The sequence below is a fragment of the Phyllobates terribilis genome, unplaced genomic scaffold (genome assembly GCF_046119375.1).
Source record: "Phyllobates terribilis strain yellow unplaced genomic scaffold, ASM4611937v1 Scaffold_4__5_contigs__length_816908805, whole genome shotgun sequence".
NCBI classification, from domain to species: domain Eukaryota; kingdom Metazoa; phylum Chordata; class Amphibia; order Anura; family Dendrobatidae; genus Phyllobates; species Phyllobates terribilis.
Genome location: NW_027362764.1, coordinates 171,287,872 through 171,344,914, shown reverse-complemented (window position 1 = coordinate 171,344,914; position 57,043 = coordinate 171,287,872). Strand labels below are relative to the sequence as shown.

At 45.1% G+C, this 57,043-nt stretch overlaps 1 protein-coding gene across 1 annotated transcript; it reads left to right on the top strand.

The window, feature by feature from the left end:
• Window positions 1-18,817: 18,817 nt before the first annotated feature.
• Window positions 18,818-54,500, top strand: SCRN1 (secernin 1). Its single transcript, XM_073676574.1, has 9 exons — window positions 18,818-18,917; window positions 30,968-31,127; window positions 32,439-32,620; window positions 33,562-33,758; window positions 36,179-36,370; window positions 41,875-42,040; window positions 45,140-45,302; window positions 49,939-50,098; window positions 52,906-54,500. Exons 2-8 carry the CDS (start codon window positions 30,969-30,971, stop codon window positions 50,095-50,097), a joined length of 1,218 nt encoding a protein of 405 aa, XP_073532675.1. The 5' UTR covers window positions 18,818-18,917; window position 30,968; the 3' UTR covers window position 50,098; window positions 52,906-54,500.
• Window positions 54,501-57,043: the final 2,543 nt, after the last annotated feature.

Here is a 57,043-nt window from a genome sequence, read left to right as displayed (position 1 = left end):
ACCTCATCCTTATTCTGGTATGCATGGCACCCCTCCATCCTGGTATGCATGACACCCCTCCATCCTGGTATGCATGGCACACCTCATCCTTATTCTGGTATGCATGGCACCCCTCCATCCTGGTATGCATGGCACACCTCATCCTTATTCTGGTATGCATGGCACCCCTCATCCCCATCCTGGTATGCATGGCACCCCTCATCCTTATCCTGGTATGCATGGCACAGCAATCCCCATCCTGGTATGCATGACACCCCTCATCCTTATCCTGGTATGCATGGCACCCCTCATCCCCATCCTGGTATGCATGACACAGCAATCCCCATCCTGGTATGCATGGCACAGCAATCCCCAACCTGGTATGCATGGCACCCCTCATCCTTATCCTGGTATGTATGGCCCCTCATCCTAATCCTGGTATGTATGGCTTCCTCATCTTTATCCTGTTATGTATGCCCCCTTCAGCGTTATCCTGATATGTATGGCCCCCTCATCTTTATCCTGGTATGTATGGCCCCCCTCATCTTTATGCTGTTATGTATGGCCCCCTCATCCTTATCCTAGTATGCATGGTCCCCCTAATCCCCCATCATGCTGCACATAAAAAAAATAAATAAACACTCCTACTCACCTTTCTTCTCTCCTCCCGCGCTGTGTCCGGTCTGCCCGCACTGATCTCTCCATGTGAGCCGCGCATGACGTCACTACCATGCGCAGCTCACAAGGAGAGATCAGCTGCTGGAAGTCACTGCTCCCCACGCCGGGACTGTGTGCGCGGGGAGCAGTGACTTCATGCTCCTTCATAGCCGGCACACAGCGTAGCCGCGCTGCTGCTTCTGCTGCTGCCGGGCTATTGCGTGTGCCCGCTTATTAAAGGGCATGAATATTCACCCCCTCCCCACGCCCATGAGTGTGGAGAGAGGTTGAATATTCATGTCCTTTAACAGTGGGCACAGGCAATTCCGTTAGAAGCCGCATGAATATTCAGTGCTCCCCACGCCCCATGGGTGTGGGGAGCAGTGAAAATTCATTTTCTTTAGCAGCGGGGACAGTGTAGGCTGCAGCGGGCGGCTGCTGCCTCCTGTGCCCCGCTCCTCCACCGCTACCGCTCCCCCCACACCCCACATATATATACACCCCCCAACATTCGGACTATAAGACGCACCCCCCATTTTCCTCCAAATTTTGGAGGAAAAAAGTGCGTCTTGTAGTCCGAAAAATACGGTATCTATCTCCGGTCTTTCCTGTGTGCACTGACGCTCCACACAGCAGATGCGATGTAGTGACGTCTTTGCTTCTGCTAGTTTAGTTGCACACACTAAATTGTGGAAGATTGTATTCAAATCGGGTGAAGGAGGGCGGCCGCATGGTACGGTCCCTGGAACAGTTTTTTTTCTGCTCTCGGGCCAGACTAGTATGGTCAGAGGGCCGGATGTGGCATGCTGGCTGTCCTTTGCCCAGGATTGTTCTAGATCATGGATTCTTAGGCTGTTACCATGATGAGCTTTTGATGTTGCAGAATTTCTGCACCTATTTCAAAAATGTTACTTGTGTTTTTGTGTACAACTATTTAACATGTTTCTTTTTTTTGACACTGCAGTTTTTCTCTCTTGTTTGTATGTCATGCTTTAAAGGGGATCTGTCACCAATTTGGAGATATCAGACTTCTACTATTGGCCATACAGAGTATAGAAAAGTAAATCTATACATACCTGTATGGCCCATAGTAGAGGTTTGATTGCAGAGAAAAGCACTTTAATCCTATTTTCCACAGGCTTGGACACCAAGAAATCCCCGCCTATGTGCTTATTATTCCCCCAAATCCCCGCCTCTCTGCTTAGTTATCATATCCCCCCCCCCTCCACTGCATCATAAGGGCCCTGTGACGTGCACTGTGCTCCCTGACTTCCCGGGCATGCGCAAAGTGCCGCTCACATAGAGCGCCGCTTTGCTTCATCCCGGACCGTCTCTCCGTGCTCTGCGCCGCAGGGTTCTATTGCGCAGGCGCCAGGGAGTCACTGTCACTTTCCGGCCCCTGAGCAATAGAAACCTGCAGCGCAGCAGACGGGGCCGGGATGAAGCAAAGCGCACTCTGTGAGTGGCGCTTTGCGCATGCCCGGGAAGTCAGGGAGCACAGTGCAGGTCACAGGGCCCTGTGACGTGCAGGGAGGGGGGGATATGATAATTAAGCATATAGGCGGGGATTTGGGGGAATAATAAGCACATAGGCAGGGATTGCTTGGCGTCCCCCAGGCGCCAAGCCTGTACAAAATAGAATTGATTAAAGCGCTTTTATCTGCAATCAAACCTCTATGATGGGCCATACAGGTATGTATAGATTTACTTTTCTATACCCTGTATGGCCATAGTAGAGGTCTGATGCCTCCAAAGCGGTGACAGATTCCCTTTTAAATAAAGCTGCTTTGTTTTTGAAATTTCCTGGTATTTGGCTTTGACAACTTTTATTGACATAGTTATTGCGGATTACATGCGTTTTTGATGTGTTTTGTCCTCAAATACGCTAAAAAGGCATGTGCGTTTTTTTACCTGCAGAATTTTCACACCTAATACAAGTCTAAGGGGAAATTTTGCACAGAAAACTTATTGTACCTGCAAGAGAAATTGATATGTCTATTTGAAACTTGTACCGCAGATCTGTTTTAAGCTGTATTAAAAAGTACAGTGGCCAGATTTCTATGAATCCCATTTACTTTACGGGAACTGTAAGACACTGCGTTTTTGGCGCAGCAAAAATACACCATTTTAAAAACTCACCAAAAGCTCATCATGGGAAAGTAGCCTTAGACTCCCTAGTGTCTTACAGTCTATACTTTGCATCCAGCCAGATAGACTTGATGTAGGTGGTCAGGCTCATAACAGCAAGTAGTAAAAGGAAGAAGGGGGAAAAAAAAATACTTCATTATAGATTATAATCAGTACAGTCCTTCATTTAAGGGATTCGGAACTTCCATTATTTTGATTGTTCTATGACTGAGCAGAACATGGCACATTGCTAACACAGATGTTACCAGAGCCATGCCAACGTATATTCATAAACCAACATGCTCCTTTGTTGTCCGCTCAGTCTCCTGGTATTGGAAGGTGTGTAGTTTCCTTCTCTGTGATGATGAAATGACACAGCGGCACGTGACTGAGGGTCCAATCCTGGTCGGGTCATCATCACATCACTGCACGGAGTAAGATTGCCAGCCTCCTGGATCCATAGACTTGCCTTCTCCCAAGACCAACAAAGGGGCTGCGTGAGGGCGAGTACAGTAGCAATGCAGCAGAATATTAGGATACCTGGCATTTAGGCCTTACTATAATTACAATGGCACCCTGTGAAACAAAATCGACAATTGTCTAAAATAAAAGTAATGAAACATTATTTGAGGTTTCAAATGTAATTCCCATCTGGATCATTATTGCTTCCCAATTGTGCAAAATAAATTTTTGAACTCCCCCTCAAGTTTTTCAATGGCATATACCTAAAACGAAGTAATCCTTCCTCTGCGTTTCAAAATACAAAGTAGCTAATAATTGTGCAGACAATAATTCATTTGGAAAGGGGTAGGGAAAGTAAAAAGGAAGAACATATTACAATTTGGTTTCACGTGGAGCGTGTTTGGTGACACCCCTGCTTGTTATGGTCTTTTTGTCTATAATATGGAGTTCTTGCCATGAATGAGCGGGAAGAGGAGTTATATAGATTAGCATCATCAAGAAATGTAAGCATGGCCCTTGTCTGTTGTACATATTAGTATCCATACCCTGTACCCGGAAAATACGATTCCAGCTCTGACAGGTGACTGATGCCCAATGAGATGGAGGAACGGGACATATTTCCCTGTTGACTGTTTAAAAAAATCAAAACTCCACTATAAAGGAAATCAAAGCGGTTGTCCACTACTCCCTATGTTTCCCCTCAGTAAAATTACACTCATGCTCACCTCCAGCACTGTTGGCACTGGCTCTCTTAGAGATCACGTGACATTGTCACTGTTATGACACGTGATCCCTGCAGCCAATAAGAGCTGGCTTCACTTCTCCCTTCTGAAAAAGAAAGACATGGAGGTATTAACGACCATATGAGAGGAAACCGATGCGTAATAACCGAGAGCTGCTTGTCTATCATCTGTTTCCCGCTTTAGCGTCTTTAGATACCAGCACATAACGCTACGTGTCTGTCATCCACCACAAGAAGCTGCAGTACCAACACCACATCGTCCTTTAATACATTAATCAGGTGTCAGAGCATGCCAGCACCCACACTGTGAGCAGACAGGAGCCTGGGATCAGAGTGTGCCAGCACCCACACTGTGAGCAGACAGGAGCCTGGGATCAGAGTGTGCCAGCACCCACACTGTGAGCAGACAGGAGCCTGGGATCAGAGTGGGCCAGCACCCACACTGTGAGCAGACAGGAGCCTGGGATCAGAGTGTGCCAGCACCCACACTGTGAGCAGACAGGAGCCTGGGATCAGAGTGTGCCAGCACCCTCACTGTGAGCAGACAGGAGCCTGGGATCAGAGTGGGCCAGCACCCACACTGTGAGCAGACAGGAGCCTGGGATCAGAGTGTGCCAGCACCCACACTGTGAGCAGACAGGAGCCTGGGATCAGAGTGGGCCAGCACCCTCACTGTGAGCAGACAGGAGCCTGGGATCAGAGTGGGCCAGCACCCTCATTGTGAGCAGACAGGAGCCGGGGATCAGAGTGGGCCAGCACCCACACTGTGAGCAGACAGGAGCCTGGGATCAGAGTGTGCCAGCACCCACACTGTGAGCAGACAGGAGCCTGGGATCAGAGTGTGCCAGCACCCACACTGTGAGCAGACAGGAGCCTGGGATCAGAGTGGGCCAGCACCCTCACTGTGAGCAGACAGGAGCCTGGGATCAGAGTGTGCCAGCACCCACACTGTGAGCAGACAGGAGCCTGGGATCAGAGTGGGCCAGCACCCACACTGTGAGCAGACAGGAGCCTGGGATCAGAGTGGGCCAGCACCCACACTGTGAGCAGACAGGAGCCTGGGATCAGAGTGGGCCAGCACCCTCACTGTGAGCAGACAGGAGCCTGGGATCAGAGTGGGCCAGCACCCACACTGTGAGCAAACAGAAGCCGGAGATCAGAGTGTGCCAGCACCCACACTGTGAGCAGACAGGAGCCGGGGATCAGAGTGTACCAGCACCCACACTGTGAGCAGACAGGAGCCGGGGATCAGAGTGTGCCAGCACCCACACTGTGAGCAGACAGGAGCCTGGGATCAGAGTGTGCCAGCACCCACGCTGTGAGCAGACAGTGCCCTGGGATCAGAGTGGGCCAGCACCCTCACTGTGAGCAGACAGGAGCCTGGGATCAGAGTGGGCCACCACCCACACTGTGAGCAAACAGAAGCCGGAGATCAGAGTGTGCCAGCACCCACACTGTGAGCAGACAGGAGCCGGGGATCAGAGTGTATCAGCACCCACACTGTGAGCAGACAGGAGCCGGGGACCAGAGTGTGCCAGCACCCACACTGTGAGCAGACACGAGCCGGGGATCAGAGTGTGCCAGCACCCACGCTGTGAGCAGACAGGAGCCGGGGATCAGAGTGGGCCATCACCCACACTGTGAGCAGACAGGAGGCAGGGTCACAGTGCTCCCATACACGGTGTCCGTCTCGCTCAGCTCCCCAGTGACAGCCGCACACACATAAACACTAGTGTTGAGCGAGCACTAAAATGCTCGGGTGCTCGAAGCTCGGGCCGAGCTCACCGTGATACTCGGGTGCTCGACCCGAGCAACGAGCCCAATGTTAGTCTATGGGAGACCCGAGCATTTTTGCGGCGGCACCCCCGGCATTCTGTAGAAAGCCTAAAAAGTGCCCAAAACAATAGTGACAGTGCTCAAAAGACATGGGGACAGCATGGGCATCGCCCCAGAAAGCATTTCTGACCCCCAGGTCACTGCTGTCAACAACGTGGTCAGAGGTATTAAGCCACTTTTACGGGTTCACAATAAAACGTTTAAAAACAAAACTGAAACGGTTTTCCTGTGAAATATGCTAAGGAACTTCCTTTCCAGGGTAAAGACTTGTGTATAAGGTAAAATAAATAACCAAAAACAAAAATACTCCTCCACACCTTGGGCTATGTTCACAAGTAGCATTTTTTATGCGTTTTTGCACTTTTGTATTGCTTTCAACCGTGACAAATGCATTCACCGGGAAATGTCATTTTAACATTTTACAATCTTATCTGGCCATGTGCTGTGTGACACATGCATACAGTGCTGAAAAGACATGGGAACAGCATGGGGAAGACCCCTGGAAGCATTTCTGACACCCAGGTCACTGCCTAAAAGTGTGCCCATCAGAAGTGATCCTTGCTGCATCAGAAGATGCAGACTTGCAACTATCCCCGTGCAAGTCCTTGTCCCAGAGCAGTGTTCAATTGTACCTCCCCCAATCCTTGCAATGCAAGCGCAAGTCTGCCACCCACCCACCCGCAGGCTGCAATACCATACTGCTAGCTTGCCTGCACTTGAAATTGGGCCTTTTAGGCATGTGGAGGCAGACGCCAGTCACCATGTCATGGCTGCGTCGGCGGCCTGGTATCCATACTCAGTCCCCAGCTGCCCGGCGGCCGGCTGTCCACGCTCGGTCCTCAGCCGCCAGGGGGCGGCCGGGTGTCCACACACGGTCCCCAGCCGCCTGCGGGCGGCCGGGTGTCCATAAACGGTCCCCAGCCGCCCCTATTTGAAGGACAGCCTAACCACAAACACGTGGACAAGTGAATGTGGCCAGGGATGGTCCATCTGACTGACGCCTTCACACTGGGTAAATAATGTGGAAGCCGGGACACAGTTGGACACTGGGATGCAACACATCCTCCAGACATAGAGGATTGCGGGTCCTGGGTCAATCAGGCTTCAACACAAAGTTCAGAAGGTAGACAGCAGCAGTGGTCGGCCTCCTACACAACGAGGAAATTATTCATGATCATGAGGCCATCCATCTCCTTAGCTTTCTGTTCCTTTGAATGCAAGCGCATGTATGTAGTAGCGGCTAGGCCTGAGGTGGTCAGCGTTTTGGCGCATATCCTACCTCCTCCGAGGATTGCTGGAGGTTTTCCTGCTACTATCCCAGTTCTATGACTCCCGTTAAAACAAAGCTTCAGATGATGAATGATGGATGAGGTGGTGGCAAAGGAGAAAGAGCAGGAGGAACATGGACCATTCACATCAATATCAGGGCAGTCAACCACACGTCTTGTAGGATATATTTCTGTACCAAAAGGAGCGGTTCGGCAACACAGTTATAGGGCATACAGTGAGTGCAAAGCCTTCCAAAAATTTCGAGGCACTCCAATGCCCCTTGGAAGTGACATGGAGGTCAGAGGGCCTTAACTAAACCGTTTTTTTTCCATTTATAGCAACTGGGTCTCCTGTACACTGTTGGCCTAAGCAGTGAATGGAAGGCTTTCCAAAAATTATGAGGAACTGCAATGCCCCTTGAAACAGATGTGGATTACAGCATACTAAAAACCTTCTACCCATTATTGGGGAGTGGGTCTCCCTTAGTGTTCGCCTATGCACTGAAAAGCAAAAGCTGACTAAAATTAGGAGGAAATGCAATGCCCGTTGGAAGAGTCGTGGAGGTTAGAGGTAATTAAAAACAACATTTCAATGCTCCTTGGAAGAGCTGTGGAGTTCAGAGTGGTTTAACAAGACGGTTTTAATGCCACGTGGAAGAGACGTGGAGGTCACAGTAGCTTAACAAGATGGTTTTAATGCCCCTTGGAAGAGACGTGGAGGTCAGAGTGGTTTAACAAAACGGTTTTAATGCCCCTTACAAGAGCCATGCAGTACAGCATATTAAAAGCATTATTCCCATTATTGGGGAGTGGGTCTCCCATAGTCTTTGCCTATGCCTTCCAAGCAAAAGCTGCCAAAAATTAGGACGGAGGAACTTGCAATGCTGGCAACACGGACCACGGTCACCCTGGTGGTATAGTGGTGGTGGAGGCTGAGGATAAGGAGAAGAGCAAAAAACAGCCGAAATGAGGAAGTGTATACCCATGTGTGGGTGTGAAGCGGTGCATGGGAATACACCTCCCGAAATAACACAGTGGATTTGACTTTATGTTACTCTGCTGTCATTTGGTGGTGATGAGAAGTCTGGCCCAATCCAGCCCTTGTTCATTTTGATAAGGGTCAGCTTGTCAGCATTGTCAGTTGACAGGCGAGTGCGCTTATCAGTTAGAATTCCCCCAGCGGCACTAAAAACACGCTCTGATAACACGCTAGCGGCAGGGCAGGCCAGGACCTCCAAGGCGTACAGAGCGAGTTCATTCCAAGTGTACAGCTTAGATACCCAATAATTAAAAGGCACAGGGGAATCACGGAGGACGCTTGTACGGTCGGCAAGGTACTCCCTCACCATCTTTTGAAACTTTCCACTCCTTGTGAGAGTACCCCGCGCCTCAGGGCCTGTAAGCTGGGCGGGTCTCAGAAAACTGTCCCAGAATGTTGACAGTGTTCCCCTGCCTCTGCTGGATTGGAGTTGCGTCTCTCTCGCCTGTACGCCTTGGTTGGTCAACGAACTGTGACCTCTGCCGCTAGCGTGTTCAGATGGGAATTTTTTTAACAGTTCTGCAGCAAGGGCCTTCTGGTACTGCCCCATTTTTGTAGACCTCTCCACCTTAGGTATAAGAGAGTGAAAGTTCTCCTTGTAGCGTCGGTCTAAAAGTGTCACCAACCAGTGATGTCTGTCACCCAACATTTTGACAACGCGATGGTCACAGTTAAGGCAGCGTAACATAAAGTCAGCCATGTGTGCCAGACTGGTAACGGGCAAGACTTCCGTGTCCTCACCAAGATGACGACTGACCATGCTCTCCTCCTCCTCCCCCCTGTCCTTAGGCCACCCACGCTGAACCGACGGTATGACAGTTGTACAGGTACTACCGTCTACAGCGCATGATACCAGCTCCTGTTCTTCCTCCTCCTCCTCTCCCTCTTTGTCCCCCAATGAACGTTGGGATGAGATGATGCTGGGCTGTGTGTAATCGCCCATTACGGCTTCTTGATCCATCTCATCATACTCTGGCTGCAATGCCTCCTCTTTAATTCTCTGCAGAGAGCGTTGCAAAAGACAGACAAGTGGGATGCTGACGCTAATGATGGCGTCATCGCCACTCACCATCTTGGTGGACTCCTCAAAGTTTGTCAGGATGGTACATATGTCAGACATCCAGGTCCACTCCTGAGGTCTTATGTGTGGAGTCTGACCTGAATAACGACGGCCTTGTTGCAGCTGGTACTCCAAAACTGCTCTCTTCTGCTCACAAATCCTTTGCAATATGTGGAGGGTAGAGTTCCAACGTGTGGGGACATCACACACCAGTCAGTGTGCCGGAAGCTGCAAACGTTGCTGTAACACAGCAAGGGCCGCGGAAGCTGTAGCCGACTTGCGAAAATGAGCTGACAGGCGGCGTACTTTGACGAGCAGATCTGGCAACTCGGGGTACGATTTAAGAAACCGCTGAACCACGAGGTTAAGCACATGAGCCAGGCACGGTACGTGTGTGATCTTGCCTCGCCTCAGAGCCGCCACCAGGTTACGGCCATTGTCACACACGACCATGCCTGGATGTAGGTTCAGCGGTCTCAGCTACAGATCTGCCTGCTCTTTCACAGCTGTCCACAACTCACAAGCAGTGTGAGGTTTATCACCTAAGCTTATGAGTTTCAGCACAGCCTGTTGCCGCTTAGCTGAGGCAGTACTGCAGTGCTTCCAGCTTGTAACTGATGTGGTGATATCTGAGATGGAGGCTGAACATGAGGAGGAGGAGGATGATGCGCAGGAGTAGTACACTGTGGGGGCAACTCTGACTGACATAGGGCCCGCAATCCTCGGTGTGGGGAGGATGTGTTCCATCCCAAGGTAAGACTGGGTCCCGGCTTCCACTATGTTTACCCCGTGTGCCGTCAGGGAGATGTACCGTCCCTGGCCACAAGCACTTGTCCATGTGTCCGTTGTCAGGTGGACTCTCCCAGTAACTGCGTTGCTGAGGGCACGGCAGATGTTTTGGGACACGTGCTTGTGTAGTGCGGGGATGGCACACCGAGCAAAATAGTGTCGGCTGGGGACTGAGTACCGAGGGACGGCCACCGCCATAAGGCTGCAGAAGGATTCCGTCTCCACCAGCCTAAAAGGCAGCATTTTCAACGTAAGCAGTCGTGAAATGTGCGAATTTAGGACTGTGGCCTGTGGGGCGTTGGCTGCGAATTTGCGCTTTCGTTCAAAGCTCTGGGATATGGACAATTGAACGCTGCAGTGGGACGTGGACGTTGACGCTGTTTCTTGAGAAACTGCCATAACAAGTGAAGACTGAGAGGAGGGGGCATCTTTGCATGCAGTATGGACAGGGGATTGCCTTGCACGCACAACAGGGGGTTCTATTACACGCACAACAGCGGAAGAAGCAGTGGTGACACCCGCTGACACTGGTCGTGGACCCTGAGGTTCGCTCCACAAAGTCGGGTGCTTAGCTGCCATGTGCCTGATCATGCTGGTGGTGGTCAGGCTGGTAGTTTTGTCACCCCTGCTGATGCTGGCATGCCAGGTGGTACAAATTACCTTTTTGGGGTTATCAGCAGAGTCTTTAAAAAAAATTCCAGACTCTGGAAGACCTACCGGTTGTACTGGCAACGTCCCTCGTGTTGGTGTTACGGGGAACTGTTGCCCGCCTTCTGTGTGCGGCCACCACACTGCTTCTTCCTGCCTGTTGGGGTACTCTGCCTCCCTCCCCCTGTGTGCTGCTGGCCTCGCTCTGCGTGTCCTCCTGCCACGTTGGGTCAGTTACTAGATCATCCACCACCTCCTCCTCTTCCACTTGCGCACCACGATCCTCCTCCTCACTTCGTGGCAATTGTGTCTCGTCATCGTTCACCTCTTGTGACAAATTGCCAGCGTCGACTTCCTCTGGCAGTGGCTGTTCAAATATTTGGGCATCGCTACATGGGATCTCCTCTTCCACCACTTCAAGCGGAGCAGGCGAGGGGCACAAATATGGAAATGGACCAGTGAACAGCTCTTCAGAGTGTCCAAGTGTGGGATCAGTTGCTGTCCGAAGACACTCGGCATGGTGGGAGGAAGGAGCATCAGAGTGAGGAGGAGTATGCGGTCGAGACTCACGGCTACTAAAACTTGACCGTGTGGAAGACAGACCGGAGGTGGTGGTGCCCAGGTAACCGGAAGTATTATCTGCTATCCAATTAATAACCTGTTCACACTGATCAGTTCGCAATACTGGTGTTGTAGTGTGCTTCCCTAGTAATTTGGTCAAGAAGTGGGAGCGAGAAGATGTGGCTGTTGGTTGTGGCACATTTTCACATTGGCCACGGCCCTGTCCTCTACACGCACCATCACCAGAACGCCCAGTTCCAAGTCCCTTGCCACGCGCCTTGCCCATTGTAAACTAAGTAAAATAGCTTACACTCGAACTGTCAATGGAAAAAGGGTAATAAAAAGAAGATTAGAACCGTGGAGGAGGAAAACCACAGTTCTATTTCTCTGGCCTACACCCGACTCTTTTAAACAGATATATTTGTGTCTGAACACTGAGCGAGACACTCAATTTTTTTATTTTTTATGTAAAAAAGGCAAAAAGGAGGATAATACAGAGATTTGAACCGTGGAACTGCAAAACCACAGTTATAGTTATGTGGCCTACACCAGACTCTTTTAAACAGATATATTTGTGTCTGAACAGTCAGGGAGACACTATTACTGTTTTTCTTTACGGAAAAAATGCCAAAAGCAGGATAATACAGAGATTTGAACCGTGGAACAGCAAAACCACAGTTCTATTTTTCTGGCCTACACCAGAATCTTTTAAACAGATATATTTGTGTCTAACAGTCACAGACACACTCAATTTTTTTTTTTTTTTTGGGGCGGGGGCGGGAATACCAAAAGGTTAATAAGACGTGTATTTGTTCAGTCTGAGTGAAGAAAAAAAAATGCAGGATTTAGATGAAAAAAAAAAGGATTTTTCCTGGCCCCTGGGACCGGGGGATAAGTCTAGCAATTTGACCAGCAGGAACACACAGGACTGTAATGCAGTGTTTGTTGGTATAACCACTGCGTCTCCTATACAGCCTGCCTGCCTGATATCTGGGATGGATATTAGTCCTGAGAAGGACTGTTTGTTTGATTTGGCAGACTTTAGAGACCCTACACTACCTATTTCGCAGTATAAATCTCTCCCTAGCTCAGCAGCGCTGTCCCTACACTGTCTGATCCGGAGCGACTGTGTCCAAGATGGCGGCGCCTGGTTTTAAATACTCAAGGTGACGCTGTGCGGCCAGCCAATCACTGTAATGCCCACAAACAACATGGCTGCAGCATTACAGTGAGTGGCTGGCAATCCCTGCATGTTCACTGGCTCTGTAAAGTGCGCCAAACATGCAGGGCGGAGACCCGAGCTCCCGCCCGAGTCACCCGGAAATGCTCAGTGCTCGCCGAACATCCCAAGTAGTGAGATGCTTGGGCGCAGGGTCGGACTGGGCTGGCGGGATACCGGGAATTTTCCCGGTGGGCCCCGCCCCCTGCTGCAGAGGAGAGGGGGAGAAGAGAGCAAAAAAAAAAATCCTGCGGTTTTAAGGGGCACGGGCCCTTTAAAAGCGCAGGCACAGTGTATGCGGGGACGCGCGCACGCGGCGTTCATTACCTGAACCACCGCGGCGCACATCCCTGTGAAGCAGCTGAAGCTGCGCGTCTCCCTTCGTCGGCCGGCTTATGACGTCATCGTCATGCGCCTGCTGTGAAGGAGGCGCGCAACTCAGGAGAAGGAGGACGCCGCACGGGATCGCAGGAAGGTAAGAGGTGTATGTGTGTGTGTGTGTGTGTGTGTGTGTGTGTATGTAATGGTCTGGGCCCCTGGCTGGACACACAAGGGGGGAATCCCAGCTGGACAGTGGACAGACACACAAGGGGGGAAGCCCAGCTGGACAGACACACAAGGGGGGAAGCCCAGCTAGACAGACACACAAGGGGGGAAGCCCAGCTGGACAGACACACAAGGGGGGAAGCCCAGCTGGACGGACACACAAGGGGGGAAGCCCAGCTGGACAGACACACAAGGGGGGAAGCCCAGCTGGACAGACACACAAGGGGGGAAGCCCAGCTGGACAGACACACAAGGGGGGAAGCCCAGCTGGACAGACACACAAGGGGGGAAGCCCAGCTGGACAGACACACAAGGGGGGAAGCCCAGCTGGACAGACACACAAGGGGGGAAGCCCAGCTGGACAGACACACAAGGGGGGAAGCCCAGCTGGACAGACACACAAGGGGGGAAGCCCAGCTGGACAGACACACAAGGGGGGAAGCCCAGCTGGACAGACACACAAGGGGGGAAGCCCAGCTGGACAGACACACAAGGGGGGAAGCCCAGCTGGACAGACACACAAGGAGGGAAGCCCAGCTGGACGGACACACAAGGGGGGAAGCCCAGCTGGACGGACACACAAGGGGGGAAGCCCAGCTGGACGGACACACAAGGGGGGAAGCCCAGCTGGACGGACACACAAGGGGGAAGCCCAGTTGGACGGACACACAAGGGGGGAAGCCCAGCTGGACGGACACACAAGGGGGGAAGCCCAGCTGGACGGACACACAAGGGGGGAAGCCCAGCTGGACGGACACACAAGGGGGGAAGCCCAGCTGGACGGACACACAAGGGGGGGAAGCCCAGCTGGACGGACACACAAGGGGGGAAACCCAGCTGGACGCACAAGGGGGGGAAGCCTGGCTGGACACACTCGGGGGGAACCCTGGCTGGACACACAAGGGGGGAACCTTGGCTGGACACACAAGGAGGGACCCTGGTTGGACACACAAGGGGGGACCCTGGCTGGACCCAGGCAAAGGGGGGGTGGCCAGGATGGATATATGGGGGGGCAGGCTGGACTCATGGAGGCCAGGATGATATATGGGGGGCAGGCTGGACATATGGAGGTCAGGATGGATATATGGGGGGACATGCTGGACACATGGGAGGACAGGACGGATATATGGGGGGGCAGGCTGGACACATGGGAGGCCAGGATGGATACATGGGGGGGCAGGCTGGACTCATGGAGGCCAGGATGGATATATGGGAGGGGGCAATCTGGACACATGGAGGCCAGGATGGATCTATGGGGGGGGCAGGCTGAACACATGGAGGCCAGGATGGATCTATGGGGGGGGCAGGCTGAACACATGGAGGCCAGGATGGATATATGGGGGGGACAGGCTGGACACATGGGGGGCTAGGATGGATATGTGGATGGGCAGGCTTGATACACGTGGGCTAACATAAATATATGGAGGGGCACGCTGGATATATGGGGGGTGTCAGGATGGATATATGAGGAGGCAGGCTGGACACATGGAGGCCAGGATGGATATGTAGGGGGAGCAGGCTGGACACATGGATATATGGGTGGGGCAGGCTGGACACATGGAGTCCAGGATGGATATATGGGGGGGCAGGATGGATATATGGGGAGGTGTCAGGATGGATATATGCAGGGGGGGGCAGGATGGATATATAGAGGGTAGGCTGGACACATGGAGTCCAGGATGGATATATGGGGAGGCAGGCTGGAAACATGGAGGCAAGGATGGATATGTGGGGGGGCAGGCTGGCCACATGTGAGGGGGCAGGCTCGATACACGTGTGCTAGGATAAATATATGGAGGGGTCAAACTGGACAAATGGGGGCCAGAAGGGATATATGCAGGGGGGTGTCAGGATGGATACATGGAGTCCCAGGATGGATATATGGAGGGGCAGGCTGGAAACATGGAGGCAAGGATGGATATGTGGGGGGGGGGGCAGTCTGGCCACATGGGGACTAGGATGGATATATGGAGGGGGGAGGGCAGGCTCGATACATGTGGGCTAGGATAAATATATGGAGAGGCCACCCTGGACATATGGGGGCCAGAAGGGACATATGGGGGTGCCTGGCTGGACAAGGGACTTAATTACTGTTTGGGGGCCAGATTGAGGAACATACTTTATTAGTTTATGGTGGCCAGTGGGGAACATTATTACTTTAGATTCCAATTATTATTATTACATTATTACTTCAGTAATATAATTTACTTTTTAGGAAACTGTTTTCCATGGGATGGGACAAAAGAGGAGTCCTGTTACTGTGCTGGATGGCACTATGTTGCTTTTTTCCTTCAATTGGTGTAGTGTAGAAGTCGGGGGGGGAGTGGGAATATTCTCTAGAAGAGATCAGTTATTGATAACTGTGTGTTATTTTCTGCATAGTCGATTCCTGGCTGGAAGAAGTGATGGCCGTCTGTGCCTGATGAAGAAGAAAAGCGAAGATGAAGGACTTCACCTAGAGACGTCACTGGTGAGTCAGTGTATTACATGTACACTTACACTACACATGTGGTCAAAATTGTTGGTACCCCTCGTTTCATGAAAGAAAAACCCACAATGGTCACAGAAATAACTTGAATCTGATAAATTACAAACTTTTGAAAATGAACAAATGAAAGTCAGACATTGCTTTTCTGCTTCCACAGAATTTAAAAAAAAAATAACCTCATGAAACAGGCCTGGACAGAAATGATGGTTCTTCTTAACTTAATATTTTGTTGAACAACTTTTTGAGGCAATCACTGCAATCAAAGGATTTCTGTAACTGTCAATGAGACTTCTGCACCTCTCCACAGGTATTTTGGCCCACTCCTCATGAGCAAACTGCTACAGTTGTCTCGTGTTTGAAGGTTGCCTTTTCCATGTTTCAGCTCTTTCCAAAGATGCTCAATAGGATTTAGGTCAGGGCTCATAGAAGGCCACTTCAGAATAGTCCAATGTTTTCCTCTTAGCCATTCTTGGGTCATTATCCTGTTGCAAGACCCATGACCTGTGACTGAGACCAAGCTTTCTGACACTGGGCAGCACATTTCTCACTAGAATCCCTTGATAGTCTTGAGATTTCATTGTACCCTGCAGAGATTCAAGACACCTTGTGCCAGATGCAGCAGAGCAGCCCCAGAACATAACAGAGCCTCCCCCATGTTTCACAGTAGGGACAGTGTTCTTTTCTTGATATGCTTCATTTTTCTGTCTGTGAACATAGAGCTGATGTGCCTTGCCAAAAACTTCCATTTTTGTCTCATCTGTCCATAGGACATTCTCCCAGAAGCTTTGTGGCTTGTCAACATGTAGTTTGGCAAATTCCAGTCTGGCTTTTTTATTATTTTTTTTTTTCCAACAATGGTGTTCTCCTTGGTCGTCTCCCATGAAGTCCACTTTGGATCAAACAATGACAGATGGTGCGATCTGACACTGATGTTCCTTGAGCTTGAAGTTCACCTTTAATCTCATTAGAAGTTATCCTGGGCTCTTTTGTTACCATTCATATTATCCGTCTCTTTGATTTGTGATCAATTTTCCTCCTGTGGCCATGTCCAGGGAGGATGGCTACAGTCCCATAGATCTTAAATTTCTGAATAATCTGTGACACTGTAGTCAAAGGAACATAAAGCTGCTTGGAGATGGTCTTATAACTTTTACCTTTAACATGCTTTTCTATAACTTTCTTTCTAATCTCCCGAGACAACTCTTTCCTTTGCTTCCTCTGGTGCATGTTGAGTGTGGTACACACCATGTCATCAAACCTCTCAGTGAGTATCTGTAGCCCTATATACAGGCCCACTGACTGATTACAAGATTGTAGACACCTGTGATGCTAATTAGTGGGCACAACTTGATTTAACATGTCCCTTTTGTCACATTATTTTCAGGGGTACCATAATTTCTTTCCAGGCCTATTTCATGAGTTTAATTTTTTTTAAAATTCTGTGGAAGCAGAAAAGCAATGTCTGACTTTCATTTCTTCATTTTCATAGATTTTTAAATGTATTATTACTTTTGTCAGATTCAAGTTATTTCTGTGACCATTGTGGGTTTTTCTTTCATTAAAAGAGGGGTACCAACAATTCTGATCACGTGTGTGTATAGTATATACAGAGCTCCTGTGTATGTCACTGGTGATCACTGTATTACGTATACACTATATACAGAGCTTCTGTGTATAATGTCACTGGTGACCACTGTATTACCTGTACACTATATACAGAGCTGCTGTTTATAATGTCACTGGTGATCACTGTGTTACCTGTACACGGACACTATATACAGAGCTCCTGTGTATAATATCACTGGTGATCACTGTATTTATTACCTGTACACGAACACTATATACAGAGCTCCTGTGTATAATATCACTGGTGATCACTGTGTTACCTGTACACTAACACTATATACAGAGCTCCTGTGTATAATGTCGCTGGTGGCAATAACAGTGTTGTTAGTATTGTGGTTTGTATTCATGATCAGTATTGTAGTATTTGGTCACTTTGGGGTGGTAATATGTGGTCTGGTCATGGTGTGGCCGTATTTGTTCCTTGTATGTGGTATTATTCAGTCACTATGTGGTGGTAATATGTGATCTAATCATGGTGTGGCGATATTTGTCCCTTTTGTATGTGGTATTATTGGTGTTGATATAGTGAACTGTGTTGTGTATGGCGGTCATTTTGTTCTTGCTGATATTAACTAGGAAAAGATTTTTTTCCATTAGGCCACAGCCTCACCATCAGTATTTGGTTAGTATTTTTTCTCAGGAGTCGCTGCCAAAACCAGTAGTGGGTGATAAATACAGAATTGGTGACTTGTTTCTATTATACCTTTTGTCTGATTGTTCCTCATCTAGTTTTGGCTCCCACTCCTGAAAAAAAAATACTGACCGGATACTGACCAAATACTGATAGTGGGGCCGTGGCCTTAGAGATTAAATACTTGGACCAGAGCGGCAGAGATGCACTTACAGGGGTTCTCCAGGGAAAACAAGTAATCACCTCTCCACAGGATCAGTGATAATATTGATTGGTGGGGGTCTGACTGCTGGGACACAATTGGCAGAATGTGGAGTTTTTCTCCCCATTAGACTGGAGCTCATGTGAGATGCGACCACTGATCCATTCATTCCTAAAGTGGCTGTGAGCACTGCTCTTTTTTGGAAGCCCCCAAGAGAATGAATGGAGCTGCGGTCAGATGTCCCACCTGCCGCTGCATTTTAAAATGGGGATAAGTGTCCTGTCAGGGATAAAACTTCCCCATTCTTCTGATAGGTGCGTTTTCCAATGTTCGGACCCAAACGATCAATAAGTTATCACCTATCCTGTAGAGCCCATGGATCGGTGATAACTTGTTTTAACCAAAGAAGCCCTTTAATGCAATCTACCGTAATTGTACACCCCAGTTAGTGTCGCACAGTAGATGTGCCGGAGCCGCCAGTCAATGCTCCACTATAACAGGGATAGCGGATAACAGATATTTGCATATTGCTGTAGGTGGGCCCCTAGAGTCAGCTCTCCCTGTGGGCCCCAGACACCTCAGTCCGACCCTGCTTGGGCGAGTACCGAGCAGTGTAGAGTATGCTCGCTCAACACTAATAAACACACATCTAGTTCAGACATTGCTGCTCTAGTAAAGTGCTCGATATACAAATCAGGGGGCATAGCCGCGCGGCAAGTCAACTAATTTGCATGTGGATTAAAAGTCTATTACACAGCCACTAGCATGCATATTCCTGATATAATGTCTCTAGGGCTCAGTCCCTTCTGTATATCTCTACCCAAAGGGAATATTAGCAGTGTGTTCTGTATAATATCATCCACGGCGCCACCTGCACGGAACCAGGACGCGGCTGCAGACTCCAGAGTCCGCTCCAGTACCTGCAGTACCCGGCCCGGCCGCCAGCGCTCCGCACATCACTGCTGGGGGCGGCGCCTGCACCTCGGTCAGCGGAGTCTCCATCCCTGTGCTGCGCTCGGTGTCCGGCCTGGATGCAGGTGAGTAGCGGCTGTGGGGGCAGGAAAGTCCCCGTGTGGGGGCAGGAAAGTCCCCGTGTGGGGGAGTCTACGTGATATAGTGTACGCAGCCCGGGATGGATGTGTGACGAGGCTTTCCTGCAGCAGGTGCCCCCCCTTAGTAACAGATAGTAGATCCGGGAATGTATGTGTATATGTATGGATGCTGTCCGGTCGTGTACTACTGCAGCCGACTGTGAGGGGTCTGTGGTACGGGGGGCTCGTCCTCCTTGTGCCCTCCGTGCCTCTCACTGTATACACCTCTGTATACCGCCAGCAGTGTACAGTAATCCGAGAAATCCCATAATCTGCACTAACAAAACCCTGACCACAGATTATAGGGCACCTAGCGCCGTCATATGCAGCCAGGGTTCTCCCGTTTGTTATTATTCCATCATCTAGAACATTGTTCTTGTTTGGTCTTTTTTTTTATTATTATAGATATTTGTGGTCAGTCTTTAGAAATTGTGAGGAAAAGACCCCACAAAACCTCTTCCCTGGGTTATATAGCAACTATTACCCCTGTTACAGTCACCATTACTTGGTATATCACATAATAAATCAAGTTACAAAGAAAATGTGAAAATAATCTTCCAAAATAAAGAAAATATTGATTAGCTATTCATTAGAATTTAAGAAATAACACTGTTTGTACTATTAACCCCTTAAGCCCCGAGGGTGGTTTGCACGTTAATGACAGGGCCAATTTTTGCAATTCTGACCACTGTCACTTTATGAGGTAATTACTCTGGAACGCTTCAATGAATCCCAGTGATTCGGAGATTGTTTTTTTGTGACATTTTGTACTTCATGATAGTGGTAAAGTTTCTTCGATATCACTTGCGTTTATTTGTGAAAAAAATGGAAATTTGGCGAAAATTTGGAAAATTTTGCAATTTTCAAAATTTGAATTTTTATGCCCTTAAATCAGAGAGATATGTCACACAAAAGAGTTAATAAATAACATTTCCCACATGTCTACTTCACATCAGCACAATTTTGGAATCAAAATTTTTTTTTTGTTAGGAAGTTATAAGGGTTAAAAGTTGACCAGCGATTTCTCATTTTTCCAACTAAATTTACAAAACCATTTTTTTAGGGACCACATCACATTTGAAGTCACTTGGAGAGGTCTTTATGACAGAAAATACCCAAAAGTGACACCATTCTAAAAACTGCACCCCTCAAGGTGCTCAAAACCACATTCAAGAACTTTATTAACCCTTCAGGTGCTTCACAGGAATTTTTTGAATGTGGAAGAAAAAAATGAACATTTAACTTTTTTCACAAAAATGTTACTTTAGACCCAATTTTTTTTATTTTCACAGAGGTAACAAGAAAAAATGGACCCCAAAATTTGTTGTGCAATTTCCCCTGGGCACGCAGATACCCAATATGTGGGGAAAAAACAATGTTTGGGCGCACGGCAGGGCTCGGAAGGGAAGGAGCGCCATTTGACTTTTTGATTGTAAAATTTGCTTGAATAATTAGCGGACGCCATGTTGTGTTTGGAGAGCCCCTGTGTGCCCAAACATTGGAGCTCCCCCACAAGTGACCCCATTTTGGAAACTAGACCCCCCAAGGCACCTATCTAGATGCATAGTAAGCACTTGGAACCCCCAGGTGCTTCACAAATTGATTCGTAAAAATGAAAAAAAAAACACTTTTTCATTTTTATGAATCAATTTGTGAAGCACCTGGGGATTCCAAGTGCTCACTATGCATCTAGATAGGTGCCTTGGGGGGTCTAGTTTCCAAAATGGGGTCACTTGTGGGAGAGCTCCAATGTTTGGGCACACAGGGACTCTCCAAATGCAACATGGTATCCGCTAACAAATTGAATGGAAAATCGGCTCAAATTGTTAGCGGACACCAAGTTGCGTTTGGAGAGCCCCTGTGTGCCCAAACTTTGGAGCTCCCCCACAAGTGACCCCATTTTGGAAACTAGACCCCCAAAGGCACCTATCTAGATGCATAGTGAGCACTTGGAACCCCCAGGTGTTTCACAAATTGATTCATAAATATGAAAAATTGTTTTTTTTTCACTTTTTCATTTTTACGAATCAATTTGTGAAGCACCTGGGGGTTCCAAGTGCTCACTATGCATCTAGATAGGTGCCTTGGGGGGGTCTAGTTTCCAAAATGGGGTCACTTGTGGGGGAGCTCCAATGTTTGTGCACGCAGTAGCTCTCCAAACGCAACATGGCGTCCGCTAACAATTTGAGCCGATTTTCCATTCAATTTGCTTGAATAATTAGCGGACGCCATGTCGCGTTTGGAGAGCCTGTGATGTGCCTAAACAGTGGAGCTCCCCCACAAGTGACCCCATTTTGGAAACTATACCCCTCAAGGATTTTATTAAGGTGTATAGTGAACATTTTGAACCCAGAGGTACGACACAGAATTTGTTTACATTAGGTCATCATATTGAATAAGTTGTCATTAGTCTTGAGCGCAAGTGCTCGCTACTTGAGTTTGCATCGGGTACTCAGGTATGCACCATGTACAGCGTGTGCTCGAGTGACATGCTCGAGTCCCTGCTCCGCATGTTTCACGGTTATTAGACACCCAAAAAAAAACATGCGGGGATCGCTCGTGCATGGCAGGCAATCCCCGTAAAGTTTTTTTGGCCGCGAAGCATATGGGGCAGAGACTCGAGCATGTCACTCAAATACCCACGATACTCAATGCATACCAGAGCACCCGATGCAAACTCAAGTAGCGAGCACTTGTTCTCAACACTAGTCGCCATATCGTCATCTTTTTTCTTACTTTTGAAAAAAATCCCAACCCCATCACAACCCTAACCCCAACCCTAACCCCAACCCCAGCCCTAACCGTAGCACAACCCTAACCGTAGCACAACCCTAACCGTAGCACAACCCTAACCCTAGCACAACCCTAACCCCAAACCCAGCCCTAACCCTAGCCCAATCCTAACCCAAGAGTTTATTTTTGACGCCGTTCCTCGTGCGGTATAAGTGATTAGACGACTTTATTCTTCGGGTCGGTGTGATTACAGCAATGCCAGAATCATATGGGGTTTTTATGACTGACAGCTGTCACACACAAAAAGACGCATTTTTTGTAAAATCTAGTTTTTGCATCGCCATATTTTGAGAGCTATAATTTTTCCAGATTTTGGCAGACAGTCATGTGACGGCTCGTTTTTTGCGGGATGAGTGGACATTGTTATTGGTGCCATTTTCAGGCACGTGACATTTTTTGATCGCTTTCTATTCCGATTTTTGGGAGGCAGAATAAACAAAAACCAACAATTCAGGAATTGTTTTTTTTTTTTTTATTCTGTTCCGCGTGTGGTAAAATTGATAAGGTAGCTTTATTCTTAGGGTCAGTACGTTTACAGCGGTACCACATTTATATCGTTTTTCTATGTTTTGCACTTTTACATAATAAAAGCAATTTTATAGAAAAAAATATTTTTTAGCATAGCTTTATTCTGAGAGCTATAACTTTTTTATTTTTCGGCTGATGGAGCTGTATGTCAGCTTGTTTTTTGCGGGACGAGATGACGTTTTCAGCGGTACCATTTTTATTTATATTCGTCTTTTTGATCGCGTGTTATTCCATTTTTTATTTGGCTGTATGGTGATAAAGCATTGTTTTTTGCTTCGTTTTTTTTTTTTCTTTTTTACCGTGTTCACTGAAGGGGTTAACTAGTGGGACAGTTTTATAGGTCAGGTTGTTCCGGATGCGGCGATACCAAATATGTGTACTTTTATTGTTTTTTTTTATAATAATATTTATTGATGGGTACATTATATTTTTATTTTTGGTGGATTATTTTATTTATTTATTTTTTATATTTTTGCAATTTTTTTTTTTTCACTTACTGACAGTTTTTATACTTTATTACTTTGTCCCACTATAGGACTTTCTTTCTCTGATCGCCTGCATGGCACAGGAATGCAGCACCATCCCTGTGTCATACAGGCTATCAGCGCTGCACAGTGAGAAGATTGTTTGGAGATGCACTGCGCATGTCCAAACAATCTTCCTGCTGTCTGGTGACCCGGATGTTGTCATGACGACATCGGGTCGTCATGGCAACACCCGGGAAGCCTCTGCAGACAGCGCTGGAAGCCGGAAGAGGAGGTGAGTATCTGCGATCACCTCCCCTTGCCCCCGCAATGCTGCGATCGGCTGCGATCGACTTCGATTGCAGCATCGCAGGGGTTAATGTGCTGGGAGCGGTGCAGGACCGCTCCCTGCACATTGTCACAGCTGACACCCGGTACTATCAGCTGACACCCGGTGGCGATCGCGCCCGCACAGCCTGTGTGCGCGCGCGATCGCGATGACGTACTATTACGGGTCTGGCTCTTAAGTCCCAGGGCACAGACGCGTATTAGTACGTCAGATGTTATTAAGGGGTTAAAGTGTGTGATGCGGGTATTGGGAGCACCAGTCCCTGCCCGCTGCAGCTGGAAATAAGGCCACGGCCCCACTATCAGTATTTGGTCAGTATTTTTTCTCAGGAGTGGGAGCTAAAACCAGGAGTGGGTGATAAATGCAGAATTGGTGACTTGTTTCTATTATACCTTTTCTCTGATTGTTCCTCTCCTGGTTTTGGCTCCCACTCCTGAGAAAAAATACTGACCGAATACTGACCAAATACTGATAGTGGGGTCGTGGCCTAAGTGCTAAGCTCAGAGCAGGTCTGTGGACAGTCTGTAATATAGGGCTATGTTTCCCTAACATTTATTAGATGCATCTTTTATTTTTTGGAAGCTGGAGAAACTTGTACAGATCAGGCCAGGTGCAGACGACCGTTTTCTCTGCATCTTTTTGAATTTCTGTCCGTTATGCTAATCACACTCTGGAATCCAATTTTCTTGGAGGTGGAGAGAAAAAAAAGTCTCCACCTTCTCCATGCAGTCAGTCCGTGAAAATTGAACTGCGCTCTGATGACATCCGAGTGCAGTCCGATTTTTTTTTCACTGACCCATAGACTTAAATCTGGGAGTTCCATTCAATTCTCAGAGGCAAATCATGCATGTTGTGATTTTTTTTCCGTTGGACCACTAGGAGTGTATGAGTGTAAGGTATTGTGCGCACAACCGTATAAATCGGACCAGTGCTATCCGTGCTTTTGACGGTTAGCACTCGTACCCATGTTACTCTTTGGGTCTGTGCACATGTCTGATTTTTTTCATCGAGGGAAAAAAAAGTTTCTCCATTATGTCAGTCCATGAAAATCAGACTGCACTCAGATCACATCTTAGTGCAGTCCGATGTTTTTCACAGACACAAAGACTTGCATTGCCTATTTTGATCCGACACGTCTCTGATTTTTTTCATTGGACCACTCAGTCCATAGAAAAAATCTGACATGTGCACGGCCCCTTAGAATATAATGGGTACTAGTGCTGTTTGTGAACACCATGGATAGCACTCGTATGAGAAAATCGGTCTGCGCATGGGCTTTTTTCATCATTTTTCTGTTTCCAGTGAATGCAGCAAATGTCTTCTTATCAGAATTATGGGCTGAAGACTTGTATCAACTAAACTCTTGATTTATTATGGTTTTTCAGTGTGTCTGTAAAAAATGGCTGCTGTCTGTGATTTTTTTGATAAGCTGTCCAGAAAAAAAACCCTGATTCAGATGTGTCCGATAAAGGTCAGCAATTGGCTTCATAAAATCTAAACGCAATGGCTGTAATGCTTTAGTTTTCACCAGAATTCTGGTATAAAACCATTTGAAATGTCGCAAAATGTTTGCATAGATCATAGTCGTGCAAATATTTTGGCTCTTTTTGATGTTTTTACGACACGTCAGTCCAGCTCCGACAGAAATGTACTCCAATCTATGACTAGAGAATAAGTCTTACACTGGCGCACGCCTCTCAATGGATTTGGCGCTCCCATCGGACTCTTCATCAGGACTGGATTGCGAGATGCCATTAATGATGAATCGGAAGCCATATTTCCCTATGTATTTACACCTGTAAACTGTTGTACATTAATCTGCTCCAAGCGGTGACTGAAAGTATCATTTGGTTGTATTGTTCCGGTGTATGGTGGAGGCAGGAGAGATAGCCGTCAGTCGGATGGTTAATCTGGCTGACCGCGGTCTATGGTGTATGATCAGATTTGGCAGCCAAAATGATACCAGGTGATTTTTTTTTTTTTAAAGAGAACCTGTCACCTATAAACCACTGTCACTACCATGTCTGACCTATAAAGACCTTTTAAAAGTAAGGGCATTTTCACATGGGACATCGACAGCAAAATAATCAGCGCAAAAAAAATTCAAAATTTTGTTATTTTTGTTACGGAAAAGCTGCAGATGTCACTGTTTGAATTGCAAAGGGTGTAATCCATTTTGAAAATTTGCTGCCTAAATTGACAGATCAGTTTATACTGCAGATTATTCTGGTGGATGAGATTTAGTAAAATCTCATCCACGATGCTGCTTCTATTAGATCTGGACCCACAGTGAACCCCCCTCTTATACAGATTAGTCAAATCCAGCAAAGCACTATATGTAAATATCCATTGGTTGTATCCAAAAGAGGCGTCCGCCTGTGACATTAAGAGAACGTTGTGGACTCTGGGCATATTCTTTTCATTACTAACATTTTATTAAGAGGGGGCTCTTAGGGCAAAGGAGTAAAATATTGTGTGTGGGTGTATGGTTCCCTTCACTCTGTACGGAGCGCTTCGAGCTTCGGGTGCCATTGTTCGGCGCCTACATACAGTGCTGTATCATGGAGATATTTTTTCCTAGAAGCAATGCTCCAGAGTAAGTTACTGTACCTGCTGGCCAAATTCACTTCTATTGCTATTGTGGGAGAGTACCTTTTATAATACAGTGTCTAATGTAACATACTATAATTCATTTGTGTTGGATTCATACAAAATCCCACAAAAGTATTACTGTGTGCCCCTCCTGTATAAGATTTGAGACAAAAAAGGTACAGACGATAGACGTCTACGGCTGCGCTCCCCATCTATTCTCATGTACATCCCTCCATCCCATCTGCTGCACACAGGCTTATTGTTCCAGCACAGACAGCGCTGTGTTGGCTTCATCCATTTGCCCTTTCTATGAATATTTTGCAGGGACATTGGTTACTTTATGTTTCTGAAGTGCAGGCAGGGGGCTGAATTTGCTTTGTAAATGTGGCTAATATGCCCGTTGTTGATACAGGAGAAATAGGCAATTAAAAGTATTTATATGTTGACGTCTCCAAAAGGCATAATGTGTAAATAAAAGGAAAGGAAGAACAAGCAAGAAAAAAAGGAATAACATATTTTAAAAAAATAAATAAATAAAAAAAAAAAAAAAAAAAAAAAAAAGAAACACACTACCTGAATTACTCCCCCTGGCAAAAAAAACGCACAAGAGCCCTGGGACCGCGAGTGCTGACACCGCTGGAACAGCACCAACGTGGGAGGTGAGTATAGGTGTTTTTATATTTTCGGTGCCAAACATTCAGATCAGTAAGGGGTTGGCCTAGTAGTGGAAAATCCCTTTAAGTACGATATATAAGCATTTCTTATTGAAAGAGCAACACAGTTTAAAATGCACTTTAGTGGCCTCTTATTATATTGTGAAAAAAAGATGTATCGTTCCTTTTTTATTTACATTTTCCCGTGATATCAGCGAAAATGAAAAAAAAAAAAAATTTATAATATATATTTATATTGTAGGGATTTGTACTCACTGAGCCGCGTTGGAGGTAGGCACAGGTTCACACAGTGATGCAGTCCGTGGGTTCAAACAAACTGGTGGTTTATTTAGTGTCCATACACCAGTGAGGAAACAAAAGTAACAGCCTTTTCCTGGCACAAAAAGGAATAACAGAACAAAACTCAAAATAACAAGTCCATGCGGCACGGCTCCAGCCGTTTAAACAAAGTGCCTTCCTCTGCCTCCTGCAGAGTCTAAGAAGCACATGCAAGGTCTGCTCACCTTGCCCAACACAGACAGACTGAGATAGGTGCTGCTGTCTTAAATCAGTCTTCCAAGACATGGACTGGTGGTAAGTGAGCTGCTGTTCCCCCCCAGCTCTTTCTGCTGCTCGTAATACCTGGCCCTGTAATCTGGGCCCATTAAATTCCTCTCAGCTCTGTGTGCTGGAGCCTACTTCTCCGGGTCCTACTTCACCGAAGCTTGGCACTTCGGGGACACTTACCTCCCATCCACGAACTGTCCAGCAGCCACCTTACATACCCCCCCCCCTGCCCAAAGCCGGGGGGCTTGGCACCTTCTGTCACCATACAGTAAACCCTTGACAAGGCATCAGCATTCCCATGTTGTTTCCCAGGCCTATTCTCTACACGGAAACTAAAATCTTGTAGAGCCAGGAACCACCTAGTCACTCTGGCATTGTTCCCCTTCTTTTCTCGCATCCACTTCAGTGGGGCATGGTCTGATACTGACCTGAACCTTCTACCTAACAGGTAATACCCCAGCGTGTCTAACGCCCACTTAATGGCCAAACATTCTTTTTTCTACAATGGAGTAGTTCTTCTCACAAGTGAAGAGCTTCCGACTGAGGTATATTACAGGGTGTTCTTCGTTAATCTCCTGGGATAAGACTGCTCCCAGCCCGACATCCGATGCATCCGTCTGGACAACAAACTCCTTGGAGAAGTTGGGCGCCACCAAGGCTGGCCGTTTACAGAGGACCTGTTTCAATTCCTGGAAGGCCGCTTCTGCTTCCGGGGACCACTTGGCCATAGCCGACTTCGTCCCTTTCAGAAGATCCGTCAACGGGGCTGCTATCAGGGCAAAGTTAGGGACAAATCTTCGATAGTAGCTCACAATGCCTAGAAACGCCCTGACCTGCTTCTTCTAGAGGGGCTGTGGCCAGTTCAAGATCGCCTCGACCTTATTTATTTGTGGTTTTATTTCCCCTCTACCAACCATGTACACATGGCACATTTCTTCGGGTTGATAGTAAAGCCCGCCTTCCTTAGGGCATCAAGTATGGCTTGAACGTTGTCCAGATGACTTTCCCAGTCCTGGCTGAATATGACGATGTCATCTAGGTAGGTCGCTGCATACTTTTTGTGGGGTGCTAAGATCCGGTCCATCGCTGTCTGGAAGGCAGCCGGAGCTCCCTGCAACCCAAATGGCATCCTGACGTATTGATAACATCCGTCTGGCGTTGAGAAGGCTGTCTTCTTCTTGGCCTCTTTGGACAGTGGAATTTGCCAATATCCTTTGGTGAGGTCCAGAGTGGTGATGTACCGAGTGGGTCCTAGCCTTTCGATAAGCTCATCTACCCTAGGCATTGGGTAGGCGTCGAACTTCGAGACCTCGTTCAGCTCCCTATAGTCTTTGCAAAACCGCCATTCCCCATCTGGTTTCGGCACTAAGACTGTAGGACTGGACCATCCTCTTTTGGACTCTTCAATGGCTCCCAGGTTAAGCATCCGCCTCACTTCTTTTGAGATCACCTCTCTGTGGGCCTCGGGGATCCGGTATGGTTTTAGATTGACGCGAACATGAGGCTCTGTGAGAACCTCATGCTCTATGACCTAAGTGAGTCCTGGCAACTCCGAAAACAGGTCTTTATTTCGCTGTAGCAACTCTTTGCACTGTTGCTTTTGGGCACGTGACAGTGACTCTGCCACCTTGACCTCTTTCACATCGTCCTCAGCCTCAGCCACTAAATAGGGAGCTTCCAAAGGCTCTCTATCTTGCCATGGCTTAATCAAGTTAACATGGTAAATTTGGTAGGGCTTCCTCTTCCCCGGTTGGTGGATTTTATAGTTGACTTCCCCCACTTTCTCTACCACCTCATAGGGGCCCTGCCACTTGGCCATGAACGTGCTCTCCACTGTGGGCACTAGCACAAGCACTTGATCTCCTGGGTTGAACGATCTCACCCTGGCTGACCTATTATACACCCTGGATTCTGCCTCTTGTGCCTTGAGAAGGTGCTTTCTCACAATGGGCATCACGTTGGCAATCCTCTCTTGCATCTGGGCAACGTGCTCCACCACGTTCCTATAGGGAGTGGTCTCAGCTTCCCAGGACTCTTTCGCCACATCCAGGAGTCCTCGAAGGTGTCGTCCATAGAGTAGTTCAAACGGGGAGAAACCTGTGGAAGCTTGGGGAACTTCCCTGATGGCGAACAACAGATAGGGAAGCAGACAGTCCCAGTCTCGACCATCCTTTTCCACTGCTTTCCTCAACATTGCTTTCAAGGTTTTGTTAAACCTCTCGACCAGTCCGTCCGTCTGGGGATGGTACACGGAGGTTCTCAGTTGTGCAATCTGCAATGTCTTGCACAATTCCCTCATGACCTTCGACATAAATGGAGTTGGTCTGTTAGGATCTCCTTAGGCAACCCCGTTCTTGAAAACATGTGGCCTAACTACCGGGCTATACACCTCAAAATAACAAGTCCATGCAGCACGGCCTCAGCCGTTTAAACAAATTGCCTTCCTCTGCCTCCTGCAGAGTCTAAGAAGCACATGCAAGGTCTGCTCACCTTGCCCAACACACACAGACAGACTGAGACAGGCGCAGCTGTCTTAAATCAGCCTTCCAAGACCTGGACTGGAGGTAAGTGAGCAGCTGTCGCCCCCCTCCCCCCAGCTCTTTCAGCTGCTCTTAAAGCCCGACCCTGTAATCCGGGCTCACTAAATTCCTCTCAGCACCATGTGTCCTGGAGCCTGCTTCCCCAGGTCCTACATCACCGAAGCTTGGCACTTCGGGGACACATACCTCCCGTCCACGAACTGTCCGGCAGCCACTTTACAATATATACAGTACAGACCAAAAGTTTGGACACACCTTCTCATTTAAAGATTTTTCTGTATTTTCTTGACTATGAAAATTGTACATTCACACTGAAGGCATCAAAACTATGAATTAACACATGATCAGGGTCATTTGGATGTTTTTGGTTGTCATTAAGATTTAAAAAGAGAAAACACAGTAGTTTGACAATAAATGGCTTCACCCAACCAATAACCATGAGTGGAGAAAAAGTTTTTTTGTTACCATTCATATTCTCTGAAACAAGGCCAAGAAAGGAAAAATTCTGCCGGGGTATGTAAACTTTTGAGCACAACTGTATATATGGTATATATGTCTGGTTATAAACACGTGGAAAATGATCTGGTTTAAATACAAGGAACTCAGAATGAAGCCACTTTTGCCATGTTGAAATTGCTGAGATATTTGGGTATGATCACAGAACCATCAAAAGTTTTGTTGCAAATAGTCAACAGGGTCACAAACACATTTTGAGGAAAAAAAGAGGGACATTAACTGCCAAAGATTTGAGAAGACTAAAAAGTGAAGCAACCAGGAAGCCATTATCCTCCAGTGCTGTCATATTCCAGAACTGCAACCTCCCGGAGGGTCCAGAAGTACAAGGTGTTCAGTGCTCAGAGACATGGCCGAGGTAAGGAGGGCTGAAACCCGACTACCACTGAGCAAAACACAGAAGTACAAGGTGTTCAGTGCTCAGAGACATGGCCGAGGTAAGGAGGGCTGAAACCCGACCACCACTGAGCCAAACACAGAAGTACAAGGTGTTCAGTGCTCAGAGACATGGCCGAGGTAAGGAGGGCTGAAACCCGATCACCACTGAGCCAAACACAGAAGTACAAGGTGTTCAGTGCTCAGAGACATGGCCGAGGTAAGAGAGGCTGAAACCCGACCACCATTGAGCCAAACACAGAAGGGGAAACGTCAAGACTGGACCAAGAAATATCTGAGGATAGATTATACAAAGGGTTTATGGACTGATGACATGAGAGTAACTCTTGACTTACCAGATGGATGAGCTCGTGGCTGGATAGACAAGAAAGAAAGTCAAAATCTCTTACTTTCTTATATATTCAGGTTTATTATTAACCTTTTGAATTGAACAACATCACTGTGGTTGTTCAATAATAAAATGAATCATGAAAATTACAAATGATTATTGTGCACACAGTGTAGTTTGCTATTAACGAGCTTGCCATGCAAATATTATTTGCTTGTTAGACACATTAGATATCCACTTCTAGTGTCTTGATGCATTTTGCTCTTACCATAGGATGACTGATGCACCTCCAAGCTACTGTTTCGTTGCCCTGCCACCTCCAACCACAACAGGTCATATATTCTTTGGAAAGAACTCTGCACGCCCAAGAGATGAAGTTCAAGAAGTGCTCCATGTACCAGCTAGCAGCCATGAGGCTGGAAGCAAAGTTCAGGTAAGGCTAATACTGGATTTCCATCTCAGTATGTGTTATTTGCATCTTATAGAATCAACTGAAGAAGAAGCACAGAGAATTAGTGTCCAGGACAGCATGCTTGTTGCCTTAGAAGTGTTTTGATACTTTTGCTTATTCTGTTTTTGATATTCAGTCAAATGTTTGTAGCCAGTGAAAATTGTTAAACGGTAGTGTAGTGTTAAAGGGAATCTGTCACCCCCTGGGAGATTTGAGACCTCTACTATGGGTATACAGTTTATAGAAAAGTAAATCTATACATACCTGTATGACCTATAGTAGAGATTTACTTGCAGAGAAATGTAGTTTTATAAAATCTGTTTTCACATGCTTGGCATCCCCCCCGGACACCAAGAAATCCCTGCCTATCTGATTAGTAAGGCAAGAAATCCCTGCCTATCTGATTAGTAAGGCAAAAAATCCCTGCCCATCTGATTAGTAAAGCAAGAAATCCCCGCCTATCTGCTTATTTTGCATTCTCCCCCTCCCCTGCACGTCATAGATCCACAGGACGTTTGCCAGCAGCACTTCCTCGGGATTAATCCACATGGTCCGGGGCCCAGAGGGCAGAGATGCTGATCTCCTGTGATCCTCAGAGAGCCTCCATGGCCACGATGAGCTACAGAGGCGCCACACAATAATACCGTCCTTCTGCCGCCGTCAGCTGCTCCTGGAGGAGACGAGGACCTCCTCCTGATGTTAGCGCATGAGCGCTCAGTGACCCGTGAGCGCAGGGATCCGTGTGGATGTCCAGTGACCGGAGGTCCCCGTCTCTTCCCCTCATCCAGGAGCAGCTGACGGCGGCACAAGGGCGGTATTATTGTGTGGCGCTTCTGTAGCTCATCGTGGCCATGGAGGCTCTCTGAGGATCACAGGAGATCAGCATCTCTGCCCTCTGGGTCCCGGACCATGTGGATTAATCCCGAGGAAGTGCTGCTGGCAAACGTCTTGTGCATCTATGATGTGCAGGGGAGGGGGGATGCAAAATAAGCAGATAGGCGGGGATTTCTGGGTGTCCGGGGGACGCCAAGCCTGTGAAAACAGATTTTGTAAAAGTACATTTCTCTGCAAGCAGATCTCTACTATGGGCCACACAGGTATGTGTAGATTTACTTTTCTATACCCTGTATGGCCATAGTAGAGGTCTGATAACTCCCATGGGGTGACAGATTCCCTTTAATGCCCCCTCCTGTTCTCACAGCCATAAAACTGTACAAACTGCTGTTTCATCAGATTATACCAAGTCAGACAGTGTTACCATATAATTCAGGAAATGTTCATATGGTTTTCCAGTGTACATATCTTGCCATTGACCAAGTTGTCAAGACTCATTCAGTGATACTCAGTAAACCAGCCTGGATGTGGGGAGTTGAGATGGGAGCCAATGAGTATGGAGTGTGCATCGGTAACACGGATGTCATTACAAAGCAAGCAGCGGATGACGGTACCTTATTACTAGGGGCAGATCTTGTCAGGTAAGTACCGTAATTGGGTTAATAAAACATTGTTATTAGGGCTCGCCCATACTGGCGTGTTTCTCGAACGAGTGCAATCCGATAAAAAAATCAGATTGCACTCGGACCAATGTTATTCTATGAGAGCGTGCAGATCTGTGTATTTTTTTCTCAGTTGTATTCGGGATGAGAAAAAGATTCCACTATGAAATCAGACAGTGTGAGGAAAAGATTGCATGTCATACGGACCATCGGTGCGGCATCCGATTTTAACGGATTCATTACAATTCTGTAGCATGGGAAATGGTAAATGATCTTGTTAAAGATTTACAGCAGCTGAGTAAAAGAAACGGATTGTATATGGATGACAAGTGAGAAAAAACTCATCCCACCCTTCTGGATGAGAATGGGACCAATTATTGTTTTATTTTTTTTATACGCTAGTGTGAGTGAACCCTTACTTGTATTAAATAGTTGATAAGGTTAAAAATGTTACTACTGGGTTGATTCAGAGGACCTCATATACCCTAAGCCATCATATACAGTATTAAAGGGAACCAGTTACTAGAATCATGCTGCCCCAATCACAGGCTGCATGAATCCCAGACTGGTTGCACAATTGCGGCAGGTATGTATTTCTTTGTAACGCTATGGTGTTTCAGAGAAAACCTGGTTTGAAGATCCCAGGTAAGACCTGATGCTGTTTAGTATTCTGCTCCACATCCCCTTTCAGAAGCGCTTTATTAGGGGATATAGCTTACACTGCCCTGCACCGTCCTAATAAAGTAATTTTGAGCAATTTCTCAGGCTAGACACATTTCTCCTCTGTAATACTAGGAGGGTAAAGTTTAAATACTTTTCATAGACTCTGTATGACCCTGGTGTAATATAAATGAGGAGAATTGCTGGATCCTTTCATGTTTTTTAGAGCCCACCATTTACATTGGTCTTTGTTCTTCCAGACTTGGTCTTGAGCGGGGAACAAGTTCCAAAGAAGCCGTTGATGTAATCACCTCGTTATTAGAAGAACATGGCCAAGGAGGGAGCAATTTTCAGACAGTCAGTCAAGGTTTCCACAGTGCCTTCCTGATAGTGGACAGAGTAGAGGCATGGATACTGGAAACCGTAGGCAAATTATGGGCTGCTGAAAGAATCACAGGTTAGTGCTGATCAGGCGGGTCGCTGAAGTACCGAATTAACTTACTCATACAGCCTCTGTAAGTGGTTCACAAATTTGTCTGCTTTAAAGATGTTGTCCACTACTTGGCCAATGCCTCATATCCCATGCTTGGCCCCGATAAAATAAAAAAGCCTATACTCACCTCTTGTGCTGACGCCATTCCAGTGGTGTCGGCACTTGCATTGCTGGGGCTCCTGTGCGGTTGTTATGACACGTGACCCCAGCACCCAATCAGCACTGGCGTCACTGGCTCCGCCTTTGGACAAATTGAACATGAAGAGGAAGACAGAGATCAGCTGCAGCCTGGACTTTCGCTTCATGTTCAATTCGACAGAAGGCGGGGACAGTGACACCAGCGCTGATTAAGTGCCTGGTTCACATGTCATAACCGCACAAGACCCCCGAGACCGTGAGTGCTGGCAGCGCTGGAACAGCGCCGGCACAGGAGGTGAGTATAGGCTTTTTTATTTTATCGGCCCCAAGAAGATCAAGAAGCGGTTCTCCTAGTAGTGGATTACCCCTTTAACTTCATTGTATATAGGCTTTATTGCATGCACTGTGCACAATGCCCTGTCTAAAATAGCTTTATGTGTGAGGCTATGTGAGCACGATACAGAAATGCTCCGAATTTTTCCTGAGCGTTTCTGCATCTCCCTGGCAGAATAAACGCATGCTTATTTTACATGCGTTTTTCCTGCCAGGGACATGCGGATGTGAAGCGTTTTTCACATGCGATTTCGCATGCGGGTTGTCAAACGCTTTCTAAGTGATTTTAGCATCACTTGGAAAGTGCTTGACAACTTGGTCACACTATATAAATTTATATAGTGTGACCAAGTTATAGTAAAAGAATGGTAAAAAATAAACATTATACTCACCCTCCTATGGCCTCCGGTGCGTCCGGTGTGTTGGGGGGCTCGCAGTGGTCTAAAAGGACCTTTCATGACGTCATTTAGTCATATGACAGGTTATGCGACCGCCGACTTCAGCGGTCGCGTGACCCGTCACATGACTAAATGATGTCATGGAAGGTCCTTTTAGACCATCGCGAGCCACCGGGAAGCCAGGACGCATCGCTATGGAGACCGGGGGCCGTCAGAAGGTGAGTATAATGTATTTTTTTTATTTTAAATTCTTTTTTTTTTTTTACAGGTACTATGGTACCCGGGTCTGGATGAGAGTCTCCTCTTCTCCAGACCCAGGTACAATCCGCAAATTGAATCGCTTAATATCCGCATGTGCACATGTAGTCATGCGGATATTAAGCGATTCAATGCAAGTCAATGGCGGCGAAAACGCAGCAATTACGCTAAATAATTGGTAGTGCTGCGTTTTTTTCCGCAATGATAATCCGCAGCCGAAATTTCCGCACATGTGGATTATCATTGAGGAACATAGCAGGCCTTCTACCAAGCGTTTTTTAAGCGTTTTTGCGGCGGAATTGCCGCTGCGGGAACGCTTAACAATGCATAGTGGGCACACAGCCTGAGTGAACAGATAATCTCTGATTTTCATAGTGGAGATGCTTTCTGAATGAAAGGAAAGTTAGAAAACTACTCTTGCACTTTAGAGGTTTAAAGTTTGGATAACAGTTGATTGCTATGAAAATTACATATAGAATATATATGCACCTACGTATAGGGCAAGTGTCAACAAAAAATTTATAATTATACAGTAATCTCTTTTGATTCATACATCCAATTGTGCTCTACAGACCCTCACTAGGATAGTCTTATACCCAAATGTACTGTTTGACTCACAGACTTAAGCCTCTTTCACACGTCCTTGTTTCCAGTATGTGTGGTGACAGTTTCCACACGTACTGGTGACACTCACACACGCAGACCCATTCAAATGAAGAGGTCTGAGCACATGTCAATGTGTTTTCACGGACTGTGTGTCCGTGGGCAAAACACGCTGACATTTCTATTTTTTTTCCCCACAGCACGGGCCACAAAACGTCCCACATACATGCACTGTGATGACACACGGATGACATCCGTGAGTCATCAGTGTGACACGTACTGGCGCATGGGAATCAGCGGTACAGTTAGCGCTGTTCCCAAGTGCCGAGTGCTGAACGCTGCCCTCATCTGCTTGCTCTGTGATCAGTTGAGAGATGTTGAGAGCAGTAGTCTGCTCCCTCTGTGTCCTGGTGTAAAAATAAGAATAAAATAAAAAAATCCTTATACTCACCTGTCCTAAGTGTCCGCCGCTGTAACCCATCTGACCGCTCACGCCGAGGAGCCGGGGAGAATGACTCGCTGCAGGGGCCCGCTCGCTGTAGCGACTCATTCTCCCCAGCTCCTCAACGTGAGCGGTCAGATGGGTTACAGCGGGGGAGACTTAGGACTACTTTGGTTGTAACTCCTTCATTTCCCTCATTTCCTCCACTGTAGGTGGCATAAGATGTATCTGTAATCATTTATCACTAAAGACACACATAGATCTGGAGCACCCGGAGCTGCGGAGTCATGCACAGGACCAGGGTTGGTGGAATGAAGATGAAGAGTTTAACTTCTCGGACGTTTTTTCAGAACATAATCATGAAAATGATTGTTTGGGGAAAGTGGCTGTGGAAAATAAGGAAGGTAACTAATCATGTCCTACATTGTGGGTTATACCGCATGATCCATTTAAAAGTCAAATAAACTATCAAAAGGAAAAAAAACTGGGTATATCAAATTATCTGATAATTATGAGAGGTAATAACTATAATTGTCTAAAACATGACCGACTACAGTATAGAAGAAAAGTGAAATCTTGCAAAAAAAAAATAAAAATAAAAGCTTTCCATGAATTGAAAGAGTTGACAAAATAAACAGCACCCATTGCATAAGAAATTCATTATGTACCTAATCCATTGTCAGCACAGCCACTTTTGGCTATGACTTCTGCATTTTTACCTTACCTCCAGAGAGCCATAATGTTTTCATTCTTTTTTCTCTTATATTAGGGCTTGTTTCCTGTAAGATGTGTTCATTCTGCCATATGATGTATTAAAAATCTTCAAAAGTTCAGAATGGGAAAAACAGCAGATCTGCAATTTCTTTCTTCATTTTTTTTTGGTGGTGGGGGAGTGTGGTCTTTTATACTACTTTCACAAAATAAAAAAAGTAGTTCTGTGGCACCATGTTCTGAGAGACATTATTTTTTCAACTTTCCTGAAGAACTATAAAACAGGAAAAAGGAGGGAGTTTGAGGATTTAATTATTTTATCTTTTTCTTATACAATTTACAGCATTTTTATTAAACTTTCTTTTACTTTGTTTTTCTTAGTCCCACTTGGGGACTTGAACATTTGCAGATTTGCTGTGAAGTGCACTGTGATACTTCAATATTGCATTGCATTGGCCTGTCAGTGTTAAGCTATCAAGCATTGCTTCTTGCATGGTTTGATAAATGCACTAAGATGGCAGACCAGGGGGCCTTCATGAGGCCCTGAGCTGTCCTATTGACTCATTGACACCTTGTGATCACATTGCAGGGGCCGCTGGGGTGACTAAGGTGGGCTCCTTCCTTCGGTCTAACCACTTTGATGCTGTTGTCACTATTAAACAGACATTTAATGGGTTTGGAATTAAGAGTTATACAGCTGACCCACGCTATATGTAGAGAAAGCTAAGCCCCTGAGGCTGCTTCATACACTCGCAGGCACCTTCCAACTTCAAATCCCATGAATGTGACCAGTGACTGGAGTCCTAAACCTAAGAATGAATGATACAAGTTAAAAAGAACCTGTCAGCACAGAATGACTGTGAAAAACAAGTACTGTCGCTCGGTGCTTCATGGTGGGGCCAAACATTTACATACACTTTCCCACCTGATTGGTTTTCATCTATCTCCACCCTTCCCTGGCTCTAGGAAGCCAGAAATGTCAATCAAAGATGAGGGTGGAGACTGGGGAAAACAAGTAGGTGGGAAGGTGTATTATTTTATTATCATGCAAATTGCCTCTTCACAGAGGAATAGGACTTGAAGTCTAGTGCCACCTATTGGAAGTAGCAATCCTAAAAGTCAATATCGACCCTCTAACGAGCCTTGTCACATGACATAGAATAAATAAAAAAAAACAAAATTTCAATTTGCAGACACGGTGTTTCGGGGTACTGCCCCTCCTTAGTGTAAAGTGTGAGATTTGGTGTCGCTGGGTGAATGGTATCTGACCAGAATCTAAGGGGCAACGTTTCTCCTTGCAGAGAGTGACATGTCAAGCCTGACATGCCAAGGTGAGGCTTGACATGTTACTCTCCGCAAAGAGAAATGTTACCCATTTTATTATTATTATTATTATTGATATTATTATTTATTTTTTAAGAGCATTATTGATTCCATGGTACTATATATGAGCAGAGTTACATACAAAATACAAATATACAGTGAGTACGGAAAGTATTCAGACCCCTTTAAATTTTTCACTCTTTGTTTCATTGCAGCCATTTGGTAAATTCTAAAAGTTCATTTTTTTCTCATTAATGTACACTCTGCACCCCATCTTGACTGAAAAAAAACAGAAATGTAGAAATTTTTGCAAATTTATTAAAAAAGAAAAACTGAAATATCACATGGTCATAAGTATTCAGACCCTTTGCTCAGTATTGAATAGAAGTACCCTTTTGAGCTAGTACAGCCATGAGTCTTTTTGGGAATGATGCAACAAGTTTTTCACACCTGGATTTGAGGATCCTCTGCCATTCTTCCTTGCAGATCCTCTCCAGTTCTGTCAGGTTGGATGGTGAACGTTGGTGGACAGCCATTTTAGGTCTCTCCAGAGATGCTCAATTGGGTTTAGGTCAGGGCTCTGGCTGGGACAGTCAAAAATGGTCACAGAGTTGTTCTGAAGCCACTCCTTTGTTATTTTAGCTGCGTGCCTAGGGTCATTGTCTTGTTGAAAGGTGAACCTTCGGCCAAGTCTGAGGTCCAGAGCACTCTGGAAGAGGTTTTCATCCAGGACATCTCTGTACTTGGCCGCATTCATGTTTCCTTCAATTGCAACCAGTTGTCCTGTCCCTGCAGCTGAAAAACACCCCTATAGCATGATGCTGCCACCACCATGTTTCACTGTTGGGATTGTATTGGACAGGTGATGAGCAGTGCCGGTTTTCTCCACACATACCGCTTAAAATTATCACCAAAAAGTTCTAGATTCGTCTCATCAGACCAGAGAATCTTATTGCTCATAGTCTGGGAGTCCTTCATGTGTTTTTGAGCAAACTCTATGCGGGCTTTCATATGTCTTGCACTGAGAAGAGGCTTCCATCGGGCCACTCTGCCATAAAGGCGACTGGTGGAGGGCTGCAGTGATAGTTGACTTTGTGGAACTTTCTCCCATCTCCCTACTGCATCTTTGGCGCTCAGCCACAGTGATCTTGGGGTTCTTATTTACCTCTCTCACCAAGGCTCTTCTCCCACAATTGCTCAGTTTGGCTGGACAGCTAGGTCTAGGAAGATTTCTGGTGGTCCCAAACTTCTTCCATTTAAGGATTATGGAGGCCACTGTGCTCTTAGGAATCTTGAGTAATGCAGAAATTCTTTTGCAACCTTGACCAGATCTGTGCCTTGCCGCAATTCTGTCTCTGAACTCCTTGGGCAGTTCCTTTAAACTCATGATTCTCATTTGGTCTGACATGCACTGTGAGCTGTGAGGTCTTATATAGACAGGTGTGTGCCTTTCCAAATCAAGTCCTATCAGTTTAATTAAACACAGCTGGATTCCAATGAAGGAGTAGAACCATCTCAAGGAGGATCACAAGGAAATGGACAGCATGTGAGTTAAATATGAGTGTCTGAGCAAAGGGTCTGAATACTTATGACCATGTGATATTTCAGTTTTTCTTTTTTAATAAGTTTGCAAAAATTTCTACATTTCTGTTTTTTTTCAGTCAAGATGGGGTGCAGAGTGTACATTAATGAGAAAAAAATGAACTTTTAGAATTTACCAAATGGCTGCAATGAAACAAAGAGTGAAAAATTTAAAGGGGTCTGAATACTTTCCGTACCCACTGTAGATTACAGTGAACAAACTAACAATGACAGACTGGTACAGAGGGGAGAAGGCCCTGCCCTTGCGGGCTTACAGTCTGTCGGATAATTGGGAGGGAGACAGTAGGTTGGGGGGGGTTGTGGCAGCTCTGGTGGTGGTGAGGTGGCAGGGGTTATTACAGGCTGTAAGCTTGCTTGAAGAGATGCTTTTTCAAGTTTCGTCTGAACATTCCGAAACTGGCAGATAGCCGGACATGATGGGACGCAGAATTCCAGAGTATGGAGAATGCTCAGGAGAAGTCTTGGAGTCGATTGGATGAGGAACGTATAGTTGGGGAGGAGAGAAGAAGAATGGCCATGCCGTGAAGCACCCAGTCTGAACAGTCATTCTGTGCTGACAGAGTCCCTTTAACATGAGATGCAGTCAGCCACCGTTTTCGTTGTTCTGAAGGATTGTAGTGAACTGTTGTGTAGTAATCTTGCAGTTGTCAGACGCTACAGTTGGTGGGGCTTTGCAGTCATTGTATCCTATTGCAGACAGAGGAGGAGGGAGGCTCCTGCTGCAGTCAGTTACAGACAGATACAGGATTGTAAGAAAAGGAGAGGGTTGGCTGAGCTCTTGGGACACAAGAAAACAGAGGAAAAAGGCAAATTTTTCATAATTTCACACAAAACCCCAAAAATGGGCTGGACAAAATTGTTGGCATCCTCAATGTAATATTTGGTTGCACACCCTTTGGAATAAATAACTGCAATCAATCGCTTCCTATAACTATCAACAAGCTTCTTACACCTCTCAACTGGAATTCTTCTTTTGCAAACTGCCCCAGGTCATTTTCTGGAACAATTTCAAGGGTGCCAACACTTTTGGCCTTGACTGTATTGAAGACAATTTTATGTATTTTTCATTTTACCGTATTTTTCGGACTATAAGAAGCACTTTTTTCCTCCAAAATTTTGGAGGAAATTGGGAGGTGCATCTTATAGTCCGAATATATATGTGTGTGTATATATATATATATATATATATATATATGTATATAATATATATATAATATTTTGTGGTGGTGGGAGCGGCAGCAGTGGAGGAGTGGGTACAGGTGGCAGCAGCCCGCTGCTGCATCCTACACTTTGCCCGCTGCTAAAGAAGATGAATATCCACTGCTACACTAAGCAGTGAATATTCATTTTCCTTAATAGTGCGCACACTGTACCCGTAGCGCGGCTCCTGCTGCTTCTCTGCGGTCATGTGTGCCCCCTATTAAAGACCATGGGCGTAGGGAGTAGTGAATATTCATGCTCTTTAATAGCGGTTGCCATACATACCAGGAAGAGGCATGAGAGGGGCCATACATACCAGGAAGAGGGATGAAGGGTACCATATATACCAGAAAGAGGGATGAGGGGGGCCATGCATACCAGGATAAGGGATGAAGGGTGCTATACATGCCAGGAAGAGGGATGAGGTGGGCCATGCATTCCAGGATGAGAGATGAGGAGTGCCATGCATACCAGGATGGGGATGGGGGCCACGTATAATAGGAAGGAGGGGGGGCATATATACCAGGATGGGGGATATTAACAGAATTGGGGAACATTACCCCTATAACAGTGTCAGCAGCTGACCCCCTCCCCCTTAACAGTGCATCATGACCACATTTTTTGCTTAAATTTTTTTTTCTATTTTCTTCCTCTAAAACTTAGGTGCGTCTTATGGTCCAGTGTGTCTTATTGTCCGAAAAATACGGTAATTTGCAAAATGAGACAAAATAAAACTAAAGCAAAGGAAGATACTGTGTGTATGTTTTCTATGCTTAGTCTTTGTTCTGTCTAAATTGTCTACCTAACCAGAGACAGTGACTAGTATTTTGGAGTGATTTTTCAAGCTAAAATTATCATTCTGGGTAATTAAAGTACATTGACATTTTCTTAGTCATTGCCTTCACTATCAGATGATGTTAAGTTTATTGAAATGACAGAGACCATTGAAATTGGATCCTAATTCAGTGCAGCCCTCCAGCCTGAGATCTAATCTGAAAAATATGGCCTGGGTAATACTTGGACAATTTCAGTAACCATAAAACTTGCTTTCTTTATCTGTCTTCACGATCAGAACTAATGGCCGTGGAATCTATGATAAATGTTCTTCGTAATAAAAGTAGTGGAATCTGTGTGGACACCGCCGGCTTCCTCACTACAGCGAGCGCAGTCTCTGTCCTGCCCAAGGATGACAAATGGCCGTGCATTCACTTCTTCACAGGCACACCAGATCCATCAAGGTCAGACGTTTACTATGTAATATGTCAGATGTGACAATTTTATTACAAATTACATGAATTACTGAATTACATTACATTCATTTGCTACATGGGAGAAAAGAAGAAGAAATGAGACATGAAAAATAAATGAAACAAACTGATATGTCAGAAAGATTAAAGAGGTTGCCCACTACCCGGAACCAGTTACTGGTTTTGCCATAAATGCTTGAAGATAATGCCCCTAAAGGTCCACGTTGTTTTAGGCCTTTTTTCTGCTTCTGTTTTGAGCAGTTTTTCAAGCAGAAACAGCTCATGAATTGACTTGCAGCTTCTTTCTCCACATGGAATGTGGCAAAAAACAGCGCCATGCACACCATTGGCTTGTTTTACCATTGAAATCAGTAGGAAGCCTATTATATATAACTACACATTTTATAGTTTCATCCTGGGAGCAAGGTGGCTGACCTACATACAGGTATACATCATATCCATTTAATTATATTATATACCTATATGGACAGCATATAATGGCATTACATGCAGTGAAGACAGGATCTTCCTCATATATGAGACTATAAAATGTATTGCTTAACACATGACACCTATCTGTCACCCCTGCACTGAGACACATTTTTTTGCACTGCAGCACTTTACCCTGAGTTTTAACACTTACTATATACTTACCCATTTTTGGCCTACCTATATCCCATCCAAGTCTTTGATAACATGCATGTGCACTTTTTTATGGCTTTCCTTTTAGTTTGATTCTTAGCCTATTTATGTGTCTGTATTTCATTTTCTTTTTTCTTTTTATCTGTATTTTATCTGATTTTGGACATCATGCAGCCATTAATAGATATATTTAAATAGGATTTTCTATTTATAAATGTACAGTACAGACCAAAAGTTTAAACACACCTTCTCATTTAAAGATTTTTCTGTATTTTCATGACCATGAAAATTGTACATTCACACTGAAGGCATCAAAACTATGAATTAACACATGTGGAATTATATACTTAACAAAAAAGTGTGAAACAACTGAAAATATGTCTTATATTCTAGGTTCTTCAAAGTAGCCACCTTTTGCTTTGATGACTGCTTTGCACACTCTTGGCATTCTCTTGATGAGCTTCAAGAGGTAGTCACCGGAAATGGTCTTCCAACAATCTTGAAGGAGTACCCAGAGATGCTTAGCACTTGTTGGCCCTTTTGCCTTCACTCTGCGGTCCAGCTCACCCCAAACAATCTCGATTGGGTTCAGGTCTGGTGACTGGAGGCCAGGTCATCTGGCGTAGCACCCCATCACTCTCCTTCTTGGTGAAATAGCCCTTACACAGCCTGGAGGTGTGTTTGGGGTCATTGTCCTGTGAAAAATAAATGATGGTCCAACTAAACACAAACCGGATGGAATAGCATGCCGCTGCAAGATGCTGTGGTAGCCATGCTGGTTCAGAATGCCTTCAATTTTGAATAAATCCCCAACAGTGTCACCATTAAAGCACCCCCACACCATCACACCTCCTCCTCCATGCTTCACGGTGGGAACCAGGCATGTAGAGTCCATCCGTTCACCTTTTCTGAGTCGCACAAAGATACAGTGGTTGGAACCAAAGATCTCAAATTTGGACTCATCAGACCAAAGCACAGATTTCCACTGGTCTAATGTCCATTCCTTGTGTTCTTTAGCCCAAACAAGTCTCTTCTGCTTGTTGCCTGTCCTTAGCAGTGGTTTCCTAGCAGCTTTTTACCATGAAGGCCTGCTGCACAAAGTCTCCTCTTAACAGTTGTTGTAGAGATGTGTCTGCTGCTAGAACTCTGTGTGGCATTGACCTGGTCTCTAATCTGAGCTGCTGTTAACCTGCGATTTCTGAGGCTGGTGACTCTGATAAACTTATCCTCAGAAGCAGAGGTGACTCTTGGTCTTCCTTTCCTGGGGCAGTCCTCATGTGAGCCAGTTTCTTTGTAGCGCTTGATGGTTTTTGCAACTGCACTTGGGGACACTTTCAAAGTTTGCCCAATTTTTGGGACTGACTGACCTTCATTTCTTAAAGTAACGATGGCCACTCGTTTTTCTTTACTTAGCTGCTTTTTTCTTGCCATAATACAAATTCTAACAGTCTATTCAGTAGGACTATCAGCTGTGTATCCACCAGACTTCTGCACAACACAACTGATGATCCCAACCCCATTTATAAGGCAAGAAATCCCACTTATTAAACCTGACAGAGCACACCTGTGAATTGAAAACCATTTCTGGTGACTACCTCTTGAAGCTCATCAAGAGAATGCCAAGAGTGTGCAAAGCAGTCATCAAAGCAAAAGGTGGCTACTTTTAAGAACCTAGAATATAAGACATATTTTCAATTGTTTCACTCTTTTTTTGTTAAGTATATATATTCCACATGTGTTAATTCATAGTTTTGATGCCTTCAGTGTGAATGTACAATTTTCATAGTCAAGAAAATACAGAAAAATCTTTAAATGAGAAGGTGTGTCCAAACTTTTGGTCTGTAGTGTATCTATTTGTGATTATTTGTTTGCTTCCCGGGTCATGCGCCCGCTTTCTTGTTTGTTGTTCCCACCCATGTCCACTCATTATTGATTAATAAAACCTCAATATATTGCACCTTTATTATTGACCTTTTGTCGGCTTTTTTCTTTTGGTGTTTTATACCCTGACTGTAGACATAAACATCCACATTCCTATGGGAAGATCTGGTACTCCTTTGTGCTAAACTTGCCATAGCTGGCCGTACAGAGGCCACAGTATACTAGCTCTAAAATACTGTGGTCTCAAATGTTTTTTCATACATTCTGCACAGGACTGGATCAGAATTTGTCGATGTCGCTAGGTAAAGGTGTGGGTGCCATTTTTTTTAAATAGAGTAATATAGAAACTAGAATTGGCCCTAAACGATCCATTAACTGTGCCATGTAGTACTTTTATAATAGCGATATACAGCACTACCAGCTGTGCTTTTAAAGTAATAATGTTCTATAGTTCCTAAACTACACCCTGCTGACTACAGGACATAAGTTTACACATTGGTGAGGATGGAGGATGGGCCAGGCCAGTTATCTTTTATCCTTGCTATAACTTGGTTGTTTAATTTTTAGGTCTGTATTTAAACCCTTTATCTTTGTGGAAGATATAAAAGCTGTCCCTATGGTGCAGTCCTCTTGTGTAAGAGATAATACTTGTGATCATGATCATTCGCAATGGAAACATGAGCTCTATGAAGCCCATCAATGTGCTCTGTCTTTAATGGATAAAGATGAGGTTAGTGGCATCTTTAAGTGCACGTTATATTTAGTCTTAACCCCTTCACAACCTTGGGATTTTTTATTTTTGGCTCCCCTTCCTCCCAGAGCCATAATTTTTTTTTATTTTTCCATCAAATGGCCATGTGAGGACTTGTTTTTTTGCAGGATGAGTTGTACTTTTAAACCATTGATTTTACCATATAATGTACTGGAAACGGGAAAAAATTCCAAGTGCGGTGAAATTGCAAAAATAAGTTCAAGTTAACAGCCGCAGGTGGATCATGATTCCACCCGCGGCGGTTAGGGGCTCATGACAGTTGATCAAATCAGCTGTCATGTGACGTGAAAGATGTGGGCTCAGCGCCGGAGCCCGCATCAAAGGGAGGAACACAACCTATGACGTACCTATACTTTGTAGGTCGTGATGGGGTTAAAGAGTGACGAACATTTAAAAAAAATTTCAGAAATCAATAGTTCACATGAAAATAAGAAACTTTGTAGTATATCTTATTAGCTAAACCTGCTTTTTTCTCTGCCAGGACTGATCAATTATTTAAAAAAATTCTCAATTCTGAGGTAAAATCTGTATTCAGTGAAGACAGGATGTTACATTACTGAGATAGGAGATGGCAGCTGCTACTGATAAGTTTCTATGTTGGAAGGAGCAGCTAGAAGCAGGGCTTCTCCCTCCTCTTCTCCCCTTCACTCTACATAGGAAACAGTTTCTATTGATTGTTACATTACTGATAGGATTCTATATCAGTAATGTAACAATCAATAGAAACTGTTTCCTATGTAGAGTGAAGGGGAGAAGAGGAGGGAGAAGCCCTGCTACTAGCTGCTCCTTCCAACATAGGAGATGGCAGCTGCTACTGATAAGTTTCTATCTCAGTAATGTAACAATCTGTCTTCAATGAATACAGATTTTACATGTGAATTGACAATTTTGAAAATGATTGCTCAGTCCTGGTGGAGAAAAAAGAAAATTTCTCTGATAAGATATATTACAAAGTTATCTTACTTATATATTTACAATTTATTTATGAAATAAAAATGACACTTTAAGGATCCCATACACATTGAATATGTCGGCTGAACCAGTCGATATCGTCGGCATCGCCCAAGAGTCTGATGTGTATGGGGGTTTACTGACTTTCTCTGACAGATGATGATGTCTCGAGGTTGGGGGGTGGGGGAGACGACCCTTTCCATCCTGAATTTCAGCGGACGATCCATGTTCTTGGTGATAAGCGGCTGCCTGAAGAGTCTCATACAGAACTAAGGAGCTCAAGGCCAAGCTGTGCATTCCTGTCTATATATATATACATACAGTACAGACCAAAAGTTTGGACACGCCTTCTCATTTAAAGATTTTTCTGTATTTTCTTGACTATGAAAATTGTACATTCACGCTGAAGGCATCAAAACTATGAATTAACACATGTGGAATTATATACTTAACAAAAAAGTGTGAAGCAACTGAAAATATGTCTTATATTCTAGGTTCTTCAAAGTAGCCACCTTTTGCTTTGATGACTGCTTTGCACACTCTTGGCATTCTCTTGATGAGCTTCAAGAGGTAGTCACCAGAAATGGTTTTCACTTCACAGGAGTGCCCTGTCAGGTCTAATAAGTGAGATTTCTTGCCTTATAAATGGGGTTGGGGCCATAAGGTTCTGTTGTGCAGAAGTCTGGTGGATACACAGCTGATAGTCCTACTGAATAGACTGTTAGAATTTGTATTATGGCAAGAAAAAAGCAGCTAAGTAAAGAAAAACGAGTGGCCATCATTACTTTAAGAAATGAAGGTCAGTCAGTCCGAAAAATTGGGCAAACTTTGAAAGTGTCCCCGAGTGCAGTTGCGAAAACCATCAAGTGCTACAAAGAAACTGGCTCACATGAGGACCGCCGCTGCAAAAAAAGACCAAGAGTCACCTCTGCTTCTAAGGATAAGTTTATCCGAGTCACCAGCCTCAGAAATCGCAGGTTAACAGCAGCTCAGATTAGAGACCAGGTCAATGCCACACAGAGTTCTAGCAGCAGACACATCTCTACAACAACTGTTAAGAGGAGACTTTGTGTAGCAGGTCTTCATGGTAAAATATCTGCTAGGAAACCACTGCTAAGGACAGGCAACAAGCAGAAGAGACTTGTTTGGGCTAAAGAACACAAGGAATGGACATTAGACCAGTGGAAATCTGTGCTTTGGTCTGATGAGTCCAAATTTGAGATCTTTGGTTCCAACCACTGTGTCTTTGTGCGACGCAGAATAGGTGAACGGACGGACTCTATGTGCCTGGTTCCCACCGTGAAGCATGGAGGAGGAGGTGTGATGGTGTGGCGGTGCTTTGCTGGTGACACTGTGGGGGATTTATTCAAAATTGAAGGCATACTGGACCAGCATGGCTACCACAGCATCTTGTAGCGGCATGCTATTCCATCCGGTTTGCGTTTAGTTGGACCATCATTTATTTTTCAACTGGACAATGACCCCAAACACACCTCCAGGCTGTGTAAGGGCTATTTAACCAAGAAGGAGAGTGATGGGGTTCTACGTCAGATGACCTGGCCTCCACAGTCACCAGACCTGAACCCAATCGAGATGGTTTGGGGTGAGCTGGACCGCAGAGTGAAGGCAAAAGGGCCAACAAGTGCTAAGCATCTCTGGGAACTCCTTCAAGATTGTTGGAAGACCATTTCCGGTGACTACCTCTTGAAGCTCATCAAGAGAATGCCAAGAGTGTGCAAAGCAGTCATCAAAGCAAAAGGTGGCTACTTTGAAGATCCTAGAATATAAGACATATTTTCAGTTGTTTCACACTTTTTTGTTAAGTATATAATTCCACATATGTTAATTCATAGTTTTGATGCCTTCAGTGTGAATGTACAATTTTCATAGTCATGAAAATACAGAAAAATCTTTAAATGAGAAGGTGTGTCCAAACTTTTGGTCTGTACTGTGTATATATATATATATATATATATATATATATATATATATATATATATATATATATATATACACTGCTCAAAAAAAATAAAGGGGAACACTTAAACAACAAGGAGGAACAGGAGGAGTACTGCCAGAGCCCTGCTATATGACCTCAAGCAGGCCACAAATGTTCATGTGTCTGCACAAACGGTTAGAAACCGACTCCATGAGGGTGGTATGAGGGTCCGACATCCACAGATGGGGCTTGTGCTCACAGCCCAACACCGTGCAGGACGCTTGGCATTTGCCACAGAACACAAGGATTGGTAAAGTCGCCACTGGCGCCCTGTGCTCTTCACAGATGAAAGCAGGTTCACACTGAGCACATGTGACAGACGTGACAGAGTCAGGAGACTCCGTGGAGAGTGATCTGCTGCCTGCAACATCCTTCATCATGACCGGTTTGGCAGTGGGTCAGTAATGGTGTCGGGTGGCATTTCTTTGGAGGGTCACACAGCCTTCCATGTGCTCGCCAGAGGTAGCCTGACTGCCATTAGGTACCGAGATTAGATCCTCAGACCCCTTGTGAGACCTTATGCTGGTGCGGTTGGCCCTGGGTTCCTCCTAATGCAGGACAATGCCAGACCTCATGTGGCTGGAGTATGTCAGCAGTTCCTGCATGATGAAGGCATTGAAGCTATGGACTGGCCCGCCCGTTCCCCAGACCTGAATCCAATTGAGTACATCTGGGACATCATGTCTCGCTCCATCCACCAACATCACGTTGCACCACAGACTGTCCAGGAGTTGGCGGATACTTTAGTCCAGGTCTGGGAGGAGATCCTACAGGAGACCATCTGCAACCTCATCAGGAGCATGCCCAGGCGTTGTAGGGTGGTTTTATAGGCACGTGGAGGCCACACACAATACTGAGCCTCATTTTGACTTGTTTTAAGGACATTACATCAAAGTTGGATCAGCCTGTAGTGTTTTTCCACTTTAATTTTGGGGGTGATTCCAAATGTAGGCCTCCATTGGTTAATAAATTTGATTTCCATGCATCTGTGTTTCTTCTGCATCCTTCTTACAATTTGGATTGTAGCCACTTATAGATGTTATCTGGCTTTATCTGACTATATGATGCCCAGATCGGGAGTAGTTGGGCATGTGGTTACCTGCAGTTAGGATGGTGGGCAGAGACTCCATTATTCCATTGTAAAAGCTGATTAGAGATGGTTTGGGAGAGTTATTATGTGGCCTAGGTTTGGGTGTTATAGGGTGATTTCATCTGACTGCTGGAGATTCCCTTTAAAAGAAAAGGAATCTGTCACCAAATTTTTGCCACCCAATCTAAGAGCAGCATAATGTAGAGACAGAAGGCCTGATTCCAGTGATGTGTCATTGACTGGGCTGCTTGCAGTAGTTTTGATAAAATCACTGTTTTATCAGCAGGAGATTATCCCTAGAGGACTAGTAAACCTGCTGCCATGTAGTCCTCCATATTCATGAGCTCAGTATAACCCCTTCCCACCACAGTGTACACAATAGTCAATCAGTGGTGTGGCGGGGTTCAGAGCACTGGTAGATCTGCTGAAGATTAATTAGTGATTTTATTAAAGTTGCAGTCTCTGCCCCTACATCATGCTGCTCATAGATGCAGTAGCAAAAACAGATTCCCTTCATCAAGATAACACTTTTCTTCTTTACTATTTTTGTGTAGGAGGAAGGAGATCAACTTCTTACCATATTATTAGATCTGGAGAAACAAGGCGTGGATGCTATGGAAGATTTACTCAGTAGCTCAAATCCAGTAGACCCCGCTGAAGTAATGGACCTTTTCTATGACTGTGTTGATACCGAAATAAAATTCTACAAGTGAGGTACATTGTCCTTGTCATGCTTGTAAAATGCAAAAGGAATTACAATATATTATAAGTCCAAGAAGGAAAACGTGACTTCATTATTTCCATACTGTCGATGAAATGTGTTACTTAGGACATATTCACCCCTCAGTATTTGCTGTGGATTTGTGGTGAGGACTCTGCCCAGCAGACTTACACCAATTTACAGTACAATGCAAGTGAGTAAGGCTTTCAAAGCGGATAAAATCTGCCTGAAAATGACCATGCTGGGGTTTTACAGATTTGCCGCATGCTTATTCTCGTGTGGATTGTCATCATAACGCATCATAGTGCATGTGCAATGAAGCTGTGTAGTTCGCAGCTTGATGCTCTATGACGCGCCATGTTCCCCGCGCATGCGCAGTGAAGCTGGTAATCACACAGCCTCACTGTGCAGGCGGCCGGACATATACAAGTGCGCCCCACAATATCAGCACTTGCCGGGAGCAGGATTCAAATACATGGGCAGCGCCAGAAGTGAGTGAATGCTGCGCCCGCCCGTGACTGATTATGACAAGAACGCCCCTATGACTGAAAACGCAGGTAGGATCTAAGTATATTAAACGTTATAAATTCATTATAGCTGCACCAATTTTCATGAAAACAGCTTGTTAGTGATGCACATTGCATCACTAACAACGCTACGGGGGCAGTCTAGAGGGCAGCTAGGACGTGACAGGTTCCCTTTAAGGAAATGCTTAGTGCAATGTATGTGTAAGAAGCGGGGCTGACTACAAAGAAATTGTAATGTAAACTGTACTTAGGTTATGATCACACTGCAAAATCTAGAGGCAAAAAATTACAATATGGATTTTAAAAGGAATTTGTCACCATGTTTTTACTCTGTGTTGTGACAGCTGCTTGATGTAAGGGCAGAAACCTTGATTCCAGTGATATGTCACTTACTGGGCTGTGTTTACTGTTTCAATAATATCAGTGTTTTATCAGCAGGAGATTATCACTTCAGGACTATGTGTCTTGTGCCTCCTGGTCAACTTGTTCTGTGTAACCCCGACCCCACCACTGATTAGCAGCTTTCTATTAATATTCATTGTGCACAGAAAGCTGCCAATCAGTGGTGTCGGCAGGTTATATACAGCTCAGCATTCTATCACAACTGCTGCACCCAGTAAGTGACACATTGCTGGAATCAGGATCTCTGTCCCTGCATCATGCTGCTCTCAGATTACATTGCAAAAATTGACAGATTCCCTTTAAGGAAAATCCACTTCACAAATCTACATGTTACCTGTAAATTTCAATGTAGATTTCAATGTAGATTTGATGCAGATTTTTAGCCTCCATAGCTCAATCAATAAAACTTGCACTTAAACCGCAACAAGAGCTGACTGTTGTTTTCTACTACACGAATATCAATTCCATAGTGGAAAGTGTACTTTTCCCATTGAAATCAATGGGAGGTGGTTTGAAAGCGGATCTGAACATCCCCTAGGACAGCCATATAAGCCAGCTCGTGATTTACTGCATACCAGCTGCTGACCAGTATATCTGAAAGAAAATTCTTGTCACTTTTTAAAAAGATGTGCAAAAGTTCACAGATGTGTGATTTGCATTTCCATGTAAAAATACAAATTAACAAGGGAGAAAAGTAAATATAAAGCTCGTATATAGACTCTATGAGGGAGCTTTACTTAGACTGGCATTTCTGCAAACCATTGTTAAAGAAGTTTTCCAATAATAACTTTTCCATCTCCATCAGCTTCCAGTAAGTGTTGAAATAATAACTCCTCCCCCGCTCCAGGCTTTTTTGACAGGCTGCAGCAGTGACCTCACAACTGCAGTGCACACCATGACTGCTGCAGTCAGTCACTGCATTTGGCAGCTCGTGTTATCTACATCTGTAGAGCCACATAGCCCAGTAATTGGCTGCATTTCTCCCGTGTACTTAGGTCATTACATCACTTGTAGCCTTTCAGCAAAGCCTGATGCTGCCACGGAGATGCAGTGCTGAACCCGGAGAGAGTGTAGAACGCCTGAGTTTATTATTTTATCCTAGTGAAAACCAATGGGGAGAGAAGATATTTCTGGAAAACATCTTTAAACTCATTTACCTTGGAGTAAGATGGCCGAAAAAGCACACACCTTTTATACAATTTGGCACATATTTGCCTGTTCTTGCATTAAAAATAAGGCATAAAATTGCACTATAATTTACTCCAATTTCTGGAAATATATCTCTCTTCCTGACGGCGCACCCTCAAACCTATTCTCACCCACTTGGAAGCAAAAGGATAAAACAAATGGTCAGCGTTACTCACTGGTATCGGCAACTTGTCAGAGTCCAGGTGGTGCACCGCAGCAGATGCTGAATGACATGGTGGTGCTCTGTAACAAGTACCGCAGTCCACAGTAGTCCAATTACAGAGTCACAGCGCTCATAACTTATTAAAAAAAATTTGCTTAATGATATCCAATGTGTAATGTAGGAATAAAAGCAGAGAGGACAAATAGCACTCAGCCTAGGGCCTTTTTGCATCTTCAGATGCCTTCATTACACAGCCAGTGAGCTCTCAGTCCAGCAGAGTATGGTGGGGATGGGAGGGAAATAGATCCTGGAAGGCAGAGGTTTGGGAAGTGCTTTGCCACTCCCATAGCACTTAAGCATCATTTGCATATGAAATGCAACTTTATTTTCAGTCAGAGAGCGACAGATTGTATAAGTAAAGGTGTAGATGACATTATATTCCAAAGCGCAATATGACCATATAAATTGTTTGGGGTAGATGGATAATTCTGACAAAATCCCTCTAACTTATTTCTTTTAGAAACCATGGAAAGAATATTGCTCCCAAGAAATAAGAGCATGCAGCTGTCAAGACCTCTCCATGTGGCTGCCTGACGATTTTCTGCGCCCTGTTTAGCTCTGTGTTTCGCCGTGATGTTGTATGTATGTACAGGGATCAGATTCCAGCCCGGATGCCCTGTGCATGTAGATTAACAGAACTGACCATGTTCTAACATACATGGGACCACATTAGACGATCATAGCCAGTAAAGGTGCTGTCATTAGAACATTTCCACAGAGGAACAACTTACATGAGATGAGTAGAATCAGACATTTGTAGAGTATTCGTATGGAATTAAGTTTCTGGAAAGGAATTGGCTCATGTCATCACCTAAACAATTTTATTGTAAAAAATATAAAGGGATTCTCCTACGCCTCTCACTTTTGATTTAGGTGAGAAGCATGGCTTATTTGACATCTGTCGGCATCCATCCGTATTGTGCATGCGTCTAATTCTAATACTTGGACAGGTGCAGGATACTTGCCAGGCAGCTGACAGACGCCACATTAACTTAATGTAGAAGTGAGTGGTGCTGGATAACCTCCTCAAAGGGGTTGTCCACTACTGGACAATCTCTGCTTTATCAATTCAGGGCCTCATAAACTATAAAAACAATGTATACTCACCTCCTGCAGCTCCGCCACTTCAGCAATGTCGGTGCTGCTGTTCCCAGCAGGTGATGTGACACTGCAGCCAGTCACCGGCCTTTGACTGGCTGCAGCCTTTACTATTCCCTCACAGCGGGGTCACGTGACCTGACGTTTGGACACCACCTTTACGAATATATGTATATTTTGTATCGTGCTGACCTAATATTTTAGGAAATGGGCAAATGAAACAATATTAAGTAAGGAAATTACTTTCCATACATTCATCACCAAATCCTATTTTTTTGTCTTCTTCCATATTTTATATTTGAATGAAAAATGTTTCTTCCTTTTTACACTGTAGTGAAGCCCTATATTGGGATCAGGCCATTTAGTGCTGGATTATTCAAGGCCACAGCTTAGGACTGGCTGCTATGACATTAAAGGGGTTTTCTATTTTTATTCATATTTGAAATTGCTATTCAAAACCGCCCTCTAGCGCCTCCATTCACTGCAATGAGGCAAACAGATGAACTTATGGAGTTAATTTGACCTCGATTTTTTTTTTTACCGACACAATTTTGTGATGGGCTACTCTTCTGTTTATGGGGGAGTCAGGAGAGATAGCTGCTGGGCAAATGAGCTTTCGACTAGCAGCTATCCAAGATGTATGGGCACCTCTAGTCTTATGAGCCTTATTGTTAAACTTAAGAAACTAAGAAAGAACCATCTTAAGGGCTCATTCAGATGAACGTGTTAAATGGGCCAAGTGACTGTTGACAGATGAGAGATTTTTCACACGGACCAAGTATCATCCGCATCTTATATATGAGTGAAAAAACAGATACCTTACGGATCATCTGTGTAACATCCGATTTTTATGGATATATTGTCATTATTAACCTACAGGTGCATCTCACAGAATTAGAATATCATCAAAAAGTTAATTTATTTCAGTTCTACATTAAAAACAGAATGATCTGTTTCAAGTGTTTATTTCTATTGATGTTGATGATTATGGCTTACAGCCAATGAAAGCACAAAAGTCATTATCTCAGTAAATTAGAATACTTTATAACAACCGATTGAAAAATGTTTTTAAAATCTGAAATGTTGGCCTACTGAAATGTATGTTCAGTAAATGCACTCAATACTTGGTCGGGGCTCCTTTTGCATCAATTACTGCATCAATGCGGCGTGGCATGAAGGCGATCATCCTGTGGCACTGCTGAGGTGTTATGGAAGCCCAGGTTGCTTTGATAGCAGCCTTCAGCTCGTCTGCATTGTTGTGTCTGGTGTCTCTCATCTTCCTCTTCACAGTACCCCATAGATTCTCTATGGGGTTAAGGTCAGGCGAGTTTGCTGGCCAATCAAGCACAGTGATACTGTTGTGTGTAAACCAGGTATTGGTACTTTTGGCAGTGTGGACAGGTGCCAAGATCTGCTGGAGAATGAAATTTCCATCTCCAAAAAGCTTGTCGGCAGAGGGAAGCATGAAGTGCTCTAAAATTTCCTGGTAGACGGCTGCGCTGACTTTGGTATTGATAAAACACAGTGGACCTAAACCAGCAGATGACATGGCTCCCCAAACCATCACCGATTGTGGAAACTTCACACTAGACCTCAAGCAGCTTGGATTGTGGCCTCTCCATTCTTCCTCCAGACTCTGCGACCTTGATTTCCAAATGAAAATTGGAACTCTGGGACCTTGTGGAGTGTGTCAATGACTGCCTTCTGGACATCTGTCAAGTCAGCAGTCTTCCCCATGATTGTGGAGCCTACTGAAACAGACTAAGGAACATTTTTAAACGCTTAGGAAGCCTTTGCAGGTGTTTTTTGTTAATTATTTTAATTTACTGAGATAATGACTTTTGTGTTTTCATTGGCTGTAAGCCATAATCATCAACATTAACAGAAATAAACACTTGAAATAGATCACTCTGTTTGTAATGACTCTATATAATACATGAGTTTCATTTTTTGTATTGAAGAACTGAACTAAATTAACTTTTTGATGATATTCTAATTTAGTGAGATGCACCTGTATATTTGATCATATGTACATTTTAAAATGTTGATGTATAAAATCAATCACAGGGGCAACAGACAGATGACAATATGGATTACAGATTTATTACAGATTTTTCGTATACTTGACTGACCCCTGTAGAAACTCAATGACTAAAGGAAAAGATACAGTCAATATTAGGTAAAGATTAGGATATTTAGCAACAAAAAAACAAATCACATCTTTTAGCATTGTCACAATCCTCAATATGTTTGTGAATTTCAACATCAGTTAAAAATAAACTATTAACCGTATATTGGATATAGAAAATCTCATTGCTATAAAGACATCAGGTTTTATTGTTGTGCAGTTCACTTATTAATACTAGATATTCTTTATGTAAAACTATTCAATTTTATCTGCAAAATAACTTTGACATATTTTTAAAGTAATTTTGCCATTTCAGAAAAGTAGATTTTGGGTACCTACCGTAAAATCTTTCTCTGAGTCTTCATTGGGGGATACAGGAAACCATGGGTGTATGCTGCTGCCACTAGGAGGTTGACACTATGCAAAAAAACTTGGCTCCTCCCAGCAGTATATACCCATCAGCTGGCACAAAGCTAATCAGTTAGTGAAAAAGCAGTAGGAGAAGCAACTTGGATATAACACAGTACAACAAACCATAACGAAACACAACATTAAAGAAGGGCGTGTGCTGTGTCCACCAATGAAGACTCCGAGAAAGAGATTTTACAGTAGATACCCAAAATCTACTTTTCTCTCATCGCTTCATTGGGGGTCACAGGAAACCATGGGACGTCCAAAAGCAGTCCCAAGGGTGGGAAAAAAAGATACCCTCAAGTCAGAGCTCGGGCCACTGCAGCCTGCAGGACCTTTCTGCCCAGGTTCGCATCCGAAGAGGCATAGGTATGAGCCCTGTAGAATTTGGCGAATGTATGAATGGATGACCAAGTAGCAGCTTTACAAAGCTGCAAGGCTGACGCTTGGTGTTGGACCGCCCAGGAGGCCCCCACTGCTCGGGTATAATGTGCAGTGATCCTGAGTGGACGCGCTCGTTCCTTCAGTGGGTAAGCTTCCAGAATGGCCGAATGGACCCAGCGGAAGATGGTTGCCCTGGAGGCAGGGAAACCCTTCCGTGAACCCTCAGGAATGATGAACAAAGAATCTGTACGTCTGAAGGACACTGTCCTGGAAAGGTACAAATGAAGAGCTCTTACCAGATCCAGTTTGTTTAGTGATCACTCCCGGGGATGAGATGGAGCAGGACAAAATGAGGGAAGCACAATATCTTCGTTGAGGTGAAAGGGGGAAACCACCTTAGGAAGAAAAGATGGAACCGGCCGTAGCACTACCTTTTCCTGGTGAAAGACGAGGTAAGGAGAATGTCGAGAGAGCTGCCAACTCGGAGACTCGCCTAATAGAGGTAATGGCAACTAGAAAGGCAACCTTCCAAGAAAGAAATGTAGAAGAGACTTCTCTCAGCAATACAAATGGAGGT

Coding starts and splice junctions, on each gene's coding strand:
- SCRN1 (XM_073676574.1), top strand. CDS start 30,969: ATGACTGATGCACCTCCAAGCTACTGTTTCGTTGCCCTGCCACCTCCA. Junction 32,621..33,561: donor CTAGGGGCAGATCTTGTCAG/GTAAGTACCGTA, acceptor TTGTTCTTCCAG/ACTTGGTCTTGAGCGGGGAA. Junction 45,303..49,938: donor CTTTAATGGATAAAGATGAG/GTTAGTGGCATC, acceptor ATTTTTGTGTAG/GAGGAAGGAGATCAACTTCT.